The 72089-nt window shown below is 41.5% G+C and overlaps 1 protein-coding gene across 1 annotated transcript; it reads right to left on the reverse strand.

Annotated features, from left to right (window-relative positions):
* Window positions 1-16356: 16356 nt before the first annotated feature.
* On the reverse strand, window positions 16357-57702 carry pde11al (phosphodiesterase 11a, like). The gene is made up of 20 exons (XM_060920551.1): window positions 56956-57702; window positions 50699-50857; window positions 46732-46821; window positions 46238-46378; window positions 45100-45164; window positions 42459-42579; window positions 40130-40205; window positions 37424-37491; window positions 37241-37333; window positions 37105-37155; window positions 34193-34339; window positions 33909-34016; window positions 33660-33769; window positions 33432-33522; window positions 32060-32160; window positions 17510-17587; window positions 17364-17427; window positions 17180-17254; window positions 16877-16960; window positions 16357-16801 (listed from the first exon to the last, which is right to left on the reverse strand). The coding sequence occupies exons 1-20, from the start codon at window positions 57700-57702 to the stop codon at window positions 16550-16552; spliced, it is 2721 nt and encodes a 906-aa protein (XP_060776534.1). The 3' UTR covers window positions 16357-16549.
* Between the last annotated feature and the right edge of the window lie 14387 nt (window positions 57703-72089).

Here is a 72089-nt window from a genome sequence, read left to right on the forward strand (position 1 = left end):
ACAAACTTACGGCCAACGTGCGTCTTTCTCCATGAACAAAAAAAACCGCAGCGATTTGGGAAACGCCAAAAATCGCACTGCCAAAAAATCGTACGTCCGGTTGTGACCTAGGCTTTAGTCACATAATTAGTTGATTAAGATCCACCTGTGTGCAATCAAAGAGTCACATGATCTGTCACATGATGTCTGTATAAATCAACCTGTTCTGGAAGGACCCTGACTCTGCAACACTACTAAGCAAGCAACATGAAAACCAAGGAGCACTCCAGACATGTCAGAGACAAAGTTGTGGAGAAGTATAGATCAGGGTTGGATTATAAAAAATATCCCAAACTTTGAATATCCCAGGAAGCACCATGAAATCCATTATAGCAAAATGGAAAGAAAATGGCACCACTACAAACCTGACAAGAGAAGGCCGCCCACCAAAACTCACAGACTGGGCAAGCGCTATTAATCAGAGATGCAACAAAAACACCAAAGATAACACTGAAGGAGCTGCAAAGATCCACAGAGGAGATGGGAGTATCTGTCCATAGGACCACTTTAAGCCATAGACTTCACAGAGTGGGGCTTTATGGAAGAGTGGCCAGAAAAAAGCGATTGCTTAAAAAATCACGTTTGGAGTTTGCCCAACAGCATGTGGCAGATTCCCCAAACACATGGAAGAAGATTCTCTGGTCAAATGAGACAAAAATTGAACTTTTTGGCCATCATGGGAAACGCCTTGTGTGGCGCAAACCCAACACCCTGAGAACACCATTCCTACAGTGAAGCGTGGTGGTGGCAGCATCATGCTGTGGGGATGTTTTTCATCTGCAGGGACAGGAAAGCTGGTCAGGACTGAAGGAAAGCTGGATGGCACTAAATACAGGGCAATTCTGGAGGAAAACCTGTTTGAGTCAGCCAGAGGTTTGAGACTGGGACAAAGGTTCATGGTCTAGCAGGACAATGACCCTAAACATACTGCTAAAGCTACACTGGAGTGGTTTAAAGGGAAACATTTAAATATCTTGGAATGACCTAGTCAAAGCCCAGACCTCAATCCAATTGAGAATCTGTGGCATAACTTGAAGATTGCTGTACACCAACGCAACCCATCTAACTTGAAGGAGTTGGAGCAGTTTTGCCTTGAAGAATGGGCAAAAATCCCAGTGGCTAGATGTGCTAAGCTAATAGAGACATACCCCAAGAGACTTGCAGCTGTAATTGTAGCAAAAGGTGGCTCTTCAAAGTATTGACTTGGGGGTGGAGGGTGAATACTTATGCACACTCCAGATTTCTGTTTGTTCATCTTAATTATTGTTTGTTTCACAATAAAAAACAACGTGCACCTTTAAAGTGGTGTTGTGTAAATGAAATGGTGCTAACCCCCCAAAATCCATTTTAATTCCAGCTTGTAATGCAACAAAACAGGACAAACACCAAGGGGGATGAATACTTTTGCAAGGCACTGTAAAACTGTCTTTGCCCATGACACCCCCAACACACACACACACACACACACACACACACACACACACACACACACACACACACACACACCAGAGATCTGTACCAGAGAAAATATACAGTCTCCTTTGAAAATACTGGAACAGCAAACTCAATTCTTTTTTTTCTGGACACTGAACAATTTGTCTTTGAGATCAAGAGATGATTATGAAATTATAGATCGAATTTCAGCTTTCATTTACTGATTTTAACATTCAGATGTGTTAAACAGCTTAGAACATGTCACCTTTGATGGCAGAGTACCAAATTTATATGTGAGCAAAAGTATAGATACATTATTATAGTACAGATAGGCTTGAAGTAAATTAAAGTAAATAACAATATTTGGTCGCAGATCCTTTGCTTGCAATAACTGCATAAAGCCAGCAACCCACTGACATCACCAAACTGTAGCATTATTTAGTGATGCTTTTCCAGGATTGTGCTACATTCTTATCAGTCTCCCTTTCAGGAGGTGAGATGCATGCTCAATTGGGTTAGGGTCTGGTGAATGACTTGGCCAGTTCACTTTTTTCCCCTGATGAAGTCCTGTGTCTTACTTTTCAGTGTGTTTTGGGTCATTGTCTTGCTATATGATGAAGTTCCTCCCATTAGATGTATTTCTCTGTAAATTGGCAGACAGAATGTTTCTGTAGACTTCTGAAATTATTCTGCTGCTACCATCACGAGTTACATCATCATCAATAAAGATTAAAGAGTCCATTACAGCAGCAGCCATGCAAGCTCAAGCATGGCTTGCATGACACTACCTCCACCATGCTTGACCAGTGAGCTTGTTTGTTTTGCATCATGAACAGATCCTTTCTTTCTCCACACTTTGGGGTTTCAATCACTTTTGTAGAGATTAATCTTAGTTCCAGAACTTTTGTGGCTCATCTCTGTACTTTTTTGTGAATTCCAATCTGGCCTTCTGATTCTTACTGCTGATGAGTGTTTCACATTTTGTGGTGTTGCCTCTATATTTTTACTCTTCTTTGAACAGTGGATTGTGATACCTTCACACATGCCCTCTGGAAGTTGTTGATATCACTGATGGGCTTTTCTTCACCGCTCTTACAATGTTTCTGTCAACTGCTGTTGTTTTCCTTGGCCAACTAGTTTGAGGTCTGTTTGTTAGTACACCAGTGGCTTCATTGTTTTTTTTCCTGGACATTCCAAATAGTTGTATTGGCAATGCTTGTACAATGACTCCAATCGATTTTTCCTCTTTTCTCAGCTTACAGGGCACACCTGGGCAACAAGACACACATTTCAGTCACATGTTCCAATATTTTTTGAAAAATCAGTGGGTTCAAACAAATGATGCAATGTTCTAAATTGTTTAACATAATGACAGAGATATCTGTTTGACATTCTTGTAAATGGTTTTGGCCAGTTTGTTTGCTAAATGTTTTGGCTAGTTCCAATTAAATACTTGAAGCCTATCTTCACTTGCACATCTGCTCTGTTTTCATAAAGCTATCCTGATCAGTGATGTAATGCTTCATCAATCACTGACACACCCTGTCACACACAGACAACTCAGCTTCTTAAATCACATCTTCCAATAATTTAGCTCCAAGACACTATTGAATGTGGATATATACTCATGTTTGTCTTTCAATAAACTGAGAAACATCTCTGAACAGCTATGTCCACATCAGTGATTTTTGCTCCTGGATATCCGTGAGGCGGAATCTCCTAGGCAGAAGACTACTACATTTCTAAATCATACTTTATCAATTCAAATTTCTTCAGTACAGCCAGATCAAAGCCTATCACGTATCTAGATGTAAATATCAGGAAATGAAAGCTGAAATTCTGACCTATTATCTCATATTAATTTTTTTTTTATCTCAAGCCCAAATGTTTTCAGTATACAGCAAAAACAAAAGAATTGCCCTTGCCATTCCAATACTTTTGGAAGGGACTGGATATAACAAATTGCCTGACTAAGCAAATAAGTTTTCAGCCTAGCATTAAAGACTGTGTCTGAGTGTTGAACACTAACTGAGAGGCTATAGATAGTTTTCACTGATGTCACGGCATTCCGGGGAACGCCCTCCAGCCGCCATATTGTGGGGCAAACAAAGGACCATCGCCATTACTGGCTACGTTACCATAGCAGGGGTCTGTGTAGAAAATAGTCCCACCCCTTCCTGTTGTCTTCATTATTCTAGATATTGATAAAGAACCTTCACCATTTTGAAGTAGGATTTTGTTTCTTTTAAAGTTCTGGCCAGGCACCACCCGAACTGATAATCACATCATCAGTTCTTCTTTTGGCACAAGGTACACTACCACTCTTGCCAGAGCAGTTGGTGGTTAGGTGCCTTGCTCAAGGGCACTTCAGTCAGTCCTGCTGGTCCAGGGACTCAAACCAGTGACCTTTTGGTCCCAAAGCTACTTCTCTAATCATTAGGCCATGGCTTCCCCAAACTAATAGGGGATTTAACTCGTTTTTCCACATCATGTAAAAACATTGTTTCAAAGCTCTACAATGTTTGTGTGATGAAAAAGACTGTTTGAAAAGAGAGCCTTTTTTTTTTTGTCATGTACAATACAAGTACAATACAGTGAATATTCTTTTCCTTTCATATCCAACATTGAAATCAGTAGCCTTGAATTTTTGAGGCACCACAGTCCATAATGTGTGGAATAATTTGTGGAATAATTTGTAGAAGCTGTGTGTTTGCCATGTTGAATAGTATTGCACATTATTGCATGTTTTATCTTTTTATAAGCTCCTTTATAAATTGAATGTGTCATTTATTTCACAATATTTGATCACATCTCCCTTTGCCTTCATAACAGCAACAATTTAGAAAAGGATGCTACCAGTGTTCTGTCAATTTGAACATACTCTTTACCTAACTGGGTGTGCAAGAGTAGTGGTCATCCTATTCTGGGATGCATATTTGTTGCTGTGAAGTAGCATGGAGATGTCATCTTCAAAATTTCCCACCATTGTTTTGGTTAATTGCACTAAGCTTTATCTTAAATTCTATACTTAGACATTATGTTTAAAAGGGTTACTCTGTAATTTTCCTCATATGCTCAGTTTTTGCTGATGGGTTTTTATACTCATGCACTTTCAAGGCCTTGAGGACTACGCAATTGGCTTGCAGTTAGAAAGTATAATTAAAATGTGGACCTGGAGGTGGACTTGGGTTTTTTGTTCTTTTTTTTCTTTCTTTCTTTCTTTTTTTTAGTACAAGAGAATAAGCGAATACTACTAACAGATTGCACCTTGTGCAATTTGGTGCCAAAATAAGGCCATATGAGCCATATGTGTGTTTGAGAGGCTAGCACTAGAGAAGAACGCCTGAATCCACCTTTGTGTGGCCATCTATTTTCAGCCTGTGCATATCTTGTTCTGAGCGAGGTTAGCATATGAATGACAGAGGTCCCGCACATGTAGAGTTAACGCCTCACTTGTTACTATCTGGGATGAAATACCCGCCCGTCCATCACACTGATGGCTCTGACAGCCATTCAGCAGAGCTCACGGAGCCCCAGTTTACAATCAAAGGCTTTTGACTGAAGGAATCCAGGCCCACTCTGCCAGAGAGAAGGGGTGGAGCAGCCTGTCACAGTGATGAGGCCCTGCACCACTGAACAAGTCCTAAGAGAGAACCTGCAGTGACGAGTGGCACTCTTCATCATTTTTCAGGCAGAGCACCATGCCGCAAAGTCAGACCAATTAATATCTTTGGTGTACGTCTGAGATCAGTAACAGCAACTTTCTCAAATACACTGTAGGAGATTTTTTACCATGTTAAGTAGTAAACAAGAAAATGAGAATTTGTTTAAGAAATGCATTAAACCTATTCCATGGGTCTCTCTCCTCTGACTGCAGTGTAATGTTTTGTATAAGAAGCCACATGATACCAATATGTCTTCATAAGTAATTATTTCCAACTTACTTGATTCACTAACTGGTTCACTAAATTCATCATCTTCATGATTATCAATCCTCAGTGCTGCTGGAGGGAACCAGTGAACAGTTAAATGAGATGTTTCTATAAGAATCAACTTTTCATAAAATGGTTAGTACTATATAGTATGCGTTGTATGTTTTGTCTCAAAATAGCCTCAAAACCTGAAATGTGGTGCATGTAAAGCCCTGGTAAAACATGATATTCGTTAAAAAGTTATTTTCCTTTTTTTCAAGGAAGCTCACATAAATGTATTCTTTACATAAAAATATATCCACAGTGCTGGTGAATCTGAGTGATGTTATTCAATAGTGACTCCGAATGATTCTTACATCAAGAGCAATAGCATAGAAAGAGACTTTGAAAAACGAGAGTTTTTTTCAAGAGAGGATTAAATATGGAGAACTGACTGAAAAGCCACGTCGAATCCTATAGCTTGAGTGTATTTAATAATCAAGTTAACCCTTTAAACATGCAGAACATCTTAATGGGACCAGACTTAAACTGAATCTAACAGTTGGAATAATTAGTGAATGGTGTATGGTGATAATGTATCTTCTGGTATGTAATAAAGATATTCATATAAGTATGTGGGAAAAATGTTTGTGTGTGTGTGTGTGTGTGTGTGTGTGTGTGTGTGTGTGTGTGTGTGTGTGTGTGTGTGTGAGAGAGAGAGAGAGAGAGAGAGAGAGAAAGAAACTGATATATAGATTTGCTTAACATCTTATTGGAGTAGAATTTCTGACATGAAATTTCAGGTCACTTCCTATATGTTCCCTTGAGAGATTACTGTAATATTGGCAAAGAACACACCTCTGTGTAACGTGTTGATCTCACTCTTGTGGAACAGGCAAGTCATCCAGTTGGAGCTTGCTCGTATTTGTCTCTAATATATTAGAGAACTTTGATTGTCCTTAGAGCTTCACGGCTGAATTTCCTCCCAAACCTACAACTGAACATACAGTAGTGCTTGAAAGTTTGTGAACCTTTTAGAATTTTCTATATTTCTGCATAAATATGACCTAAAAAATCATCAGATTTTCACACAAGTCCGAAAAGTAGATAAAGAGAACCCAGTTAAACAAATGAGACAAAAATGTTATACTTGGTCACTTATTTATTGAGGAAAATGATCCAATATTACATATTTGTGAGTGGCAAAAGTATGTGAACGTTTGCTTTCAGTATCTGGTGTGACCCCCTTGTGCAGCAATAACTGCAACTAAACGTTTCCGGTAACTGTTGATCAGTCCTGCACACCGGCTTGGAGGAATTTTAGCCCATTCCTCCGTACAGAACAGCTTCAACTCTGGGATGTTGGTGGGTTTCCTCACATGAACTGCCCGCTTCAGGTCCTTCCACAACATTTCCATTGGATTAAGGTCAGGACTTTGACTTGGCCATTCCAAAACATTAACTTTATTCTTCTTTAACCATTCTTTGGTAGAATGACTTGTGTGCTTCGGGTCGTTGTCTTGCTGCATGACCCACCTTCTCTTGAGATTCAGTTTATGGACCAATGTCCTGACATTTTCCTTTAGAATTTGCTGGTATAATTCAGAATTCATTGTTCCATCAATGATGGCAAGCCGTCCTGGCCCAGATGCAGCAAAACAGGCCCAAACCATGATACGACCACCACCATGTTTCACAGATGGGATAAGATTCTTATGTTGGAATGCAGTGTTTTCCTTTTTCCAAACATAACGCTTCTCATTTAAACCAACAAGTTCTATTTTGATCTCATCCATCCACAAAACATTTTTCCAATAGCCTTCTGGCTTGTCCACGTGATCTTTAGCAAACTGCAGACAAGCAGCAATGCTCTTTTTGGAGAGCAGTGGCTTTCTCCTTGCAACCCTGCCATGCACACCATTGTTGTTCAGTGTTCTCCTGATGGTGGACTCATGAACATTAACATTAGCCGATGTGAGAGAGGCCTTCAGTTACCTCTCTCACCCTGGGGTCCTTTGTGTGATCTTTGTTGGTCGACCACTCCTGGGGAGGGTAACAAGGGTCTTGAATTTCCTCCATTTGTACACAATCTGTCTGACTGTGGATTGGTGGAGTCCAAACTCTTTAGAGAAGGTTTTTTTAACCTTTTCCAGCCTGATGAGCATCAACAACGCTTTTTCTGAGGTCCTCAGAAATCTACTTTGTTTGTGCCATGATACACTTCCACAAACACGTGTTGTGAAGATCAGACTTTGATAGATCCCTGTTCTTTAAATAAAACAGGGTGCCCACTCACACCTGATTGTCATCCCATTGATTGAAAACACCTGACTCTAATTTCACCTACAAATTAACTGCTAATCCTAGAGGTTCATATACTTTTGCCACTCACAGATATGTAATATTGGATCATGTTCCTCAATGAATAAATGACCAAGTATGATATTTTTGTCTCATTTGTTTAACTGGGTTCTCTTTATCTACTTTTAGGACTTGTGTGAAAATCTGATGATGTTTTAGGTCATATTTATGCAGAAATATAGAAAATTCTAAAGGGTTCACAAACTTTCAAGCACCACTGTAGCTTGAGGAAACTATTAAATATTGTTGTTACATATTCAGTCTCAGATGTTGAACAAAAAATGTTCAGTCTTTAAATGTAAACTTGAGTGTAAAAAAGAGACAAATGCTTTAAAATATTAGATATTTACTCAGTGAACTCTGTGCTCTGATTCAATCTTTATATTGCAGTCTCTAGAGAAGACTTTTATCAAAGCCTAATGCTGCTGACCATTTAAGTACCATTTAAGGGGCGGCACAGTGGTGTAGTGGTTAGCACTGTCGCCTTACAGCAAGAAGGTTCTGGTTTCGAGCCCAGTGGGCAACGGGGGGCCTTTCTGTGTGGAGTTTGCATGTTCTCCCTGTGTCTGCATGGGTTTCCTCTGGGTGCTTCGGTTTCCCCCACAGTTCAAAGACATGCAGTTAGGTTTACATGGGGCGGCCTTGAGCAAGGTACCTAACCCCTGACTGCTCCCCGGGCGCTGTGGTATGGCTGCCCACTGCTCTGGGTGTGTGTGTGCGTGAGTTCACTGCTTCAGATGGGTTAAATGCAGAGGATGAATTTCACTGTGCTTGAGTGCGCATGTGACAAATAAAGGCTTCTTCTTCTGAAAGTACATGTGGCCTGTGAAATAGACTGTCATAACTAAATGTTGTGATGTCATAAACATGATTTAAGTAAGAGATATAGAGACAGACAGAGACTGTCCTTTAGGAAATACACTTCTGAAAGTCTTTGTTAATTCTTTAAATTGTATATATCATGCCTTTTACCATTATTGGTGTGTACACTGATGTGTAACTCTGATTTACACCCAGATATAAGGTTATTAACCACATATAAGAAATAGAATTACATCATGCCAGGCATGGAAACTTCACTTAGATGAATTTTTCAACATCGTGCCAAAGCCTGGAAATCTTTTTTATTGCAGACTGCCTGCTGAAATTTTAATTCATTGCTGTGCTGGAGTACTTTCAAATTCTCATTTCTTCACATGTGAAGAGTATTTGAATGGTCTGGATTGACGCATGTTGATAGAGAGCAAAGTGTACGATGGGTTAGGGGCATGCATGAAAGAACAGATTTACATACATAAACACAGATACAGATTCACTTCTTTGCTCAGACACTATGAATGGATCAGACTTTTTAATGGTGGAAAAAAAAATTATCTCAGTGAAAAAGTCAACCTCCAACTAATTAAGTAGTGTTGAAGAAACAGCATCACAAATTCATGTGTAGATGAATGTTCACTTTTCGAACTAGGTAGTAAAATATAAAAACATAATTCAGAAAAAACACGAAATTTGATAAAAGGTGTCCAAACATATATATATATATATATATATATATATATATATATATATATATATATATATACACACGCAGTGTTTTTTCTTTATTTTTATTAATTAAAAGACACTTCATGTCTTAAAGCAATGATGGATGTCATTTCTCTTTACTTAGTTGAGCGGTCCTTGACATAATATGGATTACTACAGTTGTGGAATAGGGCTGTTTACTGTATTATTATTATTTACTATTTACTGTTTGATCCCAAACATATTAAGAAGGCAAGAAATTGTACTAATTAAATTTTGATGAGGCACCTGTTAATTGAAACGCATTCCAGGTGACTACCTCATGAAGCTGGTGATAATATGACTGTATTGTGATGAAACACATTCATACTGGTGTTAATATTGACAAAATGACCATTTTTAATTGAAATTGTAATTTTATGGGTTGAATATGGCTCAAAACACCATCTACTGGTTTAAATCATCCTGAATCTTGCAAGACCGATGCTGATGTAGAGTTGACGGTTTAGTGCTTCTCTACATCATTAAAATTTTTTTTAATATATAAAAAAGAATGCTAATGCCCTCTAACTAGAGGTGGATGGCCCACCTCCCCCAGCTCCTGCCTTTGAGTGGGAGTTTGTGAAACTGCACTCATTTTCAAATAAATGCTAACTGAGACGCAATAATTCAAAGGAGTTTAGGCCCCCCTCCTGAGCCCTTAAACTCCCCCCAGTCTCTTGCCAATTTTTTTTTTCCAAAATTATGCAGTGAGTGGAGTTAGGCTTTGAGCTGGGGTGAATTTACACTTTAATTTTACACTTTTATGGATACTTTATTGTTCTACAATCTGTTGTACTATATATAAAAACAGCAAATGTCAGATATAATCTTCAACATGCAGTCACTCATACCAGATTGCACTATTAGAAAAAGGGCTACAGTAGGAGTCCATTTCTGTACCCCATGGTACAGTCTACACTAATGTACCACTTAGAGCTTATTATTGGACCTCAAGGTAACTATGTGTACCCTTTTTAGGGCCAAAAAGGTACATGTATGTTCCCAAGCAGTATATAAAGAGTACCTTAGAGGGTATTGCCCCAGTGACAAGGCGTTGTGCCCCTAAAGGTACAACAATGTACTTTATTTTCTGAGAGTGTACAAAGTCCACTGAATTCATACCATGATCTGATTTATGAATATTTGATGATAGAATGCTCATCCTGAGATGTGTAATAAAACCAGGGCTTTGAACCAGAATTTTTTTCCTATTGGTTCGTTCCGAACAGAAACAGAATTTTAACGTTTCTGGTTTTGGGTTCCACCATTAAATAGACGTTCCCGAACCGGTTAGAACAAAAAAATTTCGTTCCCGGAACGGTTAATTACATTCCCTGTCAGCTGTTTAACAAATGGCTATAAAATTATGTCTCTGTCTCATCCAGCTTAAGCCAAATGTAGGCTAATTCTGTTACAACCTTCATTAAATAAGACAAGAAATAATTCAAAACAATTATTATTTCAAATGTTGGCGATTTGGATTCTCAGTATGTCTTCCCATCTACACAAACAGAAAAAGTGCCAAAAATGAAAGATAATTCGTTTAGTGTGTTACCAAAGGCTAGTCAGGCCCTATGCATTGATAGGCTAACAGAGGTTAACATCATTTAATGTTCGCGAGCCTCTCATTAACGTGGACAAATATATTGATATCGTGTTTGAAATTGACGTTTTTGAATAACGATAGACTGCAATATTTACCTCTTATTTAAGATGTGGAGACGTGATAGTAGTCCACCCTCCCGCTCTCTCCATTCAGTCAGCGAACATCACACAGGAAGTGAACCCCAGCGGGTCATAGAAACTTGCGCAGGAGAAGAATGACTTTTTTATTTGTAGGCTATGGAAACTTTGAGGAATGAAATAAAAAACGGTATTAACCAGTTACCATTATTTTTAATAAGCGTTTCTGTTCCGGAGCATAAAAAATAATAAAGTTTCTGGTTTTGTTTCTGTTCCATGTGAAATAGAAAAAGTTCCCGGTTTTCGTTCCTTGAACCGGTTCAAAGCCCTGAATAAAACCATTCTAAAGTTCGCTACCAGTTGATGTAAGTAATCAAACAAAATATGTTTGCAGTTGCATTTTCCCCCCGCTTCATATGCACTAAAGCTAATAAGCTACTTTGTTATGGTTCTCTGTCGGAAGGCTTCCTTTCCAAATTAATGTGATTTCTTAAGAACATTCATAATAGCAAAGATTGCTTGTGTAAACAATGTTTGTAGATAGATAGCTCTCTTTTAGCCTGTATCAATGTGTATATGATTCATTAAACACTCCATTTCTTCTGTGTTGATACCATCCCTGAGTACTGCTGCCAGCAGTGTACAACTGCATTAAACATGCATGATGCATTATTAAACCCCACCACTATTGTTCACATTTAAGTCATTCATATTTACAATAATCACCTAACTAAAGGGATCTGTTTTCCATGTGTTTAGCTGAGTTTGCTTAAGGTGTAAAGAGGTTATATGTTTTTATAACAGTTAAAACAGAACACTGCCGTGGAAAATAGTGAAGAGCAAACTATATAGTTCCAAAGGGACATACAGTCCCATCTGAAAGTATTGGAATGTCGGTCAATTATTTTGTTATTATTATTTTGTATAATAAAAAGAACATAAATCCTTTCTGGTGTTTTTTTTTTCCCTGTTGCATTCCCTCAAATTCTGTGGAAAGGCAGTGAAGCTGTGTTGAATTATAGATTAGAAAGTGCGATTCTGCTTTTGCCTGGTTAAGCCCTGTGTGGCAGTGAGACTGTCCAGCACAAAGCTTATCTCTGCTGAATCAACTTTCAGCTTTATTAAAAACATGACTTCAAATGCTTCCTACAGTCAACTCCCCTTGTTTTGTTAACCAGACCAAATGCCTGCGTGCAGTCTTCAACAAAACCCATTTGGTTTCACTTGCACTTAAATGTACCACTGCAATCTGTAAATTTGTGCTGGTTTTATGGCTCTTATTATTCCATTTTATTATAATGGCTTTTATCATATTTTATTGGTTTTATATAATATTATTTTCTTTTAGCATATTGGTTTTGGTTTTTAAGTTTTATTATTATTTTATGATTTTATAATTTATAATTTCTTTCTATTAGTATTCTGGGTGTGTTTTACCACAGAATGGACTGGATACATGTGGTTAATCTTGGTTTTATGCCTTTTATTTTACTACTATGTAAAGCACTTTGGAGGTGAAGTGGTCAAGTGGTTAGAGCACTTGCCCACTAAGCAAATTGTCCCCGGTTCGAGCCTCGTCCCGGATGATGATCTGGGGCTCGCCTCCTGTCCACCCAGCAGTGAATGGGGACCTGGTGGAAAATTTTAAAAGGCGGTGAGGAAAGGAACTGGCCACCCTACCTCACCATACCGTGGCCTAGATAGAGTGTGCTCTCTAACAGGCACTCCCCAACGTATGTACGAAAATGTATATGGGACTGACTTTGACTTTTGAAAGCACTTTGGACAGTATGGCTGTAGTTAAAGTGCTATATAAATAAAGTTGACTTGATTTAACTTAAACTCTTAAGAAGTCAATATGGTACATGATTTGAAAATTTTGAAGGTTAATTATCCAATGTATCTTAAAGAACTTTTGGAGAACCTTTTTTTTTCTATGATTGTACTTAGGTAAAAGTGAAATGGTTCCTCAAACAAAGAAATAAAGTATGTTTTTCTATATTAAATCAATTCAAATGTCTAAACATAAAATTAAATGTTCGTCCCACCATATTTTTGAACCCAAATATGCAAAAATGGGTTCATAAACAACTTTTACATTTATCTTTGAGTAAAATTAGCAACTATTTGTATTTTGTAAATACAGTAAACATATACGTACAGGGAAAACAAGAGTGTATCAATACCTCACTTATTAAAGACTGTTTTCAAAACTCAGATGTATAGACACATACAAATTACAAATCTTCACTGAATTTAATTTAATCATCATCATTCGCCCATATCATCGTTCCGATGGTGGGCTGCAGTGCCCATGATTTGCTTCCAAGCTGTTCTATTTTCTCCTCGCTCTATATGCATCTGGCGCCGACAGTGCTGTCCACGTGACAATGTCATCCATCCATCTTCTTTTTGGTCTTCCTCGTTTTCTTTTTCCATTTAGAAGGCCGAATAGAATGTCCTTCTCTAATGACTCTGACTGTCTCGAGACATGACCGTAGTAACTTAGTTTCCTTCTTTTAACCATTTCCAGCAGTTGACGATCGACTTTATAGCCTCTTGTAAAACATTTTCATTTGTTTTCTTTGCTGTCCATGGTGTTCTCATCATTCTTCTCAGGCACTTCATTTCGAACGCATCAGTTCTCTTCTCTTCATTCTTCCTGATTACCCAAGTTTCACAACCATATGTTGCCACCGGCCAGACAAGTGCCTTTACCAATCTGTATTTTGTTGCTATGCTAATCCCTCTATTCTTCCATACAGTATTTAACTTTGGCATTACTGCTGCTCCAAGTCCCAAACGTGCTGTTATTTCTATGTAACAGTCTCCACCTTCTTTAATTCTGAAGCCAAGGTATGCAAATTCAGACACCTGTTCCAATTTTGACCCCTCAGTTACCACATCAATATTTTTACCATTAAGTCTCATAAACCTGGTTTTGCTGGTATTATTTTGTAAACCATACTCCTTTCCTGCAGCGGCACGGTGGTGTAGTGGTTAGCGCTGTCGCCTCACAGCAAGAAGGTCTGGGTTTGAGCCCCGTGGCCGGCGAGGGCCTTTCTGTGTGGAGTTTGCATGTTCTCCCCGTGTCCGCGTGGGTTTCCTCCGGGTGCTCCGGCTTCCCCCACAGTCCAAAGACATGCAGGTTAGGTTAACTGGTGACTCTAAATTGACCGTAGGTGTGAATGTGAGTGTGAATGGTTGTCTGTGTCTATGTGTCAGCCCTGTGATGACCTGGCGACTTGTCCAGGGTGTACCCCGCCTTTCGCCCGTAGTCAGCTGGGATAGGCTCCAGCTTGCCTGTGACCCTGTAGAAGGATAAAGCGGCTACAGATAATGAGATGAGATGAGACTCCTTTCCTGCGTTCATTAATTTGTCCAACAATTCTTGTAGTTCTTTTTCTGATGTTGCTATTAATACGATATCATCTGCGTATCTTAATTCAATAGTCTTGTTTAATTCACAGTCAAAGTTGAATTCATTACAGAGTTAAATGAATAACTAAGTCTGAAGTCTTATACCGCTTATCTCAAATACTATGGCTAATCTTTAATTATATCCACAAAATTCTTCTATGTAGCATGTAGTATGTTTGTGCATTATAAATCAGACTATAAAAACAAAGAATTTAGCATCACCATATATTTTATTCTTAAAACTGATGGAAATGACCATTTCTGTGCTACAAAAAGACCATGTATATGCACTATAAATGGCACAGTTATTTAATGTCATTTATTTAGAAACCAGTAAGGAAATGGTAGGTGGAAGAAAATTTGTTGAGTAAAGAAACGTAGCAGCAGAAGCTAAGCTATGTCATACAAACATTACATATTCATTTTAAAGTAGCTAGTAATATATAAAAAGCTTTTATTTTCCTTCTGGTCTTATGATCTCTCAGTATATGAATATAGATTGTCTTTCTTTTTTTCTACGTTAGAGAATCATATAAGTGCAAAAATAATAACACAAATCATTTTTCAATAAGGCAGATAAAGTTTGGAGCACAACAGTATGCATGCTGGTAACTTTAACAACAAACTGCAGTACATCATAAAGGTTTACACTCCCATTGAAAGCAGGAACCTATTTCAAAGCAGCAGACTGCAGCATGCAATCCTGTGGACTTCATTTGCATTCACAGTGCTGGTACAAATGTTGTGGCAGTTTAAGTGCAGTTCAAAAATGAATGTTGCAGCTGTAGTGTGGTGAAATTAAACAACAGTACATGCTGATAATCACATGCAAACAAACTGATTAATAAATTTCGCTTGTAAAGATTGTGACACATTTCTTTGGTAAGCCTTTTTGGTTCTGTCACCAGTCCTTCATATAATGCATTTGTCATATTTTTTTACGACAAAGCCAAACAAACACAGCATGAGCAATACTTATGAATATCTATATTACCATAAGAAAGCCATAAATAACTTAGTAATAAAACTTGACACTAAAAATAAACACAGTGTTTAACAATTAATATATTCATTAATGCTAGGGTGTAGTCCTTTTTTTAACTCCCTTTCCAATATGTGTACTACAGTACTGGCAAAGAGTGAATAATGAATCAATCAACCAAAAATAATGAGGTGTTATAAATGAATTTCACTAAAGTCCTTGTTTAGTGTCACCGGGTAAAATGCATTAGTCTGAATAAATCATAAACCTTTAAGTAGAATAAGTTTGCTGTCATGAACCAAAAGTCATTGAGTGCTAAATATCACAGTTATATCAACTCACAGTGAATTAAATGTTGATCTACAGTAATATCATATCTTATGATGAATTATGTGGGCGGCACGGTGGTGTAGTGGTTAGCGCTGTTGCCTCACAGCAAGAAGGTCCGGGTTCGAGCCCCGTGGCCGGCGAGGGCCTTTCTGTGTGGAGTTTGCATGTTCTCCCTGTGTCCGCGTGGGTTTCCTCCGGGTGCTCCGGTTTCCCCCACAGTCCAAAGACATGCAGGTTAGGTTAACTGGTGACTCTAAATTGACCGTAGGTGTGAATGTGAGTGTGAATGGTTGTCTGTGTCTATGTGTCAGCCCTGTGATGACCTGGCAACTTGTCCAGGGTGTACCCCGCCTTTTGCCCGTAGTCAGCTGGGATAGGCTCCAGCTTGCCTGCGACCCTGTAGAACAGGATAAAGCGGCTAGAGATAATGAGATGAGATGATGAATTATCATGGTATAACCATGCCATCACAGTATTAACCTTAAGAAGTAGCTCATTTTCTCCGTTCAGTTCAGTGCAGTAGTAAACCAACCCATTCCCCAAAGCTCAGCATAGCATAATAGGCAGTACGTAAGAATATTTCCTCAAAATTTTTTTTTCCTGAAACAGGTCAGATTGATCATGGTTATATTTTTAAAGTATACTAAGTAAGGCTATTAATATGTTATTACATGCAAGCCAAGAATTATTGTGGTGTTGAAATCTTAAAGCCACTGAAATTGCCTTTGCATTGCAACTTTTTGATTTTTATTCTAAAACTAGCGCCCTTCCCCTGTTCATCCTGATTTGCCATCAGTGTTGACTTCTGATTTGATGTTGTGTTCTAATTTGACTCCACCTTCTGGATGGACTCTGTGCTCAGATTGGTTGACACAGATACAGGTTCATATGACTGTGTGAGGGTGGAGTCTGTACACTGACTTGGTTCTTCTTCTTCCACTTCTAGACACAGACTGCTGGACTCTGAGACTTGGTGTGCTTGCTGATAGGACAAACAGAGTTCCTCCCATTTTTTTCGATTGGCATGTATCCCATCTACCATTGGCTGGAGCTTCCTATTCAGCTTCAGTAAAGCCTTTTCAACAAATGACTTAATTAAGTATTAAGCCAAAACTAACAGAAGGTATCATAAATTGGTTAATTTATTTACCTCATACAATGGCTTACAAATCCCATCGATCCATTCGAGCTGAAGTGCAGGAAGTTCATCTTTGCGATTGCGATCAAAAATGGCCTTGGAGAGAATGGACACGATAGCATTTTTCCCCTTTTAGTAAGATTAATAGTAAGAATTCAGTATCTTTATAATAATTGATAGTAATAGATACATTTTCAAATTGTACAAGCTTATATGAGTCTGTACATTCATAATGCATTATTATGAAGGATTATGGCTTTAAATATTGAGACTCACACTCACTTTAAATGCCCAAGAGAGAACAAAAGCACTTACAGATGGTGTGAGCTTCAGCTCAAATCGCTCCCTGTCACCCTGCTCAAAGAACTCACTAGTCACCAACTCTGCCACCTGCAGTGAGTGGCAGAGAGACAACACGACAGTGAATCAACATTCACTACACACAGATGCATCGTCTAATAACCAGATTAAGCCTACAACAGAAATAAGACAAAGGGACCTGTTTGGAGATCTCCCATGGCCGAGTCACAGCACCCACGTCACACGCAGTCATAAGCATGGACCTGTTATGGAGGTAGTATCATGTTTGTGCTTATGATTTAATTTAAATAGCTTTATATGTCTTGAAAATAGCGAATAATTGACCTGAAAATGTCTCTGTGCTCTTGAGTTGACCAGTTGAAGTCTCCAGCCAAAACATATTCAAAGAACTTGGTTCTTTTCCTTTCATGGAAAAGGAAAAATAAAGGGGAAATTACGGTGTTTGTAAGACAAAAGATAAAAGATAAGAGCAGACGTAAAACTGAAAAGGAAAAATGCACATACATATAGCTCTACACAAGTCTGACCAAAGAAAGCTAGTCTTCTCACATGCCTCTGTTCTAGTGGCGCCCCTCTGTGGATGCTTTATACAGTGCTGAGCATAAATGAGTGCACCCCCTTTGAAAAGTAACATTTTAAACAATATCTCAATGAACACAATTTCCAAAATGTTGACAAGACAAAGTTTAATATAACATCTGTTTAACTTATAACATGAAATTAAGGTTAATAATATACACTTAGATTACACATTTTTCAGTTTTACTCAAATTAGGGTGGTGCAAAAATGAGTACACCCCACAACAAAAACTACTACATCTAGTACTTTGTATGGCCTCCATGATTTTTAATGACAGCACCAAGTCTTCTAGGCATGGAATGAACAAGTTGGCGACATTTTGCAGCATCAATCTTTTTCCATTCTTCAACAATGACCTCTTTTAGTGACTGGATGCTGGATGGAGAGTGATGCTCAACTTGTCTCTTCAGAATTCCCCAAAGAAAATTATTTCTTTACACCACAAAGGTGAAGGCTACAAGAAGATCAGCAAAGCTTTACTTATCAGTCAGAATACTGTACCAAAAGTGGTACAAAAATTTAAAAAAGATGGAACTGCAACCATCTCACAGAGACGTCCAGGTTGTCCACGGAAGTTAACACCTCGACAGGAGCGTCTTCTGATGACAATGGTTGAAGAAAATCGGCATGCAAGTTCACTGCAGTTATCTAAAGAAGTAGAAAGCCAAACTGGGGTGACTATTTCCCGTGACACAATACGGCGTACACTGCAGAGGAATGGCATGCATGGATGCCGTCCACGAAAGAAGCCTCTCTGTAGGTGGAATTGGGATTAATTAAATTATAAATTATGTAATAATTGATAATTGAATTAATCAATTTATAATTAAAGATCAGTCTCATAAAATCTTAAATTATTAATCTTAATATTCACCATGAATGGTTACATTCAAGATTAATGGTAGCTCTGCATTAGATGGGAAACCCAGTTGTATACAAAAGCTAAATTTGAAGGAAAAAGGAGTTCTAAATAGTTGACCTTGTGAATAAACAACAGGAACAAGTAAAATGTAATTCAATTTGATTAGCTTTTATTTGTCTACTACTCACCAATAATAATCTCACAAAATACATTCAATGCCGGGCAAAGGTAATAACAAGACAAAACAATGGAACAATTACACCTGGACCATAGATTTGGGGCCGGAGAGAGGAAGAGAGAGAGAGAAAGAGAGAGATAGGGAAAGAGAGTCCCTTGTGTGTGCGTGTGTGTGACTAGGGAAAGCCGATGCGTGCGTGTGTGTGGGTGTGTGTGTGTGTGTGTGTGTGTATCTGTGGGCAGATGCTAACGACTAGCCACTCTAGCAATGCTTAAACAAAATGGCGGTCAATGCCTAGATGTCGTAAACCAGGTGACGTATCACAGGTAACTCAGGAAGGGAGGTACCAAAATGGCGTCGGGGAATATGGCGCCTGCAGGCCTAGTCGAGAACACAAGCCTACCAGCTAGCATATCACTCTGAGGTAGCTAGCAATGAGTTGCTAATGAGAATCTGGTGGCCACGTTACAGCTGGATCCAAACACTGTACTTAACAACAATTTCCAACAGACTATCTAGGCAAAGAACTCAACGCGAGAGAGAGAGAGAGAGAGAGAGAGAGTAATAGGTGTTGGATGGAGAGGACTAGGCCTTGTAGCGGTCCAGCCTCGGAGCTTAAAATAACAAACTTGTCGCTGCGCTGCTAATCAGATAGGGAAGCTAGCAATGGAGTTAAGGAAAGACATCATGCAAGATACCCTGTCTAACAAGTTAAAAAAAAACAGAACCAAAACAAACAATAAAAAGAAAAAAAAACAAACACCTTCCGTGTCTGAGCGGGTATGCTGAACAGCTCAAAGCTTAAACATGACCCTAACAACCATCTGAATGAGCTACAAATTATTAAAATTTGCCCAAGTGCCTACTTAATGCGATGGAAGTTCGTTCTCTGATGTCCGTGCTGAGGGTTGCGGTCCGAGGAGAGGAGGTTAGTGGCGAGTTGCGTCCAACCGCGGCTAGACGAAGCAGGGAGATGGAGGCCTAGCTGGCCCACGGTGCTTCGGGAGAAACCTCCGGTGATGCGTCGACGAGAAAAAGGCTGAGAGGAGCGAAGCTGTCCGCAAATGCCTCTTAGCGTGGAAAACTACTTAACTGTAGTTAAACTTTGCAAAGGTTTAGAATCAAAACCACTATATCACTGAAACTTAGCGGGTCGTTCAAAAGTTCGGCCGAAACTAATTTGAACAGGCTGTTCTCAGACAATAGCGGTTAGTCTCAACACTGCAGGGAGAGTGCCTACAGTCCGTCCGACCACCCTAGTAGTCAGAACATGAGAGAACGAATCGAGGCGCTCTCGATACAGTTAAAGCAGTTCCACTTTACGTCACATCCGGGTGGAGCGCGCAAGGAATTGTGGGATCGTTATAGGGGGCGCTGGCAAGTTACCAACATTCCCCCCTTGGCCATAGGCGCTGAAAGGAGTGATACCCTATGGGCACATGGTGTTTAGTCCGCGACCCACGGTCCCTAGTAATCCACAATGGTAGTTCCACAATGAGGTAGTTCCACAATGAGGTAGTTCCAAGGGTCCTTTCTGTGAAAAGTCTTTCAGACACAGTTCAACAGTTCAATACATTTCATACAGTCCATAAGATGCATAGGCACTTGGGCATGAAAGCATAGGCAATTGGGCATGAAAGCATAGGCACTTGGACATGAAAACAATTACACTATGGCTACTTAACTACCTTCTACATACAACATTTCACACAGCAAACAAAGAAATAATCAAAACTCCATAAAAGAAAATGGAAGAGAGGGGTTAGTTAGCGTGTTAGCGAGCCTACTCTTCAAGAAAGTTAGTGGAGGCCTTAGGCCTGATGGAGAATCGGACAATGCCACGATCTAATTTCTCAGGTGCGTAGATCGTTTTGTCCAGTTTGCGGTGTAGTGTCAGTATGTACCTATGTAGAGTGATGGCTATGAAGACTGTGATAACCCAACCGCTAGCTAGAAATCCCAGCACAATTCGGCTCATTAAAGATCCTTGATCGGACGAGGGGTTTGCGCGGTAATTCAAGAAAGTGGTAGCGATGCCAGTGGGCTTAAGATTGAATTGCACGGTTTTGGTCCCTTCCAGCAGTAGTTGTGCTTGGAGGGTGGAGTTTATCTCAAGTTTGTGACCCGGGAAGGCATCAGGCATTTCTATCTCGGTCTCATACTGGTCAGCGCTAAGGTGATGGAGGGTGATGTCACCCACGTGAACAGTGGCTCCTAGTGGGACACTTAGGAGAGAGGTTTCGTTAGGGATCTTCATTCTAGTGGCAGTGTTATGTTGATCATATGATATCAGAATCTCAGTTTGGGGAGTGTTGATTAGCCACCGATTACCAGCTCTTTCTACTCTAGTGCCTATTCCTTCATCTTTAATGGACAATTTGCCTGCACACTTCTGATCGGGGACTTTTGTCAATCCACAGAGACGGTCTGTGGTGTCTCGGATAAAGGGATTGCTGGGGCAGACCCAGTGGATATCTTTGGTAGAGGTGCACATGTCTAAGTTAGGGATGAGGTAGATAGAGGGGTTGTCATCGTGATAGGCTATGGTGGGAGGTGTCTGCAAAAGTACATGTACGTCATTGTTCCAGAAACCTACATTAAGGACAGATTTGATTCTGCATATGTTTTGCCGTTCAATAACGGGGAGATTGAGGATGAAGCCTATTTCTAGGTTTTGAGGGTTCACAAAAATGGGAATAGCACTGCCAAGACTATAAGCCAGATGAATCTGTGATGAGTAAACGTTAGTCGTGGTAGTAGATCGGAGTATGCTGTCAACCATGCTGAGGGGTATCAAATATGGTGGGATTTTACCTCCACTCAGGGTGCTGAGAGAGCTACTTACTTCTCTCATCAGGTCCTGCATTAGGTCTCGGATTACTCGGACGTACTTGACTTCGCTTCTCATGATTGTCGCTAGCCTGTCTACGGCATGCACTGTGTTCTTGATTAATGTAGAATGCATGTTAACGGTTAGTATGGTTCCCTGCAGGGTTTTGCCTAGGCCCTGCAGCTCCTCCTGTTGAGTTAACATACAGGAGTTTGTTATTCTGATTTGAGTGGTAACAGGGGTGGTTACTTATAGATGCACACTTATGGATTGAGAGGCATGCAACTAAGTTGGGCAGGCTATAACTTATTGTTTGTCCACCCCCCTATGGAGTGTGGACTGCTCAAATAGCTTTATTTGGTTGCTATGGACCCATCTATACGAAGGCGCCTGGCTGGGCTTCGAAGTTTTGATGCGGTAGGCGACGGGGGACAGTTTACCGACGATTTCGAAAGGACCGGACCAACGGGGTAAGAATTTTCTGGCTACTCCTACCGGTTTGGTGAAATTGAAGTATAGGACTCTGTCGCCTACTTCGTACTCACGGTGTGTCGCCTTTCTGTCGTAGTAAGCTTTCTGGCCTTTCGCACTCTTTTCGAGATGTTCCTGGGCCCACGCAAACGTGGCCTGCAAGTGGCGTTGCAAGTCGGTGACGTACTGGTGTGCGGTGTACGCAGTGGCAACGCTTAGGTCCTCTGGTCGGTAGAGGAGGTGTAAGGGAAGAACCATTTCACGGCCAGTCATCATTTCGAACGGAGTGACTCCGGTGGTGCGGTGAGGAGTGGACCTAATGGCCATCAGCACCAGAGGGAGTTTGATGTCCCAATCTTTGCCATGGTGGCTGACATACTTGCGAAGCATGCTCACGATGGTTTGGTTGGCGCGTTCGACCTGACCGGAAGACTGAGGATGATACGCGATGTGGAATTTTGCCTCGACTCCGAGCATCTCCCATAACACTCTCATGACCTCTGCGGTGAAATGAGTACCTCGGTCGGAATCAATGGATAGGGGCAAGCCCCAACGGCTGAACACATGGTTCATAAGAAGGAGAGCGGTGGTCTCTGCGGTTTCGTTCGGGGCGGGTAAGCATTCCACCCACTTCGTGAACGCGCAAGTGACGGTCAGGAGGTACTTATTACCTCGAGCTGATTTCGGCACCGGTCCGACCCAGTCTATCTGGAGATTAGACCAGGGGAATGAGATGCCTTTGCTTTGCAGTGGGGCGCGGTTCAACGGTTGGGCTGGTCGGAATTGGCAGCAAATCAAGCACCCTTTGACATACTCGGTAACGTCCTGAATCATGAAGGGCCAATAAACAATCTTTTGGAGTGTCTGGTAGGTCGCCTGAGCGTTCCTATGGCCCCCACACGGGCTGTCGTGAGCGTACTGCAACATGACCCCCCTATGATCTGTGGGCACGACCCACCGGGGAGGTCCCTGGTTGCGTGGTGTGTACACCAGGAGTCCTTTCTCGAGTTTTAAGCCGTTTTTGAGATTGTGAAGGTGATTTAAGTCTCGGGACTGTTGCAACTCTTGTGGGGAAATTGGGAACGCCACGGGGTCCGCAAGGAACTTACGGATTTGGTGGATCACGGGATCCCTTTCCTGCATAGACACCAGGTCGGTGTCCTGGGGCAGTCGGCCGAGTTGCACTGTTCCTGCTTGGGGTACTGCGTCAGTTTGACCTGCTCTAGCCTGTCGGCGAGTAATCGCGGTTACGTTATGGCGTGGCGTCTCGGGAAGCCATGACGGCTGGAATTCCCAAAGGGGGCCGTCTACGGCTCCCGCTTTGGCGAGGCCATCTGCCTCATCGTTACCGACTTTGTCAGGTCCTGGGACTTGAGAATGTCCCTTCACCTTCTTCCAGTAGACGCACATTCCCTGTTCGGTTACGAGTCGATCGCATGCTAGGAAGAGTTCGGAGTGTTTCACTTCCTTGCCCCTTGCGTTTTTCATGTCCTTCACCTTCCACGAGGGAAAGTGTGAGACGAAGCTATGCCTGGCATAGTTTGAATCAGAGCAGAGAACTAACTGCTTGATGTTCTCACGGGCAGCTTGTTGCAGGACGATGAGCACAGCTGCTACCTCCGCATATTGGCTAGTCTTAGCCCCGAGTCAATGTTGGTATTTCCCTTGTATAGGGCCGTTCGCCCATACAATGCTGACACCGGCTTGGACTTTGCGTTCATGATGGAATGAGCATCCATCTATGTAAGCGGTGGGGAGGTCTTTGCAGACGTTCTCGTCATAGTAGTGGTGGTCGGAGGGGAGAGCAGGTACGGTTGTTAGTTCGGTTTGATCCGGACTATTCTCGCAGTCGCAATGCTGGCATTCCGCCAGGCCTCGGCCAAGCGCCATCTTGTGGTTCTGGGCGTACTTCACCTCGACGTCATAGCCCTGTAATGCCATCATCCAAGCTGCAATGCGACTGTTCGAAACTCTTCCCTCTCTCAGCCTCTGGCTGTTCAAGGACGAGACCGGTTGATGATTGGTCTCTATCACCACCTTCTGGCCACCAATGTAACTGCGAAAGTGTTCAACGGCCCAGACCGTGGCCAGCAGGGCTTTTTCGCAGTCTGAAAATTTCAACTCCACAGCACTGAGGGGCCGACTGGCGTATGCTATGACACGGCGATCTTTGTCATGCTGCTGTGACAGTGCGGCGCTCAGGCAGTGGGTGGAGAAACTAGCCTCCAAGAAGAACGGTTTGTCTTTGTCGGGATATGCGAGGCAGGGAGCGGAGCAGAGCTTCTGCTTCACGCTCTTGAACGCGAGTTCTTGAGGGTCACTCCACTGGAAGGGTTTATCCTTTTGGAGGAGCTCGGTGAGCGGTCGTGCTATCTCCGTGTAGTCCTCGATGAACTGTCGGGAGTAGTTGCAGACCCCTAAGAAGCTCCTGAGTTCGGGTACGTTGGATGGGGCTTTGATGTCTTGGATAGCCCGCACCCTCCCCGACTGGGGTTCGATGTCATCTGGCCCGACGCACAGCCCAACGTATTCGACTTTGGTGCGACACCACTGCCCTTTGGTGACAGAGAGCTTCGCTCCTGCTCTGGACAGCTGAGACAGAACGTGGCGTATCTCTTCGAGGTGTGCATCAAAAGTCTGTGACCTAATGAGGATGTCATCGACATAGATCAAGTTGCCACGAGCTGCGGCATCGCTCATTGCCTTATGCAAGAAGATGTTGAATTCAGCGGGGGAGTTCGCATAGCCGAACGGACATCGGTTGAAAGTTAGCTGGCGGTTCCCAAAGGAAAAGGCCAGCTTGTGCTGGTCAGCTGGATCCACGCACATGGTCCAGAATCCACTCGCCACGTCGGCGGTGGAGAAGAACTTTGCACCCTTCACCTTGGCAAGTTCTTGATCCAGATGGATCATGGGCCATCTTGACAAGGGCACTTGCTTGTTCAGCTGCCTATAGTCAATGGTGAGGCGCCACTTGCCGTTCGGTTTCAGCACCAGCCACAAGGGGGAGTTGTAGGTCGAGTTACACTCGCGAATGATCTGCTTTTCCAGCAGAGTGTCCAGTGTTTCTTGTATTGAGTCGTATGCGGCTAACGGGATTTTGTATTGCCGCACGAACGTCGGTGGAGCGTTCGGATCTGTTGGGATTCGGACGGTGTGGATGTCTGTGACTCCGCAGTCATTGGAATCTCGCGCCCAGATCGCCTTGAAGTCATAGAACAGTTCACGGAGCTGTTGTCTCTGGGCGTCCGTGGTCAGGCTGTCAGCTTTCACCAGCTGTTGTTGAACTTCTTGTTCGAAGCCTGGGTACGGTTCACCTAAAGCTGAATCAACAACCTCAGTTGCAGGGGTGACGTTGCTCGATTGCGTGGCAAGAGCGTACACCAGCATGTGTTTCGGGGTGTCAGTTTTGGTCATGACTATGCGCTCATCGCGAAGCATGTCGTGGGGTTCGACGCGGATCATGTGGAAAGGAAGAGTAACCCAGAGAGGTTCCACTGGATCGGAATGAGTGTCCGGCGTTGGCAGCTCACCGATGACTGGAATGGTGAGTTCAAAGTCATGGAATGCCTGGTCTATCAGAAGGCCTAAAGGCCGACGGGCGGGGATCGTGAGGGCGTCCCGCGTGGAGTTTTGAACCAGGAGGTAAGCGGAACGATGACTCACTTCAAGCAGCGGAGTCCCACACACAGCTAAGTCGAGCTCCATGAAGAATTTGAGAGGCTGGAAGAACGTCTGGGAGCTACGAAACTGTTGGTCTTTCATGATGACCAGCTTAAGAGGGGAACCAGCAGTCCTAGCGGGAATGACAACGTCGAATTTGCTAGCGACATGGCAGGCTTGGGGAATCGTTTGTCCTGACCGCATGTGTTCCGGGTCAGCTTGGAACGGGTGCTTAGCGGCATCGGCTTGGGTCCAGATGACCCGGTTGACTAGGTCCAGCTGGGCTCCCAGTCTGACCAAGATGTCTGCCCCGATGACCAGTGAGTCAGGAAGTCCGGGGACGACACTCAAGAAATGAAGGAATTCTCTCTGACCGATGGCGAGCGACACGGCGCAGACGCCCGTGGCTTTGGTGGGGCTCTGTGGTTGTTCGGCTGACAGTAGCCGGTGGCTCTTCTGCACAAAGACAGGGGAAGGAGTGCTCTGACGCACTACATCGAACCACGTTTGGCTGATGGCTGACTTCTCTGACCAAAGCGCTAACCTGACGCCCGGTGCCGTGACGCCGTTGACGGTAATGTTGCCAGATATCCAGGGGTAGTACCTGGTTGGGGCAGATTCGCCAAGAAAGCAAAGGAAAGACGGGTGGCCATCGAGCGCTTCGCGGTTGAGAAGAGTGTCGGTTGAGTTTGGCGCTTCTTGACTCGGCTCAGGGTGGAGCGGAGTGGTCTCGAGGTTCTCGGGGAACTGCCCTGACTCAGCTATCGGTGGAGTGGCATCCGCGCTAACTTCATCGCAACGGGCTCGGTAATGACGACGAGGATCTGGGGTCTGTGGGGACGCGACCTGGGCCCACAGTTGCCCATGACGACAGTCAAGGAGGGGCGCTAGCCTATCTAGTAGGTCTTGGCCAATGAGGAACGGTTTTACCCCAACAGAGCAGATGTAAGTGGGGTGAGTGATGGACATGCCCTGGAATGTGAGTTCTAACCATGTGATGGTTGTTACTGGGGCTTGATTCTGGGTGAAGCTAACCAAGTTGATGTCAAAGCATTCGGTTCTGATGGGTCTACCTTGCGCGCGCTGCGCATCAGAAACCTCTGCGAAGACTTTGGAACACATCAGGGTGATTTCCGACCCGGTATCCAAGAGAGCTTGGAGGGAAACGTTGCCTTCTACCACCACTGGGGTATAGATACGCTTGGCGTTGCCTTTCCTAACCAAATCTCCAAGAAACTGCGTCAGGGGTGCATCCTGCGGGTCAGGCTTCACCACCGGAGGGGGTGGTTTCACCTCATCGCTGCCTATTGGGCAGGGGTCCTTTCCCCACCCCACGAGGTAGACACGTGGTGGTGGTGGGGATGGGTCCCGGCCTAGTCATGCTGACGGTTTGTCCCTGTCCTTGCTCGGCTTACCCTTCTTTTTCTTATCGCTCAGCAGTTGTTTAATCTGTGCTAGTTCGGCCCTCAGTTCTGCCATCCCAAGCGGCTCTTGGTTGGCTTGTTTAATCTGTGCTAGTTCGGCCCTCAGTTCTGCCATCCCAAGCGGCTCTTGGTTGGCTTGTTTAGCGGTAGCTGGCTTAGGGCTCTGCTCCCTTTGGGAGGAGTTGCGATGGGGCCCTGACTGTCCGCTATTCTGGGATTTAGGGCCGTGACTGCCAGGTTTGCGATTACCTTGCCCTTTGGCGTGGGGGCCCTGTTCCCCCTTGGCTCTAGCTTGTCGGCCTTTCCAGTTACCTTTGGGTTGACTCGACGTCTGGTGGCCAGGGTTTGGGTTCGCCCAAGGGGGTCCGCTGTGTGGGACTTCACCCCCTTCTAGGCCTAAGGACTGACCTTCCTGCTCATGTAGGCTGAGGACTCTGGGATCGTCCTCGTGGTGGTCTGTGGGTCGGACGAACGTCTCCCACGTTAGTTGTGCGGTGCGACGCATTTCTCTCATAGTATGGGGGCGCTGGCGACACGCGAGTGTTACTTGGTTATGGATGCACGGGTGAAGGTTATGGAGGAAGAGGGACTTGAAGTTGCGATCTTCCTCTAGCCCGGGCTCGCTTCTGCCCTGAAAGTACGCCGCGCGGAGCCGACGGTAGTACTCACGAGGGTGTTCGCTTCGCTTCTGTCTGATTTGAATGGCACCCATCGTCGCAGCAGTCTCGTCCTCGTACAACGAGTATTCCTCTTTCAAGTACTTACGTATTTTCTTGTAGTTGTCGAGGACTGACTGTGGTAGGGTCTCAACGAATGCTCGTACGCCACTACCTAAAGTTTTCCAGACTAGTCTGGCCTTTTCATGCGACGTAGCCTCTGGCAGGTCCAGGAGGCTACGTTCGATTTCCCGGAAATAATAATTAACGCTTCGGTGTCTATGATTTTCCAGCTCAAAATGCTCTATGTCTTTCGCAAGGACGTCGATTTGGCGGATCCTAGTATTGCGTTCTGCGACGAGGCGTTTTGATTTTGACCCGTAGGGGTCCTCGCTGTCTTCGCTATTTGAGCTGCTCTCATATCGCCTATGTCTGCGTTTCGGCTTGTAGGCGGCCTCTCCGTCAGAGGAGTCTGAGGGTACGTAGCGCGGCGTTTTCTGCGTGCTAGAGCCTGCAGTGATATTGAAGCGCGAGGGGGTGTAGTGGGGAGTAAAGTAAAAACTCCCAGCGCCACGAGATGGCGATTGCGCGGCTTTCACGCGAGTTGAGCTTGAGTGCGGTGTCTGATCTACCGTTCTAAGCTCAGGTTCTTCCTCCTCCAGAGCGGAACTCTGTTCTTGGGAGGGTTTGGCCGATCCCTCATCTGAGCGACGTGCTTGCGTCACTTCTTCTCTGAGGCATTCTATTTCACGCTTTAGTTCATCTTGTGTGGCTCCCATGCCCACAAGGCTACTCTCCGCGCTTTCTGCTCTCCTTTGAGCTTCGGCCAGTTGTCGTTTTAGTGTTCTTTTCTCTTGTTCGAGGGTCATACACACATGTTCCATTTCCTTATAGTAGATCATGAACAATTTGGGTAGCCCTTCTGGGAGAGTCATAGTACGCTCCTTAAGCTCCCTAACGGCTATGTGTATTTCATCAAAGCGAGCCTTTTGGTCCAGATCACAGAAGTAATTTCTCCTATCCTCCGGGACTTGGCCTAAATCGCCTACAACGTCGAAAAGAGAGAGGAGGGGCCCTTCTGACTCACTTGATGGGGAATGCGACATTTTGTTCGAAATGTATTAATTAACTTAAAGGAAATTAATACTAGGTGTTGATTAGGTTAGAATTTAATTTAATCCAAGTTGCTAAATAATTGATTTGTGGTTTCTTAGCTACTTTGTTTTTCACTAATGTTTCACTTGTATTAATTAGCTCAATTAATAATATTAGTTAACAATAATGATTATTATTAATAATATTAAGTACTTGGATTAGATATTACTCTAATGTACTAATCAATTAAACTGGTTCATCAGTTAACTGTGGTTGACAGCTGAATTTCAGTTCTGTGATTAACACACTGTTAATGATTCACCATTAAAGTCACCTGTGTTATACCTTGGCAGTTTACAAGTTATTGTTGAGAAATTCACAAGGTCATTAAACTAGTCCTCACACGAAGGCACCAATTTAATGTAGGTGGAATTGGAATTAATTAAATTATAAATTATGTAATAATTGATAATTGAATTAATCAATTTATAATTAAAGATCAGTCTCATAAAATCTTAAATTATTAATCTTAATATTCACCGTGAATGGTTACATTCAAGATTAATGGTAGCTCTGCATTAGATGGGAAACCCAGTTGTATACAAAAGCTAAATTTGAAGGAAAAAGGAGTTCTAAATAGTTGACCTTGTGAATAAACAACAGGAACAAGTAAAATGTAATTCAATTTGATTAGCTTTTATTTGTCTACTACTCACTAATAATAATCTCACAAAATACATTCACTGTCGGGCAAAGGTAATAACAAGACAAAACAATGGAACAATTACACCTGGACCATAGATTTGGGGCCGGAGAGAGGAAGAGAGAGAGAGAAAGAGAGAGATAGGGAAAGAGAGTCCCTTGTGTGTGCGTGTGTGTGACTAGGGAAAGCCGATGCGTGCGTGTGTGTAGGGGTGTGTGTGTGTGTGTGTGTGTGTGTGTGTATCTGTGGGCAGATGCTAACGACTAGCCACTCTAGCAATGCTTAAACAAAATGGCGGTCAATGCCTAGATGTCGTAAACCAGGTGACGTATCACAGGTAACTCAGGGAGGGAGGTACCAAAATGGCATCGGGGAATATGGCGCCTGCAGGCCTAGTCGAGAACACAAGCCTACCAGCTAGCATATCACTCTGAGGTAGCTAGCAATGAGTTGCTAATGAGAATCTGGCCACATTACAGCTGGATCCAAACACTGTACTTAACAACAATTTCCAACAGACTATCTAGGCAAAGAACTCAACGCGAGAGAGAGAGAGAGAGAGAGAGAGAGAGAGAGAGTGTAATAGGTGTTGGATGGAGAGGACTAGGCCTTGTAGTGGTCCAGCCTCGGAGCTTAAAATAACAAACTTGTCGCTGCGCTGCTAATCAGATAGGGAAGCTAGCAATGGAGTTAAGGAAAGACATCATGCAAGATACCCTGTCTAACAAGTTCAAAAAAAAAAAAAACAGAACCAAAACAAACAATAAAAAGAAAAAAAACCCAAACACCTTCCGTGTCTGAGCGGGTATGCTAAACAGCTCAAAGCTTAAACATGACCCTAACAACCATCTGAATAAGCTACAAATTATTAAAATTTGCCCAAGTGCCTACTTAATGCGATGGAAGTTCGTTCTCCGATGTCCGCGCTGAGGGTCGCGGTCCGAGGAGAGGAGGTTAGCGGCGAGTTGCGTCCAACCACGGCTAGACGAAGCAGGGAGATGGAGGCCTAGCTGGCCCACGGTGCTTCGGGAGAAACCTCCGGTGATGCGTCGACGAGAAAAAGGCTAAGAGGAGCGAAGCTGTCCGCAAATGCCTCTTAGCGTGGAAAACTACTTAACTGTAGTTAAACTTTGCAAAGGTTTAGAATCAAAACCACTATATCACTGAAACTTAGCGGGTCGTTCAAAAGTTCGGCCGAAACTAATTTGAACAGGCTGTTCTCAGACAACAGCGGTTAGTCTCAACACTGCAGGGAGAGTGCCTACAGTCCGTCCGACCACCCTAGTAGTCAGAACATGAGAGAACGAATCGAGGTGCTCTCGATACAGTTAAAGCAGTTCCACTTTACGTCACATCCGGGTGGAGCGCGCAAGGAATTGTGGGATCGTTATGGGGGCGCTGGCAAGTTACCAACACTCTCCTAAAGCCCAGGCACAAAAAAGCCCGCCTAGAGTTTGCCAGGGCCCATGCTGACAAAGATGAAGACTACTGGGCCTCTATATTCTGGAGTGATGAGACCAAGATAAATGTTTTTGGAACTGATGGCTTCAAAACTGCATGGTGTCGCAAAGGTGAGGAATACAAAGAAAAATGCATGGTGCCTACAGTGAAACATGGTGGTGGCAGTGTCCTTATGTGGGGCTGCATGAGTGCTGCTGGTGTCGGGGAGCTGCATTTCACTGATGGCATCATGAACTCACAGATGTATTGTTCTATACTGAAAGAGAAGATGCTATCATCACTCCATGCCCTTGGTCGTCATGCACTTTTCCAACATGACTAAACACAGATCTAAGGGCACTGTTGGATTTCTGAAGAAGAACAGGGTGAAAGTGATTCAGTGGCCAAGTATGTCTCCTGATCTGAACCCAATCGAACACCTATGGGGAATTCTGAAGAGACAAGTTGAGCATCACTCTCCATCCAGCATCCAGTCACTAAAAGAGGTCATTGTTGAAGAATGGAAAAAGATTGATGTTGCAAAATGTCGCCAACTTGTTCATTCCATGCCTAGAAGACTTGGTGCTGTCATTAAAAATCATGGAGGCCATACAAAGTACTAGATGTAGTAGTTTTTGTTGTGGGGTGTACTCATTTTTGCACCACCCTAATTTGAGTAAAACTGAAAAAATGTGTAATCCAAGTTATATTATTAACCTGACTTTCACGTTATAAGTTAAACAGATGTTATATTAAACTTTGGCTTGTCAACATTTTGGAAATTGTTTGTGTTCATTGAGATATTGTTTAAAATGTTACTTTTCAAAGGGGGTGCACTCATTTACGCTGAGCACTGTATATTATGTGTTTAAAGATACAGTGGTGCATTTTAAGTGCATTTGTGCTCGTTTGCCACAGAATATTAACATAATGCTATGGACAAATGCTTAGTGCTTGATCTGTAAAACTTACTGGAAATACAAGGTGAGATCTGTAGACAGGATGGCCTGCTTTAAGAGCTGCATCATGTTGCTGTACTCTATAGAGCTGAGATTTGCAAAAATGTTGTGCCCCTGTTGGAAATAACATGATTGATTTTGCTATTAGTGTTTTGGCTAATATTATGATCCATGTTAGTTAGTTAGTTAGTTAGTTAGTTAGTTAGTTAGTTAGTTAGTTAGTTAGTTATGATCATACATTAATGAGTGTGTGGCTAAAAAGAACTTCTGGGGAAAAGAATAACACTTTTGGATTTTGCTCTTCTTATTTCACAAATGAGCTGAACAGTAGTAACACAGACAACATGCAAGATTACACACTGAAAATAAATTAAAATTTTAAGCCCACCTTCATGGCTTGGGATTACAGCACTAAAGCAAGGGATTAGATTAGTTTGATTATGTCTAAGTTCTAAGCTAAGCTCAAAGAATAATGAATCTCAGATAGTTTGTCATGGACAAACAGATTTGTGATCATGTGCATGTGACAGCTGTGTGCTTATACAGCACCATGACTGAACTGTTATGAGGAAATGCCATACAAGTAGAAGATGGTATGTTTTTGCAAACTGTTAGATTAGGAAACATTTAGAGATGGAAGCTTTAGATTCATACAGTCTAAGCAATATAGTAACTAAGCTGCTGAGACTGTCCTTGTTTTAGCATCCAGATGATATTGTCTATGCTTGCAAATCGCCAGACTAAATTCAGAAATTTAAATCTAAGCAATCATCACTACTACTACTACAAGATGCAAGTGTTGCTGTAAGGCAGTAATGCTAAAAGACGACTTCATTCCTAATCAAAGACTGAGAGAAAGCAGCATATGCACAAAGCAGCATATGTAGACCTTGAACATTCCTTCCCTCTGAACTTCAAAAGAGGCAATCACGTCTCTAAGGATGACCAAATCCTGATGCAATGTGTGCATATACTGTAAGTCCTAGCTGGTTCTTGTTCTACAAACAGGCAAAAGACTTTGTGATTCAAATAGACACAGTCTTCCATGCTTTTTAAACAAGTCCTGCCTTCATGAAACATTCTTCCTCTTTCTATTTCAATGGCACAGAGCCAGACAATCTCTTCTTACCTGAGTTAATTAGCTAAAGGAGCTTATTATACAGCAACAGGAAATCAATATTGAGGTTGGTAATGATTAAACAGCTGGGAACTAAGGCACCCAATTAATCAACACTGGCAGGTCTTTAAATTTCCCTGTATTGCTAAAACATACCAAAAGCAAAAGCTTATGAGCTTATGAAAGAGACAGTGAATTGTTTATCATGTGGTATATGATGTACAGGACAGTATTGAGCTTTCAAAAGCACTGGAAACCAAATGGTCACCTCACTCTGTAGGATCATAACAGCATGGTTGAAGTGATGATGTTCAAGAGTAGCTGATGTTCCATACAACAATGCCAGTGCTGATCCTGACCTGCAGAGGGCGATACAAATCACTGATAAGCAACTACAGGTAGCTAAAAAAATAATGAAACTATGCTGCCTTTTTAAAGATGCTGGCTGGTTATATACGCTGTTATGTGCAAAAGATCACTGGAGTTTTTGGCTCACTTGGCTTGAAATGCATTGTTGGTACCACGATGATCCAGGTCATGGCATAGACATCCAACCATCAGTGCCAGAGTCTCTGTGTCTGTTAGAACATCCTGGAACCCTGCAGTCTGCCACAGGACAGAAATAAGTTTAGGGAAAAACATGCACGTTTATTACCTTTATTCAAGTTTTTTAAATCACGGCTCAATTTATTAGTTTATTATCATTGGCTTTAAAAAAAAAACTCTTCTAATCAGCTAGACTCACAGTTATCATGACGAACATACACTGGGAGACATTGAAAGCGTGTCTCCAGTTGTGGTAGGCCACAGTGCGGTAGTTCTTCCTTACAGTGAGCAGCCAGCGGCACAATACCTGAGCAGCAGGAGGAGGAAAGTGTGACTAAGTCTTGCTAATATTCCCTACTACTGAGCATTCAATCAAGTGGAATAAAGCTTGAGCAGCTCAGCCTCTACTTGTCTGGAGATGCATTAGTAATGTAATATGACTATTACAATTGGGAATATGACTTCCATGCCTCCTCTCCTCACCTCATAATCAATCTTAAATTTTTGTACAACACTAAGCTCCAGAAACATGCGCAGGGAGGCAGTGATCATGGCATCATTGTCCAGAGAAAAGTCATTGAAGTAAAACTCATCGATTCCCAGCTCACTGCTCAGGGGGATCTTAGCAGCCTAGGAGAGTGGACAGAAAGGGCTTTGGGCAAATTGACCAATAATAATAGATATCAAATAATTAAACACAACAGCAGTGCTGGACCTGTCAGGACCAGATAGACAGTATATTTTAAATGATCTACACGTTTATATAATTTTTAAATCACCAAGGCTGATGGACAATATCACAGTAATACATCTGAATTAACATCACACAAATAGAACAATGATTTAGTAACCACCCTCAGCCAGTCTTGTAGCTTTGCATATTAAGTTAATGATTGAGGACAGATTTTATGTTTAAAGAACCAACCAGAATAAGTTTCTCCTATCAGTCATGGACACTTTAATTATTTTTTCCTTGACAGAACCATTTTAAATACTTGCAGTTTACACATTTCTATAATGGAACTACTGGTTAAGTGCGGTGCTGAAGCTGGTAGGTTACCAGAGCCAAAATATATCTAAATCATCATTCTATACATCACCATCAAACATGGCAGTGTAATTTATACACGAAATAGCAGCATGACCAATTCATCAGTCAGAAAACTACAGCATTAGGGTTTTGTTTGTTTGTTTTTGACAAATTGATAGTAGCTTCAGCAAGATATATCGAGCTTCATTACAAAAAGTCACATCACTCTCTCTCAAATAAAAGAGAAACAGCAACAGCCTAAATGCCACCTACTGGATGGCTACAGAAAATGGGATAAAAACAACGATAACAGAAATGAATAAGAACTGTCTTCATATGTTTTGAAATGTGTACACACACAGGCCCATATATTCATTTAGGCCTTGTAAGTTGTAAATTAGAGAAAGATCAAAGTCCTCTCAATGTCAAATGAGTTAAATGTGCAGTAATAACATTCCAATATCCCCAAGAATTTCTATAATCAGTTTGGACTCTGTATTTAAATCACTATCTGGCCGACTTTATAAACTCCTGCACTCACTTTTTAAGCATGGTGTAGTCCTAAAGCTTGGGTGACCAGATGTCCCTGTTTTCTAGGGGCAGTCCCTGTTTTTGGTGCCCTGTCCCCAGCTGGAGCTGTCCCCGGAAACGTCCCTGTTTTTAACCATGACCCCCCCCCAAAAAAAAAAAACAGGTCGAAAAAAACAGACCGAAAAAAACCCCCAGACTGAAACATCTACCAGATTTCAGCAGACGCCTCACGTATTGTTTTGTGGATCATTTTAAGATGGGCTCAGGCTGATAGCAAAGATGTTCTCTAGAACACCTCTGGCAATAGCCTTTCCAGTATTGTGATTGGTGGACCTGAGGAAGAACTTTTTTAGCAGAGCCAGAAGTTCATGGTGAAGCTGACCGAAAGCAAAGAAATCCTGAAGAAAATACACTCTTCTGAGAAATATACAGACTAGGTTGGTATATCATGTAGTTAGCAGTTTTAGCCCGTCGACCAGAGGGCATTGTTTTCCCTTAATAGTAGGGCTGAAAAAGGTAGTGCATCCTAAAATTTTCAGTGTTAACATTCAAATTTGTATTCAGCATAGCCAGACCTTTCAAAAAAAGTTTGTTTCGTTGGGAGCTGGGGGGTGCATTGTGAGGCCCTCTGGCCCGTGCCCTATTTTACATGCACTATTGTCTATTTTGCTCATGATCTCTTCTGCTTTTACTGTAGATTATCAAGACTACTGAATGGCAGTTCTGATACCAGGACCACTGAATGGCTGTTCTCCCTTATAATAATAATAATAATAATAATAATAATAATCACATCACATCACATCACATTATCTCTAGCCGCTTTATCCTTCTACAGGGTCGCAGGCAAGCTGGAGCCTATCCCAGCTGACTATGGGCGAAAGGCGGGGTACACCCTGGACAAGTCGCCAGGTCATCACAGGGCTGACACATAGACACAGACAACCATTCACACTCACATTCACACCTACGGTCAATTTAGAGTCACCAGTTAACCTAACCTGCATGTCTTTGGACTGTGGGGGAAACCGGAGCACCCGGAGGAAACCCACACGGACACGGGGAGAACATGCAAACTCCACACAGAAAGGCCCTCGCCGGCCCCGGGGCTCGAACCCAGGACCTTCTTGCTGTGAGGCGACAGCGCTAACCACTACACCACCGTGCCGCCCCATAATAATAATAATAATAATAATAATAATAATAATGTTACCATACCTTGAAATCGCTTGGATTGAAGTAAACTGTTTTATTTACATTCTTTTGTGTGTTTTGTATATTTTTAAATACACTGTCCATTACTAGTGGCATATATGGTAATTAATTTAATATATTTACTTTCATGGGTCTAAAACATCTATTTGAGCTCGCCTACAATTTAAGAGTCTATAAACCTAAACTATGTACCCATACCAGAGATTTTCACGTTGGCTTTAATTAATGTTAACCTAAAGCAGTTGCAGAATTGGTCTACAGGGCACTCAGTGAGGAAAATCCCACTTTTTATGCAATGCATGATCAAAATACATGAAAACCAGAAATGACATGACATGAGCTGTTTTAATATTTTCACCGCCAAACTGAAAATGTTTTCTTCTCAGAAATCTGGTCATCTTACCTAAAGCTCATGTATTAGAATGTTTTACTGATGGTATTAACAGCGTTTCCACTATCCAGACAGATTTGTACAACAGAAATCTGTGGCCTAGGGTTCAGATATTTTCTTATGTTCAAAAAAATTTTTTCACAATATGCTATATCAGCTATAATTGTCTATTTCATTTAACTCATTCTATACAAAAACAGTCAAAAGATGATATTTGTTTGATGTTACCTTGAGTCGATCCACTTCAGCTTTTGAGCATGTAGCATGATAAGACAGCATCTGAGGGCATAGATGATCACTCCATGAACTAGATATCCAACACATCACTGATCTAACATGTACAAAGTATAAAAATTCTGCTTACATCCAGAGCCACGGACTGTTTGGCCCAAGCTTTCTTCACTTGGTTGTACATCATTGTATTGTTGATGCCAAGGCCACAGAAAATAACAAAGGCCTGTGACAAACACAATGAGTGATTATTATAATTATATAATTATCCATTATCTTCAGAAATAAACAATTAATAGTACAGCAAAACTCACACCTCAAATAATCTTTGATCTGCATCATTAAACGTCTTCCTGTCTAAGCGATTAAGAATCTGGGCAACACCTTGAAAAATTGAGAGAGTTTTTAGATGTAAAGCATTTCATAGACTTGGCTCATAGCTCACTCGCTCACTAACTCATGTTTGACAGGCAAAAGGTTGTCCACAAGGTGGCGCTCTTATTCAAATAGCTTTTGTCTGTGTGATTGTTGGAAGTGAGCAACTGACATGAATCTACGCATATTTAATGCTGGTGTACGTACCCCATACAATTTTACTGTTGCTGCATGTGTACTATAGGAAATTAACTATCATTACAGCCATGAAGGCAGCATGTGGTGCAGGTACAAATGGATCACATACAGCAATGTTGCTGGGTTTTATAAACACCTTAATGTCACTACAGTGTTGAGAAACAGCACACTAATCAAACATATCCAGCTAACTGCAGTGCTGTGATCAGACACTGATAGTGATTGACACTGGATGATGATTAACACAAACTGCTAATGGAAAAAGATGAGCGTAGCTCTAACTGTAATCTGTAAGATGGACCCAGCAATAAATAGTTGATGTATCTTATAAAGTATAAAGTAAGGATACAGAGTACTTAAAAACCAAAGTACTGCTGCAGTACCTGATACACTCATATGCAGTAAAAAGTTAAACTTTGAATTAAAGTATTTTAAAAATGTCATAGTAGCAATAACACATAGGGTGACACGGTGGCACAGTGGTTAGCACTATAACCTCACAGCAAGAAGGTTCTGGGATTGAACCTTGTAGTCAGCTGGGTCTTTTCTCTGTGGAGTTTCTTCCCAAAGAAAGCAGATTCGGTCAACTGGCTACTCTAAATTGCCCATCGGTGTGAATGTGAATGGTTGTTCGTCTCTGTATTAGCCCTATGGTAGATTGGCAACCTTTCGGGGGATCTACCCCACCTCTTACCCAAAGTCAACTAGGACTGGCCCCCTGTGGCCCTGATGGATAAGTGGTATAGATAATGAATGGATGTAACAATATTGTTTTCCACTGATGGATACAGTATAGTAACGTGTCTTTGCGATGGTTGCTAGGACACTACAAATTTTATTATCAAGTGTAAAAAAAACTTTAACGTTAGCAACTGTAGCTACCCTTGCTCTGGGGACAAGCGAACTTTGTTTACATACTGAAGACAAGTGATATTGAAGATGCCAGACGTCTGTAGTTTGAAGAAAACTACAGCTAAAAATCTTTACTACCGGATTACTTGAATAATCTAAGTCAGAAAGAAGCAAAGGATAGATATACACAGAAATTAGAGTTTATTAGTGGTTATGATCTGTACAAAATTCCTCGAAGCGATTGTAGTGACAATGTAGATTTGTGGCCTAGCGTTACCTACGTAGATGTTGGAATGTGCCTTCTCACTGCATTTTCTCTGTTTTAATTAAAAAAACCTTGTCATTTGCTGGAAGAGAAGAGCAGGGAGGATTGAGAATCAAATGGCTGTATTTTTTTTTTTACACTTGATAATAAAACTTGTAGTGTCCTAGCAACCATCGCAAAGACACGTACAAAAAGCCCAAAAATGCTACTTACCTGGGCAAAAACGATACAGGATTTATCTTGTAGTGTCCTGATCCCCAGATCTTTAACTCAGCCACATATAAAAAGTTGTACACCTCCATGCTCTGCCAGGTTTTCATCTGTTTGTCCGTGTAGAACGATGTCTGCAGCACCAGGTAGTTTGAGATGTCGGGGAACTCAACGGATGGATAATTTTTCAAATAAATGGAAAAATCCTTCTTTGTTAACATGTAAGGATCTATCCCATCGCAAAGAGCAACTTTCTGAAGGTTTCTTGACTGTGCATTGACCTCTAAACTGTGAAAACAGTCAGAGACAGTTTCACTAGCTCTTTACATAACGGCAGCCAGATCGGTTTGTCTGACTATCACTTCATTCACCGGAAGTAAACTCGCCAGCAAAAGTCACATGACTGAATACAACCTATATTCTATTCCAGGTTAACCACTTGCAAAGAGTGACTGAAAAACCTTTAGCTCAGTGGATTGTCAGTGAAAAAATGCCAAGACATGGCCACACACTGTGACTATATGGTTGTCCCCCCCAAGAGAAATTATCATGTGATGCATGATGTCACATGCAAGAAGTCTATTGTATATCTACAAAGCTGACTAATATGACGGGTTTACCTGATAGCCAGTGAGGGCAAGCAGATGGTATGTCCATCCATCCATCCATCCATCCATCCATCCATCCATCCATTATCTGTAGCCGCTTATCCTGTAGAGGGTCGCAGGCAAGCTGGAGTCTATCCCAGCTGACTATGGGCGAGAGATGGGGTACACCCTGGACAAGTCACCAGATCATCACAGAGCTGACACATAGAGACAAACAACCATTCACACTCACATTCACACCTACGGTCAATTTAGAGCCACCAGTTAACCTAACCTGCATGTCTTTGGACTGTGGGGGAAACTGAAGCACCCGGAGGAAACCCACGCGGACAAGGGGAGAGCATGCAAACTCCACACAGAAAGGCCCTTGTTGGCTGCTGGGCTCAAACCCAGGACTTTTTGCTGTGAGGCGACAGTGCTAACCACTACACCACCGTGCTGCCTCAGACGGTATGTCGACATAATAAACAACCATATGTGCATGCATGGATTAATCATAATGCAGGAAACTCACCAATTATTTGATGGGTTCTGTTCCAAATGGGGACACACAGCACTGACCTGATGTGAAATCCTGAGGCCTGGTCAGCCTGTGAAGAAATACACACAAACACACACACACGTGTGTGTGTGTGTGTGTGTGTGTGTGTGTGTGTGTGTGCTTATGGATTGAAATTAAAATGAATAATTATTGCTTTTTCTCCTCTGGTGTGAGGCAAAAAAGTGTGGGTTATTAATGGATACACTGTAAAACATTTCAGCCTTGTTTAGTTATGTCCACTTACTTTTTCTCTTTAATTCAATGAGCTCTGAAAAGTCTTTTAATTTGAACTAATCTGTGCAAGTTTTCAAAGGTTAGAATTGAATTACTTAGTTGTCTTGACTAACTGAGACTTTTTCTGAGTTGAAACAAAGATAATCGTCAAATTGAGTTAACTTGCATTTTCAAGGCAGCAGGTGAACTTGCATTTCCAAGTTAAACCAATTTGAAATGTTTTACAGTGTATTAGTTGAAATGATTTACCTACAGAATGCCATTCATTTCGATTTCTGATTGTTATTTGGGTTAGTCTTTAGTACAACTTCACTTTGAGGTTGTAGTAAACAGAATGGACTTTCTGGTAAATTTAAGTACAGCTGGAAGGATTTGGTATTAAATACAGACCACTGTAGAAAAAAAAAACTATTCAGAGTATGAGAGTGTGAAAGGCCCCTGAAATAGTAAATTAAAGGCAATATATGTGGAGGCATATCAGTGTTGCAGTGTTATACATGAGTGACAATTTGGACACAGAATAGCTTGGCTAATAGAACTGAGCTATTATACAGTAGCATAATCAACTCCCATATACTTCCCATATACTAGTGCATCACAAAAAATTAGAATATCGTAAAGTTATTCATTTTTTGTAATTTAATTCAAAAAGGTAAACTTTGATATATTCTATATTCATTACACGTAAAGTGAAATATTTCAAGCCTTTTTTTTGTTTGTTTTAATTTTGAAGATTATGACTTATAGCTCATGAAAATCAGATATCCAGTATCTCAAATTATTAGAATATTCCCTAAGATCAATCAAAAAAGGATTTACAATACAGAAATGTCCAACTGCTGTAAAGTATGTTCATTTATACACTAAATACTTGATTGGGGCTCCTTTACAATAAACTACTGCATCAATGCGGCATGGCATGGAGGCGATCAGCCTGTGGCACTGCTGAGGTGTTACTAAAGCCCAGGTTGCTTTGATGGCAGCCTTCAGCTCGTCTGTATTTTTGGGTCGGGTGTTTCTCATCTTCCTCTTGACAATACTCCATAGATTCTCTACGGAGTTCAGGTCAAGTGAGTTGGCTGGCCAATCAAGCACAGTAATATTATGGTCAGCAAACCATTTGGTAGTAGTTTTGGCACTGTGGGCAGATGCTAAGTCCTGCTGGAAAAGGAAATCAGCATCTCCATAAAACTTGTGAGCAGATGGAACCATGAAGTTCTCTAAAATCTCCTGGTAGACGGCTGTGTTGACTTTGGACTTGATAAAACACAGTGGACCAAAACCAGCAGATGACATGGCACCCCAAATCGTCACAAACTGTGGAAACTTCACACTGGACTTCAAACACCTTGGATTCTGTGCCTCTCCACTCTTCCTCCAGACTCTAGGACCTTGATTTCCAAACGAAATGCAAAATTTACTTTCATCTGAAAAGAGGACTTTGAACCAATGAGCAACAGTCCAGTTCTTTCTCTCCTTAGCCCAGGTAAGACACTTCTGGCACTGTCTCTGATTCAGGGGTGGCTCGATATTAGGAATGCGACAGTCGTAGCCCCTTTCCTGAAGACGTCTGTGCGTGGTGGCTCTTGATGCACTGACATCAGCCTCAGTCCACTCCTTGTGAAGCTCTCCCAAGTTCTTGAATTAACTTTTCTTTACAATCCTCTCAAGGCTGCAGTCATTCCAGCCAACCTTTTCAGCAATGACCTTCTGTGGCTTACCCTCCTTGTGGAGGGTGTTGATGCTTGTCTTCTGGACAACTGTCAAGTCAGCAGTCTTCCCCATGATTGTGGTTGCATGTACTGAACTAGACTGAGAGATACACGGTATTTACAGTGTTTTATTCAAACTTGAAATGAAATATTCTAATTATTTGAGATACTGGATTTCTGATTTTCATGAGCTATAAGCCATAATCATCAAAATTAAAACAAAAAAAATGCTTGAAATATTTCACTTTACATGTAATGAATATAGAATATATAAAAGTTTACAATTTTGAATTAAATTATGAAAAAAATGAACTTCTTCAAGATATTCTAATTTTTTGAGATGTACTAGTACTCACCTCAGAATCAAACCGAGGATCCTGACACACATCACTAATATTAACAGGCAGGCCTGTAGATGCCACCAACTCAGCAATGCTGTTATTGATCATCCAGTCAGAACAGGACACTTTCTCCATGCTGACATCAAATAAAGACACAGATGCACACATGCACATACAGAGAGAGAGAGAGAGAGAGAGAGAGAGAGAGAGTAACAGCAGATTTAGTGCATGCTCAAGTTTATTATTCACTGATTACTCTGCATTCAGTGACTACACTGAAACTAACAGGAAATGTATGTAGCCATCAGAGTGAGGAATGTAAGAAAGGTCCTGGGAGTTAAGAAGTTAATGTTTGTATAGCAGTGATTTATACATAGAATTGCAGGGTTACATAGCACTTTGTCTAGCATAAATTCAATTCAAGTGCAAATACAAAGAAACTGTAAGAGATAAATCTGTGCAATAAGTTGTAAGCATGCACCAGTACAAATCTGTGTAACTGTCTAGATAATTATGATGCAGCTGCACCAGTTTAAAAGAGTGTGTACTGGGCAAAAATTGGTCAGTAAAACCGAATCACTTAAAAATGATACCACATATATGTTATTTTTTCTTACTTCTACAGTGGTGCTTGAAAGTTTGTGAACCCTTTAGAATTTTCTATATTTCTGCATAAATATGACCTAAAACATCATCAGATTTTCACACAAGTCCTAAAAGTAGATAAAGAGAACCCAGTTAAACAAATGAGACAAAAATATTATACTTGGTCATTTATTTATTGAGGAAAATGACCCAATATTACATATCTGTGAGTGGCAAAAGTATGTGAACCTCTAGGATTAGCAGTTAATTTGAAGGTGAAATTAGAGTCAGGTGTTTTCAATCAATGGGATGACAATCAGGTGGGAGTGGGCACCCTGTTTTATTTAAAGAACAGAGATCTATCAAAGTTTGATCTTCACAACACGTGTTTGTGGAAGTGCATCATGGCACGAGCAAAGGAGCTTTCTGAGGACCTCAGAAAAAGCGTTGTTGATGCTCATCAGGCGGGAAAAGGTTACAAAACCATCTCTAAAGAGTTTGGACTCCACCAATCCACAGTCAGACAGATTGTGTACAAATGGAGGAAATTCAAGACCATTGTTACCCTCCACAGGAGTGGTCAACCAACAAAGCTCACTCCAAGAGCAAGGCGTGTAATAGTCGGCGAGGTCACAAAAGACACCAGGGTAACTTCTAAGCAACTGAAGGCCTCTCTCACATTGGCTAATGTTAATATTCATGAGTACACCATCAGGAGAACACTGAACAACAATGGTGGGCATGGCAGGGTTGCAAGGAGAAAGCCACTGCTCTCCAAAAAGAACACTGCTACTTGTCTGCAGTTTGCTAAAGATCACGTGGACAAGCCAGAAGGCTAATGGAAAAACGTTTTGTGGACGGATGAGACCAAAATAGAACTTTTTGGTTTAAATGAGAAGCGTTATGTTTGGAGAAAGGAAAACACTGCATTCCAGCATAAGAACCTTATCCCATCTGTGAAACATGGTGGTGGTAGTATCATCGTTTGGGCCTGTTTTGCTGCATCTGGAAACCCACCAGCATCCCAGAGTTGAAGCTGTTCTGTACGGAGAAATGGGCTAAAATTCCTCCAAGCCGGTGTGCAGGACTGATCAACAGTTACCAGAAATGTTTAGTTGCAGTTATTGCTGCACAAGGGGGTCACACCAGATACTGAAAGCAAAGATTCACATACTTTTGCCACTCACAGATATGTAATATTGGATCATTTTCCTCAATAAATAAATGACCAAGTATAATATTTTTGTCTCATTTGTTTAACTGGTTCTCTTTATCTACTTTTAGGACTTGTGTGAAAATCTGATGTTGTTTTAGGTCATATTTATGCAGAAATGTGGAAAATTTTAAAGGGTTCACAAACTTTCAAGTACCACTGTATACTACACCATATAAATGGCCAAAAGTATTTGGACACCTGAACATCACACCCCTGTGTGGTTCTTCCCCAAACTACTGCCACAAAGGTAGAAGCACACAACTGTATAGGATGTCTCCATGTCCTATAGCATTACAATTTAATTTAATTTAATCTAATTTAATTTAAAATGTAGAAACTCAGAGCTCCTGCATAGTGAAACAGAAAAACAATTGCCCTATTGTTGGGAGATAAGTGTGAGTTTGAATCATGATGATCCCACAGCCATCGTAGCCAAGAGAGCAAAGTTAGCTGTGCCGTCTGAGAGGGAGGGATGGCATTACTCTGTCCCCTGTAAATCAAAATGACAGACTAATCATTGTCATCTTTCAACTCATGTACGAACAGCACCTTCCTGAATGTGCTCAGCCACCCTGTGATGTAGCATTTGCAGCTGTTCAAAACAATGTAGTGACCTCATGTGTCTTGGTGGAAGCATGTGCTAGTCCTCATCCTGATTAGTAACTGTCATGTGATAGGGGAGTGCTGGCTAATGGATGGGAATTTGCAAATGACCACACTGGGGAAAATGGAGGAAAAATCCAAATAAAAGTCAATTTTTTTTCTGCTGTTTATATTGTAAAATTTTTCATATATCAGCTCTATACCACTAATAAATTGGCAACAATTATATAGCATGTGAAGTGGATGGCTCACCTTATATCATGATCCATATTGCAAAATGGGGACATGAGCTCAAATGTCTTCGAGAACTTTACCACCTGCAAGGTACAGAGGGAACAATCTGAGTAGGCAGAAAGCGGTACAAGACACAGAAGACAAAGTGTTTCACAAGAAACCTGATGTACTATCCTGGAACTTCTCTATCTAGATAGAAAGATAGATTTCATGTGAAAAATGTAGATGGTGAGGGAAAATGTGTGAGAAGCCTTTTTTCTAAATATAAATCAGGGGTTCTCAACCTTTTGCAACCTGGGCCCCACCAAAGCTGGTTCATTGCAGTTGGGGGCCCCTCTTCTCGCCCCGCCCCCATCCCCCCCCCAAACACACTCACCCGCAGTGACGCCACCCGACCTACAGCACCTTATATCGACCGATAGATAGATAGATAGATAGATAGATAGATAGATAGATAGATAGATAGATAGATAGATAGATAGATAGATAGATAGATAGCCCTGGGCTAGATTATTATTATTATTATTATTATTATTATTATTATTATCATTATTATTATTATTATTATTATTAGTAGTAGTAGTAGTAGTAGCAGTAGCAGCAGTAGTGGCATTATCCATAGTAGACTAGCAGTAAGAAAACAACAAAAACAACAAATTATTTGGGTAGAGCTGAAATGGGGAAAGCAAAAATACAGTGTGGGGTAGTAGTCTTTAAAAAGACTGTTTGGGTTTTGCGCTGTATCGATGGATTGATGATAGTAGACTAGCGAGAGTCGGCACGAGTTAACTCGGCAAGAAACCAGACTAGTGTGTGTGTGGCAAGCACTCACACGGTGGCCACGGTATGCAGACTCACTCACGTGACGTTGCGTCATGTTCGCGTCACGGGCTTAAAATAACCTACACACAAGATTTTATGATAGATTGATGATAGATTTTATAATAGTATTGATTTGTATGTAATAGTCCAATGTCCTGCATTTTGACATGGGTAAATGTGTTGCATCTGCTTAGCTACTATAGCCTGTTAGCCCCAGATTTTGTTTTTCCTCCATACATGAAGCCTACTCGCGACCCCCCTGGAGTACCTCTGCGCCCCACCAGGGGGGCGCGCCCCCCCGGTTGAGAACCACTGATATAAATGAACATCTTACAGGTGAGTGGATGTCCTCTAGGAGCAGCACGGAGCAGCGTTCACACTGCAGCAAGGTTAGTGCTCGCTGCATGATCTTCCTCACGATCTTCTCCAGGTCAGTCTGCTCCTCAAACAGATCGTTCACCACCTCTAGAAGAGCCTGCAGAAACAGCATGCACTTAATTCATTCCTTGCACCACAGCATATAAACATTCAGCATGAAAGCATGTGGAGTCAAAGTTAACTCAAGCTGAAAAATCTATACCACATATTGCTTGTTAAGTGTTCCCATTCAAAACATTGACAAGGTATTTATTAAAAAATGCAGACTATTTATTTTTTTCCTCACACACTTTTCAGTGAATTACCACTTCACATCATATCATTGAATACATTCTGAAAATCAGTCTGTTCAGTAGAAAGCAGACCGAAGATCAACCTGGAATACTTGTCTGCATTATTTATCAATGTTCTTCAGGCTGGGAGCAAAACCAGTGTGTAGCTCAGACTCACCCGGCTTCTATCATATTCTTTGCGTGATTCAGAGAAGAGCTTGGCATTGGAGATCGATATACCACAGAAGGGTAGGTACATCTGTAGCACCTAAGCAGAGAACAGAGAGAGAGAGAGAGGGAGACCATGGTATCAATAAAAAGCAAATGCAAAAGCAAAACTTCTGAGATTTTTTTTCTTGTTTTCATAAAGAAATACAAATGTAGATTTAGATCCTTAATGAGCAAGCCAGAGGTGAGAGTAGCAAGGAAAAAAATCACATGTAGTGTGATTGTAAATAATTACTTTCCCACAACTGTATATTATATACAATGGGGTCCAAAAGTCTGAGACCACATTGAAAAGCTGATATTATTTTTTAAATTGGAAATAAACAGAAGGTGTTAGAATTTTGAAATATTTTAAACAAAGTAAATAAATGTTCTTCTTCTTTTCCCCATAGCCAGCAAGGGCACCACTGATGACATTTTAGCAGTCCATCACTGATGTGTCTAGGGCATTTAAACTTGGCAGAGCCTATCCCTCTCCAAACTTGATCAATGGACAATTTAGAGTAACCAATTAGCCTAACCTGCATGTCTTTGGACTGTGGGGGAAACTGGAGCACCCAGAGGAAACCCACACACACAGGGAGAACATGCAAACTCCACACAGAAAGGCCCCTCGTCAGCCATGAGGTTCAAACCCAGAACCTGCGTGCTGTGAGGCGACAGCGCTAATCACTACACCACTGTGCTGCCTATAAATGTTCAATATCTTGAATATTTCTAGGTTCCTATTTAAATGTCAGCAAATTTGTGATATTAACCATGTTAGCTACACTGAACAAAAGTTCAGATTTTTCTAAGCTCTTCTATTGAACCATCCATCCATCCATCCATTATCCATAACCACTTATCTTGTGCAGGGTCTCAGGCAAGCTGGAGCCTATCCCAGCTGACTATGGGCGAGAGGCGGGGTACACCCTGGACAAGCTGCCAAATCATCACAGGGCTGACACATAGAGACAAATAACCATTCACACTCACATTCAATTTAGAGCCACCAATTAACCTAACCTGCATGTCTTTGGACTGCGGAGGAAACTGGAGCACCCGGAGGAAACCCACACAGACACGGGGAGAACATGCAAACTCCATACAGAAAGGCCCCCGTCGGCCACTGGGCTCAAACCCAGAACCTTCTTGCTGTGAGGCGACAGTGCTAACCACTACGCCACCGTGCCACCTCTATTGAAGCATGTGTTCAGATAATACACTGATGGATTTGATCTAAAATGAATCACAATGTTTTGCACAAACTTGTGGAGTTCATGCCAGCTTGAGTGCACACTGTCATTAAAGCAAACGAGGACAAACCAAATACTAAGGAACTCTGAAATTCATGTAAATGTTTCAAAGATTCTACGTTCAGTCAAGCTGTTGTGTCAATAATACAATCTGTAATGAAAACTGTTGTATGAAATTAGAAAAGAATGCATAATAGAAACATTTTCACTAGTGCACTCAAGCTTTTGGACCCCACTGTAAGTCAATCAGTATCTTGATTAAATTATCCACTGAATCAAGACTCGGACATAAACTGCTTTTGGGAAGTGCAATTCTTTGTTAAATATTTGTTAGCACAATCTATGTATTTGCTTTGACTTGAACAATCATGTACATTAATGTAGCAAAACATTACAGACAGGTTTTGATGGGTACACACATCACCTGGTAAAAATATCTTGAACTAAACAAACCCCATTAGTTAAAATGTTCTACTCAAATCTCCCAATAAAAGTGTTCCAGAATCATATAATACAGAGAAATATGAGCAACAAAAAAGTAAGTGTAAGAGTCATACTACCTGACACTGGAAATCAACTGCAGAATGAGTATGTGGGATGCGGGACTGAGAATGCAACATAAGCTTCAACCCAGAGGCTCAGAAAACAACCCTGATTTTTTGTTACATGGTAAGTTTCTACTGCACAGATGACAGTAGACAGCAGATCAACATCACCTCTCAAAGTCAAGTCCAAATAATACTCAAGCAATGCATGTACCAATAATAGCTTGTACAACCCCAATCCCAAAAGTTTTCCTTACAAATAATTTCTATATCTGTCTGGAAAGAGTAAAAAATTTTCAATAAAGTTCGGAGTTATGTGTGACAGTAAATGTGAGAGTGTACAACCCCAATTCCAAAAAAGTTGGAACACTGTCTAAACTGTAAATAAAAACAAAATGAGATAATTTGAAAATCTTGGAAACCCTATATTTCATTGAAAATAGTACAAAGACAACATATAAAATGTTGAAACTGAGAAATGTTATTGTTTTCTGAAAAAGTATATGCTCATTTTGAAGTTGATGTCTGGAACACAGTTAAGAAAAGTTGGGACAGGGGCAACAAAAGACTGAAAAAGTTGTGTAATGCTAAAAAAAACTAAACTGTGTAATTGGCAACAGGTCAGTAACATGATTGGGTATAAAAAGAACATCCCAGAGAGGCTGAGTCTCTCAGAAGTAAAGATGGAGAGGGGTTCACCACTCTGTGAAACAATGCGTGGCCAAACAGTGCAACAATTTAAGAATAACGTTCCTCAATGTAAAATTGCAAATAATTTGGGAATCACATAATCTACGGTACATAATATCATTAAAAGATTCAGAAACTCTGGAGAAATCTCTGTATGCAAGAGACAAGACTGAAAACTGACATTGGATGCCTGTGATCTTCAGGCCCTCAGGTGACACTGCATTAAAAGCAGACACGTGTCTGTAGTGGAAATCACTGTATGGGCTCAGGAACACTTCAGAAAACCATCGTCTGTGAAAACAGTTCATTACTGCATCCACAAATGCAAGTTAAAACCATTTATAAACAATATCCAGAAACACTGCCACCTTCTCTAGGCCCAAGCTCTTTTATGATGGACTGAAGTGAAGTGGAAAATTATCTGATGAATCAAAAGTAGAACTTGTTTTTAAAAATCATGGACACCACGTCCTCCAGGCTAAAGAGGAGAGGAACCATCCGGCTTGTTATCAGTGCACAGTTCAAAAGCCAGCATCTGTGATGGTATGAGGGTGCATTAGTGCACATGACATGGGTAGCTTGTACATCTGGGAAGGTATCATTAATGATGAATGACATATACATGTTTCAGAGCAATATGCTGCCATCCAGACAAAATCTTTTTCAGGGAAGGCCTTCCTTCTTTCAGCAAGACAATGCCAAACCACTTATTGCACATATTAAAACTCCATAGTTCTATAGTAAAAGAGTCCAGGTGCTAAACTGGCCTGCCTGCAATCCAGACCTGTCTCCCATTTAAAACATTTGGTGCATTATGAAGCGCAAAATACAACAAAGGAGACCCCGAAATGCTGAGCAACCGAAATTGTATAATCAAGCAAGAATGGGACAACATTTCTTTTTCAAAACTAGAGCAATTGGTCTCCTCAGTTCCCAAATGTTTACAGAGTGTTGTTAAAAGTAGAGGTGATGTAATGCAGTGTTAAACATGCCACTGTCCCAACTTTTTTGAAACGTGTTGCTGACATCAAATTCAAAATGAACATGTATTTTTCAGAAAACAGCAAAATTTCTCAGTTTCAACATCTGACATGTTGTCTTTGTCCTATTTTCAATGAAATATAAGGTCTCCATGATTTGCAAATGATCACATTCTGTTTTTATTTACAGTTTAGACAGCATCCCAACTTTTTTGGAATTGGGGTTGTATGTTATATGAACAACCTCTTTCATTGCTCTTTTACAATTACAGCTATTTTCAAACTTTTTTCATTGCATGATACTCCCACAACAGTCACATGAAACCTTTAAACAAACAGTGGGTTTAATTTTTCAGGTGGACTTTAATTTTTTTAACCGATAGAAAAACTTGAGAATAACAGTAAACAGAGTTATAGATTCAGACTGAGTATATTCCGGGAAAAGAGAGGATGATGTTGCTCACCTTTTCATCATCCTCAGTGAAGGGAGCTCCACTGGGTTTCTTGTTGATGGCCTGCACCACTCCAATCACCTCTCCATCACTGTTACAGATGGCCATGCACAGGATGGACTGCGTCTTATAACCTGTCAGCTTGTCAATCTCATCACTAAACCGATGGTCCTGCAGAATATGCAATGATTACAGGAATATATCTCTTGACTTTTGTACAAGGAAATGTATTGCTTCATGAGTTGTATAATGATTTATTTAATATGCTGCCGAAAGAACATTTCGAATTCTTAATGTCTCTAAGCTACATGTTTGGCAATTTTTCCTGTTTATTTGACAGTTTATTTATGTTCATAAATGTGCTATTTTAAGTAATCATGTCACTGTGCTCTTTCAGTTAGGGAGGCTGTTTCAGAATGAGACTCCATTAAGAATATCAATAAATGTTTGATGTGGTCTCTCTAGCCATCATTTTAATTGAACTCAGAATTCACCTATTAATTTTTCTCTTGAATGAATTATGCACAACTTAGATCATTTTTACATGCAGTTTTTGAAGCAAGGGAGGTCCTGTCGACATTCTTGACTTGAAATTGCGTCATCATGACACTAAATCATACACCATGGCTATATCTTAAAATTACAAATTAATATTCAGTTATTTAACTTGAATAATGTTATCCACTAACTGCTATGACTTTCCAAACATACAATGGCATTCAAAGGGAAATCAATGTATTTCTATTAGTGAGGAATGAAAGACTGAATCTGCTGACATGCCCTGAAGTTTAAGGAGTTTAAGGGATTCAGTCAGCACTGGGCTCTTTTTTTTCTATGGTGACATAGATGAAAGGTGCTGCAAATCGAGGACAACAAAAGTTTGTTTCTTCTAGCATAACTATGTTCTAAGGACTTTTCCATAAAAAAAAAAAGTTAAATGTAGGAGACACTTTATATAGCAAACTCCCACTGAAACTAACTGTTCCCATTCTGTGTCAAGAAGACAGATATGCAGTCAGAGAATTAATAAGTTCAGCAGCTGACCAATGGGGAAGGCTTGCCCTTGGCCATGTAATAATGATGGCTAGAATTCAGCTACAGTGGGGCCTACATCCCAAATGCAGTAAGAAAAACAGTACTATAAGCGAGAAACCTTCAGGAAAAATCAGGTTTCTCGGTCACGTTGACATAATTTAATGAATCAGGTTTTAGTTTGGCCTGACAGTAGCTCCACTGAGTCCTGAGATAAACTAAGAATGGTTTATGTTATTTAGGACAGGGGCTCTCCACTGCAAACCTCAGGACCTGTGCTGCAAAGTTTCATGTTTTTCCATTTCATGAGCTGAGAAGCTGCAGGTTGAGAACATGTGCTTTGTGTTACAATAATGAGTATGTAACCCTTGTACGGTACTTCAAAAAACAAAACAAAACAAAAAAAAAACCCATAGGAAATTTAAGAGGAACGAACAAGAAAGTGAAAGATGTTGAGGTGTTTAATTTGATTTCCATAGTTTAAAATTTATGATAAATTGGTTGTCATTTGCTGTATATATATATATATATGCACACTCACTAAGCACTTTATTAGGAACACTATACTAGTACTGGGTAGGGGCTCCCTTCACTCTCAAAACAACCTCAATTCTACATGGATTCCACAAGATGTTGGAACCATTCCTTTGAGGTTCTGGTCCATGTAGACACAATTGCATCATGCAATTCCTGCAGATTTTTCAGGCGTACTTTCATGCTGTGAATCTCCTGTTCTACCACATCCCAAAGGTGTTCTACTGGATTCAGATCCGGTGACCAGGAAGACTGATCAAACTCATTGTCCTGTTCATGAAACATGATAACTTTTGCCTAGCGGTGCATTATCATGCTGGAAGTAGCCTTTAGAAGCCATGAAGGGATGCACATGATCAACTATAATACTCAAATAGGTTGTGGCATTCAAACAATAATTGATTGGTATTAACAGGCCCAAAATGTGCCAAGAAAACATTCCCCACAGTATTACACCACCTCCACCAGCCTGGACTGTTGACATCAGGCAGGTTGGGTCCATGTATTCTTGCTGTTGGCAGCAAATTCTGATCCTAACATCTGTGTGAGTATGCAGAAATTGAGATTCATCAGAACAGACAACGTTTTTCCGGTCTTCAACTGTTCAGTTTTGGTGAACCTGTGCACACTGCAGCTTCAACTTTCTTTTCTTGGCTGACAGAAGAACCTGACATGGTCTTCTGCTGTTACAGCCCTCTACTTCAAGGTTCTACATGTTGTGCATTCTGAGATGCTGTTCTGCTCACCATGACAGTACAGAGTGGTTATCTGAGTCACTGTAGCCTTTCTGTCAGCTCGAACCAGTCTGGCCATTCTCGGTTGATTCTCTACAGAACTGCAACTCGATGGATGTTTTTCCTTATTGCACCGTTCTGAATAAACTCCAGAGACTGTTGTGCATGAAAATATCAGTTATAGAAATACTCAAACCAGCAGAGGTGGACAGTAACAAAGTACATTTACTTTTACTTGAGTATTGTTTTTTTTGGAAACTTATGACTTTAACCTCACTACATTTGAAAGACAAATATCATACTTTTTACTCCACTACATTTCTATCAAGGTCCTATCAAGGTTCTATCAAGGATTGTTTTTTTCGGGGGTGGAACGGTGATGCAGTAGTAGTTAGCACTGTCACCTCACAGCAAGAAGGTCCTGGATTCGAGCCCAGCGGCCGGCGAGGGCCTTTCTGTGTGGAGTTTGCATGTTCTCCCTGTGTCTGCGTGGGTTTCCTCCGGGTGCTCCAGTTTCCCCCACAGTCCAAAGACATGCAGGTTAGGCTAACTGGTGACTCTAAATTGACTGTAGGTTTGAGTGTGAATGGTTGTTTGTCTCTATGTGTCAGCCCTGCGATGATCTGGCGATTTGTCCAGGGTGTACCCCGCCTCTCGCCCATAGTCAGCTGGGATAGGCTCCAGCTTGCCTGCGACCCTGTAGAACAGGATAAAGCAGCTACAGATAATGGATGGATGGATTGGTTTTTTCGCAGGTGACACTGAGACAGCCTATCAGTAATCACTAGGGTCACATGCATAGACTATAAAATCAAGTTCAATTTCTCAGCAGTATTATTTGAACACGATCAGTTGATGGCAGAATGGAGGGAGGCGGTTTTTCTGGAGGATGCACGCCCTCATGACCATACTTAGAACCCATGTTTCAGTTTTCTGAAAGGATTAAAGATTCGTTTCGTTTTAAATATTTGCTTTGTTTGCCGAAAACAAGCCACATCATAGCCTACAAAAACTTGCCGTCCAGCCTGCAGAATCATATTGAGGGAAATAAACGTTGCCGTAGCCTTGTCCACGGCTAACGTTAACACATAACCAGTTAACTTGGACACTGTTAGTTAGCATGTAAAAACGGAGTTACGCTAACATGAATAATGTTAAGTTTAGAATAATCTTGCCAAATAAACAGAATCTTTCTTTTCCAGTAATGTTAGCTACCCAATATGATTTCGAGTTTGAAAAGTGTTTGCTAGCATGTCAGCTGGAGCTTCAGCTCTACAGGTTCTACAAACTAGTCAGAAAATCCAGTCGGTTGTTTCAGAGGCATTAGGTTTTGTAAGCGTTGTGGCAATAATACAACAATGCGTTGACAGAAAATGTACTTTTAACTTTTTGGACCATGAATGCAACGTAAATCCACCTTCTGTCGTGTTGCTGCATCAGCCAGCAACACATCTACGTAGCATGGCGATAAATTAGCTCAAAGTGGAGGATCGGAGTTGCAGTCAGCTCTGTGTTTTAGTATGGTGGAAGTGGCGAAGAGACCGATAGACTTCCTGCTGTGACGTTACGGACGTCAAGGTCATTCACTCAGACCGCTACCTATATAAATCACTTTCATCGTAAAAATTACTATATTAGATTTATTGTTAAGGCTTAAAACTATTCCTGTGCCATTCTTGAGGTCTCAAGGCATTTATAAACGAAAGTGAGGCCATGGCTCTGCGTATATGCTTGAAGTATTTTTAAAAGCAAGTACTTCTCATCGATGCAATTATTATGTGCAATAATATAGGCCTTAAACTATTTTTATGCATACTTTATATATATATATATATATATATATATATATATATATATATATATATATATATAAATTTATGTATATATGTGGGTGTATATATACAGAGTCTACCTGTAATGTGCAATTTTTCCAAGCCTCTCAATAAGGCAATTTTTCTATACTTTTTCACAGTAGATAATGCAAATAGCCCTTTGTATTTAATCCTTCGTTTGTCAAATTTTTATTTCAGTTTTATTTGTTATCTGTTTGACATTTTCTTGCTACTGTAACACGTGAATTTCCCCGATGTGGGATGAATAAAGTGAATCTAATTTAATCTAGTACTTTAACTTAAGAAAAATTTGACAGGACAACTTTCACTTATATTGGAGTAACATTTAAAGTGCATATCATGGGTAAATTCAGGAGCAAGATCAATGTAATTCTCCTATTTTATATTAAACTTTGGTCAAATATTTGTCACATTTTGCATTTTGTGCAATTTTTTTTTTTACTTTGCGCAATATCAGAAAAATTCAGTTGAAATCAATCCATTTGAGGCGAATTGGTCCACCTCTGAAAAAACTTGGCATTTGGATTTCCCGGCAAACATTGATTTTCGTGACGTCGCGTGCGGGACGCCTCCCTCTGAATCCTACATCAGCGCTGGTTTGTCTATGAGAAAACGACCTGGTGGTTTTCTGCAAATTTCTTCAACGTTATCACGTAATTATTAAAATGGTTAACAGATGTATCATAGGAGGGTGTAGCAACACCAATCATGATGGAATTAGTACTCATCGTTTCCCAAAAGACCGGACAATGAGAGAGAAATGGGAGCGCTTGGTCTACACAGGCTGTGCACTGAAACCGTGCAAAGCTCGCGCAGCCTGCTGGCGCTTCCACAGGTGACGTCACGAATCTGGCTCCAGGCTCCCTTGGGATTTTTCCAGACGCGTTTTGTTATTTTATTTTTTTTCTGCTGTAGACAGACGGCCTTGTGCAAAATGACCCTTCTGGATGAGTGTGTAAAGGGACATTCTTTCATATAAAAAAAAAATGAAATTGGTCCAGAATATTTTCCTTTTTTTTTATATGAAAGAATGTCCCTTTACACACTCATCCAGAAGGGTAATTTTGCACAAGGCCGTCTGTCTACAGCAGAAAAAAATAAAATAACAAAACGCGTCTGGAAAAAAAATCCCAAGCGAGTCTGGAGCCAGATTCGTGACGTCACCTGCGGAAGCGCCAGCAGGCTGCGCGAGCTTTGCACGGTTTCAGTGCACAGCCTGTGTAGACCAAGCGCTCCCATTTCTCTCTCATTGCCCGGTCTTTTGGGAAACGATGAGTACTAATCCCATCAAGACTGGTGTTGCTACACCCTCCTACGATACATCTGTTTACCATTTTAATAATTATGTGATAACGTTGAAGAAATTGGTCCAGAATATGGGCGGCACGGTGGTGTAGTGGTTAGTGCTGTCGCCTCACAGCAAGAAGGTCCGGGTTCGATCCCCGTGGCCGGCGAGGGCCTTTCTGTGCGGAGTTTGCATGTTCTCCCCGTGTCCGCATGGGTTTCCTCCGGGTGCTCTGGTTTCCCCCACAGTCCAAAGACATGCAGGTTAGGTTAACTGGTGACTCTAAATTGACCATAGGTGTGAATGTCTGTGTCTATGTGTCAGCCTTGTGATGATCTGGCGACTTGTCCAGGGTGTACCTCGCCTTTCGCCCGTAGTCAGCTGGGATAGGCTCCAGCTTGCCTGCGACCCTGTAGAACAGGATAAAGCGGCTACAGATAATGAGATGAGATGAGATGAGATGGTCCAGAATATGCACTTTAACCAGTGGGATCTGTACTTTGACTTAAGTAATAAACTTGGGTACTTCGTCCACCTCTGCAAACCAGCCCTTCTGGCACCAACGATTATGCCAGGTTCAAAATCACTGATATCACATCCCCCCCCCATTCTGTTGGTTGATGTGAAGCTGCTGGTCCATATCTGCATGATTTTATGCCCGATTGGTTGATGAGCTAGAGAATGACTAGGTGCTCCTAATAAAGTGCTCTGTGGGTGTATATTCACACACTTTGGGCCTAAATTATCAAGCAAAAGTATAAGAACCATGAGTACGACGAAATCCTGAGCTTGCTTTTCATCTAAATACCACCAATGGTGGCTGTATTTCACCTCATACGCGTTTGGGACGTTGACCGTCTCGCCATGCTCGGCCACATAGCCGATGATCCCCTTGCCCCAGGGCACTTGCACCTCTGCGAAGGGAACTGCGCTGGAGCAGGGTCGCCCCGCTGTCCCTGAGTGCACGTCAAGAAACTTGGACACCAACGACCTTTCGTGCGCAGGACCTTCTACCAGGAAGAGCGAGCAGCGGTCTGCGTTCACCATGACGCACACGTTTACTAGGATCTTGTAGCCCAGGTTGTTCATGTCGAGCTCGCCGGAGATGTCCTTGACGAGCTCGAGGAAGAACTCGCGCTCGTCCGATTCCTTGAGCGTGTACTTGTAGTCGAGCGCGCTGGAGGCGTAGCGCGGCACGTTCACGCGCGACTCCAGGAGCGCGCTCAGGATGTGCGCCGTGGTGGGCGGCAGTGAGCTGGCCTTGCGCAGAAGCGCGCGCCGCCTCACGCTTGCCCGTGACTCCCGCGCCGCCACGCTCGCGCGCTCGTCGTAGGTGTGATGCGTGGCGCTCGCCTTGGAGCGCGCGAAGGTCCGCCTCATCTCCGCGTGCGACGAGCGCCGCGTCCTGCTGTCCGCGTCCTCGCGCTCCTCCTCCGGAGCAGAACTGTCGCACGGCCGCGTCTCCGCCAGGCGTGGGCTCAGAGCCGCGCGCTCGCCCTTACGGATCACGTAGTCCTCAAAGAGTTCCGGGTGACGGTCCAGAAACGCCTCCACGTCGGAGAAGTCAAAAGTTGTCATTATTACCAGACAGTCTGTAGTGAAACACCACGAGCCAAAAAAAAAAAAACACGCGCGCTTCACGAGTCCAGTGTTTCGACTGACTTGTGCGCACCTCTCTAGTAGTGCTGCAGCTGGTACCGCACTGTCACCACACACACACACACACACACAAGTTCACGCGCCTGCGCTCAATTCCTATGTCCCTGTCACGCCGGTTTTTTTTTTTTTCTCGCGTGGAGTCTCATCTCATCTCATCTCATCTCTAGCCACTTTATCCTGGAGCCTATCCCAGCTGACTACGGGCGAAAGGCGGGGTACACCCTGGACAAGTCGCCAGGTCATCACAGGGCTGACACACAGGGGCGCAGATAGGATTTTTGAACTGGGGGGGACTGAGCTGTCAGCAAATGATTCCATTTTGTGTGTGTGTGTGTGTGTGTGTATATATATATATATATATATATATATATATATATATATATATATATATATATATACACACACACACACTACCGTTCAAAAGTTTGGGGTCACTCTGAAATGTCCTTATTTTTGAAAGAAAAGCACTGTTCTTTTCAATGAAGATCACTTTAAACTAATCAGAAATCCACTCTATCCATTGATAATGTGGTAAATGACTATTCTAGCTGCAAATGTCTGGTTTTTGGTGCAATATCTCCATAGGTGTATAGAGGCCCATTTCCAGCAACTCTCACTCCAGTGTTCTAATGGTACAATGTGTTTGCTCATTGCCTCAGAAGGCTAATGGATGATTAGAAAACCCTTGTACAATCATGTTAGCACAGCTGAAAACAGTTGAGCTCTTTAGAGAAGCTATAAAACTGACCTTCCTTTGAGCAGATTGAGTTTCTGGAGCATCACATTTGTGGGGTCGATTAGATGCTCAAAAGGGCCAGAAAAATGTCTTGACTATATTTTCTATTCATTTTACAACTTATGGTGGTAAATAAAAGTGTGACTTTTCATGGAAAACACAAAATTGTCTGGGTGACCCCAAACTTTTGAACGGTAGTGTATATACATGTTATTTCACCTCCCTCACTGCCATCACCAGGAACTACCTGCAGGCCAGGACAATGATAACATTTTAACATAGCCTATGGAAATCCAAAGTTTACACATTATCATCACGCACAGAAATTGCAAAACTAGTTTTAAAACCGCTAAGTTCCAACTGTTAAACATAGCGAGAGGCTGGGCTATGTGTGTGTGTGTAAAGTGTAAACCAGTGCATCCTGACTTTCTAACTATGCCTGTGTGTTGCGTGAGCGGCAGTCAGTCAACAACTCTTCGCAAAGTTTCCTTATGAAACAATATGCTCGCTGAAATTATGGCAGGGAACACCAGATTAAACATTAAAACTGCCTTCTGAGCACTGTATCTACAGGCTGCCACCGAAAGAAGGAGGCTACCAGAAAGGCTTCTCTACTCCGTACGATTTTACTTTCACTACGACATTACTTTGAACAGACTATCAAAAAATTGCAAGGTGATATGATAAAGTAAGGCACAGTTTACTTACAGTCGGTTTTTTTTTTTTTTTTTTAAACGATGCAATCGTTTTCTGCCTTTTGGCACCCTTCATCATGCCGTGTTGGGGTCCTGAACTAGGAGGCGCTGTCCCCGATATGCCTGTCAAACTTGTTGTGTGTAACTATAGCAACCAAGCTCGAGCTCGCAACCTGTGCAGTCTGCGCAGTTGCAACTACATCTGTACTGCTGTGCACCTCAATAAACCGAATGGTAATTAGTCTTTTGATTTTTCCGTGAGGTTTGCCTTATGAAAAGAAAGACAGCATAGACGTTTTTTCCTCCCTATAAGTGGGGGGGACCGAACGAGGTGAATTTAAATCTGGGTGGGACGAATCCCCCCCGTCCCCCCCTCTATCTGCGCCCGTGCTGACACATAGACACAGACAACCATTCACACTCACATTCACACCTACGGTCAATTTAGAGTCACCAGTTAACCTAACCTGCATGTCTTTGGACTGTGGGGGAAACCGGAGCACCCGGAGGAAACCCACGCGGACACAGGGAGAACATGCAAACTCCACACAGAAAGGGGCTCGAACCCAGACCTTCTTGCTGTGAGGCTAACCACTACACCACTGTGCTGCCTTACGTGGAGTCAATCCATTAAAGAAAAGCATTGTGCAACAAGCATGAAACCGAGCCACACCAGACAAGAATAAAGTTTCTCTATAGGAACAAAGTCTCAGAGCAAGATTCCAGCAAACTCCGCTGAACACATGAAATCTGCACTATTTCACCCAGGAGTAGGCCTATAAAGAATCATTTCTACATCGTGATCTGATCCCCCGTAAATATCTTCCAGATTAGGGCACGTGCTGTCAGTGGCGTGCACAGATAGACACGAGGTGGTGCTCAAGCACCTGCCCCTCTGCCCTCTGTCCAAAAAAGTGCCCTTTTGAATTTTTTTTTTTACAGTTTACTGAGGCCAATGTCGACATGATCTTTTAGAAAAGCCGCGGCATTAAAAGCGTGTGTGAAAATAATGTCCCGATGTGTGCCCCCTCCGCACACACACTGGACCTCTGTCTGTCTTGCTCTGTCACGTGAACAAGTGTGCAGTGCATTCAATGTGAGGTTGCAGCAGCATAGCGTCCTGGAAGCCACGGCCTTGTCGTAGCGCAGACAACACATCGGGCAGTCAGTCAGCTCTTCCCCTGCCCCACCAGCCAGGTAACACATGAATCGAGTGAAAATGTATTGTTTGCCCTCTAAGCCCAAGCTGTAATTATTTTGTCGTGAAGTAGCCCGTCGCATACAGAAACAACTGCACATAAGTATTATATTTTTTGCTAGACCATTTTCAGATTTAGGAAAACAAAAATTTCTTTTTCTATTTTGTTCAACTAGAGATTCCTGGCAAAGTCAAAAAGCCTTGATGTAATAAATTAAGTGGTTGTTTTACACCTTTAAAAACTAAAACGGGTCAGTGGCGACCCGAACACAAGAGGAGGGTTAAATCTCAGACTTTTATAATAAGGTGTTCCACATGTGCAAAAAAGTGCCCTTTTTTCCCCCCAGAGCACTTGCCCCCCAAAATGTCTGTGCACGCCACTGCGTGCTGTGTTCCGTCTGTTTTTGCCAGGAGGTGATGGATGTGGAGTGGAGGTGTGTGTAATAGTCTGAGTGTGTGGCTGAGGTAGGTGTTTGAGAAAGTGTGGGTGGATTTGTGTAGAGAAAAGATGTGAGAGGGCTAAAAAAAGAGAGAGAGAGAGAGAGAGAGAGAGAGAGAGAGAGAGAGAGAGAGAGAGAGAGAGAGAGAAGATTTCTTGACCTTCAGCATGACTTCTGTGCAACAAATTGAAATCAAATGTCTAAGCAATACTCTTGTTGGCTTTTCTATGAAATTACATATTTAATAATGAAAAATAATTACTATATGCGGGTGGCATAGTGGTGTAGTGGTTAGCACTGTCGCCACACAGCAAGAAGGTCCTGGGTTAGAGCCCAGCGGCTGACGAGGGCCTTTCTGTGTGGAGTTTGCATGTTCTTCCCGTGTCCATGTGGGTTTCCTCCGGGTGCTCCGGTTTCCCCCACAGTCCAAAGACATGCAGGTTAGGTTAACTGGTGACTCTAAATTGACCGTAGGTGTGAATGTGTGTGTGAATGGTTGTTTGTGTCTATGTGTCAGCCCTGCGATGACCTGGCGACTTGTCCAGGGTGTACCCCGCCTCTCCCCCATAGTCAGCTGGACTATGGACTCCAGCTTGCCTGCAACCCTAGAACAGGATATGCTTAATGCAGCTAACCAACCTGATGAAGACTTTCGTTGAAAACAGACACTTCTTTGTTGAACTTTCAGGAAAGAGAAGTTGCTGTTGCAGGCAGAAAAACAGCCTCCCTCAAGGAAATGTCCTGGCATCATCCACCTCATTCAACATGTATGTTAACGACCAGCCTATCCATCCGAACACCAGGCGCTTCATCTATGCAGATGACCTGTGCATTACAACCCAAAGTGCTGACTTCCGTAAAGCAGAAGTTACTCTATGTGAGTCTTTAGTTAACCTGTCCTCATACTACCAAGAGAATTACCTACAAGCCAATCCATCAAAAACCCAGGTCTGCTCCTTTCACTTGAAGAACATGCATGCAAACCGTAAGCTAAAGATCACATGGAATGGAGTCGGCTTGGAACACCATGACAATCCATTCTACCTTGGTGTTATTCTTGATTATTCCTTGACGTTCAAAGCACATATCACCAAGCTTAAGGGGAAAGTCTGTTCCAGGAATGCTCTACTTCAAAAGCTGAGTACCTCAAAATGGGGAGCAAATCCAAAGACCTTCCGATCAACAGCTCTGGCTCTCTGTTTCTCTGCTATCAAATATGCCTGCCCAGTATGGGAATGCTCAACTCATGCAAAGAAGATTGATTCTGTGCTGAACACAAGTTGTCGCTGCATCAGTGGGTGCATGAAACCTACCAAGACTGACAACATCTATCTATTGTCCGGTATCACACCTCCTGGTATCAGAAGAGCTGTAGCCAGCCAAAAAGAATGACTTAGGCAATCAGAAGATGAAAGATGCCCCCTTTATGACCATCCCTTGCCTCCCCCAGCATTTGAAGTCACGCAGAAGCTTTCTATCTTCTGTCCAATCCCTGGACTGCAATGCATCATCCAAAAGGGTCAAACTCTGGGAAACAAGACTCGAGAAATCTCCAGAGAACACTCATATATCTATCGATCCCTCAGAGAAAATCCTCCTGCTTCTGACCAACCATGGATAACATGACACAGTCTGAACAGACTGCGAGCAAGCATGGGGAGATGTAAATCTAATATGGTGAAGTGGGGACATACCAAAGATGCGGCAGATTGCAAGTGCAGACAGGGCCCCCAGACTATGGAACATCTCCTGAGTTGTGGCATGCTGCACGCCACCTGGCAGAGGCCAACGATGTGGCGCTCATATTTGCTCGCTATTGGCAAGCAGTAGTGTGATGACATGACATGATGATGATGACTGTATGCTTAGTCTAACATAATAATTTTGGCCTTCATTTTAACTGTTTGTTTGTTATGAACAATGAATTTTCTTCCCAAGAAAATAGTAAAATAAATCTACTGATTACATGCCTTAGCTATAATATTAACATAATACAGTAAAGCAACGGCAACAGCAATTTACCAATATGGCAACAATACAGACATTCACTGATTCATTCATGTTCACTTCTTTATCCTGGTCTGGGTCATGGTGAGTTAGGGAACAGTGGGCTTAAGGCCAGTATATACCCTGGATCTCAGAACATCCCCCCCGCACACACACACATTCACACTTATGAGCGATTTAGCATAGTCAGCCAAACTACTGGCATGGTTTTGTGAGGCGGGAGGAAATCAGATAACTTGAATTCAGGAAAACAAGGTGAATATGGAGAGAACATGAAACTCTGCACAGGCAGCGGTAGCAGCATTAAGCCTGTGCTTTTTCATTGTGGCTCTGTTAGACAGAAAAGGATAAACTGAAGTGTTCATTGTCTCCTGGCAAGTTTGCATCTACTGACAATATATGCATTCCATTTCATCAGTATTTCATTGCTATTTGTCTGATCTAAATGACCTTGATGCCAGTGTAAGCCCTTCTCTTAAACTGTCATTGTCTCAGAATCTGGAATAAATCTGCACTTATGAATATGGCATTGTGAATTTTTTTCAATTTCTTTTAAGCCCTCTACATTTGTCTCTATGCTGTCTTGAAAAAATTATGTAAAATATTAACTTCATTTCAGAAGGCAATGTTTAACTGTGGGTTGGTTAATTTACTTCTGCACTCTTATACTTTAGATTTTAATTCTTAATTAGATATTTAAGAAAAAATGTTCGCTCTTTAATAGGTATGTCACGATTCATCCAATTCATGATTCAGTTTAATTACTGATATTTGATTCAGGATTAGAGTTTCCTATTATATTTTTCAGGAAAAAATAAATGGAAAAAAAAGTATTTTAAAAAATGCACCATTTATTTTCCCATTCTTTATCAAGTTAAATATTCCTTTTATTAAATAAAAAAACTATTGTGAAATTTCCTTAATAATCAACAATAATTATTTAACAACATTTGGAAAAGTTGGGGTAAGATATAATAGCCTATTAACAAAAATAATCCTTTTATTAAAATTAAAAAAATGTAATAATAAATAGGTCTTTTCTTAATACATATTTTACTACCTCCTTTTCTTCACTTTTCTTCAGCTTTCAGCAGAAAAGCTAGCAAATACAGCTCCACCTTCCTGTTAAATCTATTTGTACAGCCAAACACACAACAGCGTTCTCCCATTTTGGATCTGTTTGTGTTTTCGTGGCATTAGTGCTGTGTTACTTCCGCCTGTGGTAAAGTCATATGTATTTCCACTATTTTGTGTTATTGCATCCTCTGCTGTCTAAACAACACAATTACAGCTAGGAAAAACTAAGAGGTTACGCAGCCTAATAATAATCATGATTCATTTTTTTATTTCTTCAATTCCAATAATTATAAAATTGTGCCTACTCTGTAAACTTTTTAATGTATAAATAATCATAATTTTCCCCAAAAAATTTAGAGAAAGAAGATGGTTTTATAATCACAAAGTTCAGAAAACAAACCTACCATGCATACTATTAGGTGTTATACTTTGTCATACTAGCATGGGGCTACTGGCCAAATTCGATGGGAGATATTATATGCTTAGGCCTTGTGCTGCATAAAGAACATATAGACAAACTCAAAACTTTAATATATAAGCTATGCTAGACAGCTAAATGCTCATTAGCTAAATGAGCCTCTGTGAGATGCTCCTGAGGCTGTGTCAGTAACAGCCTGCAACCACTTAGTTGGACTCTACTGCATTAATGAAACATGTCCCACGGCAGGGTATTACCTAGCAGCCAGAGGAAAGAAATCTCTCCAGGCTCTGTTATATTCAGATTACAGCATATGTAAATGTGCTGCCAAAATCCCCATCTCTTCTAAGGCAAAGCAGGGTAATTGACTGCTGAACTCAAGTTTGAGGCCTAATAAATCTGCTGACAAAGTCTCCTGAGGATTCCGATTAAGGATGTAAAGCAAAATAAACTGCCAACAAAGGATTACAAAACAAATTGGTGTCACTGCTTGCCAGATGTTTGTTTGTGTCACATCAAGGATGATCCAGTGATACTAACTGGTATGTACAATTGAGATGGAGCAGCAGTCCAGAGAACAAAATTGAAGAAGTTTTGATGCATGAACATGAGTGAGATGGAGATTTGTATTGTTTGTAGCAGCTATAGTTATGTGAGCAAAGAACTTACCCAAAGCAATTAGTTCTGTCAAGGTTTATGCTGTAAGACAAGGCAACCTACCGTGTAATTGATAATTTGCAAGTTGGAATAACATAATTTTCCACTTCTGCCTGTTTGATTTGCAAAGTGAAAAAAAAACAAGGATGCCTCATCCTTTGTTAGCAACAAGCTAGCGATGAGTGATGTACAGTGTCTTGCAAAAGTATTCATCCCCCTTGGTGTTTGTCCTATTTTGTTGCATTACAAGCTGGAATTAAAATGGATTTTGGGGGGGTTAGCACCATTTGATTTACACAACATGCCTGCCACTTTAAAGGTGAAATTTGTTGTTTTATTGTGATACACACAATAATTAAGATGAAAAAACAGAAATCTGGAGTGTGCACAGGTATTCACCCCCCAAAGTTAATACTTTGAAGAGCCACCTTTTGCTACAATTACAGCTGCAAGTCTCTTGAGGTATATCTCTATTAGCTTAGCACATCTAGCCACTGGGATTTTTGCCCATTCCTCAAGACAAAACTGCTCCAACTCCTTCAAGTTAGATGGGTTGCGTTGGTGTACAGCAATCTTCAAGTTATGCCACAGATTCTCAGTTGGATTGAGGTCTGGGCTTTGACTCAGCCATTCCAAGACATTTAACTGTTTCCCTTTAAACCACTCCAGTGTAGCTTTAGCAGTATGTTTAGGGTCCTTGTCCTGCTGGAACATGAACCTTCGTCCCAGTCTCAAACCTCTGGCTGACTCAAACAGGTTTTCCTCCAGAATTGCCCTGTATTTAGTGCCATCCATCTTTCTTTCAGTCCTGACCAGCTTTCCTGTCCCTGCAGATGAAAAATATCCCCACAGCATGATGCTGCTGCCATCACCACGCTTCACTGTAGGAATGGTGTTCTCAGGGTGTTGGGTTTGTGGCACACATGGCGTTTCCCATCATGGCCAAAAAGATCAAATTTAGTCTCATCTGACCAGAGAATCTTCTTCCATGTGTTTGGAGAGTCTGCCACATGCTGTTGGGCAAACTCCAAATGTGTTTTCTTAAGCAATGGCTTTTTTCTGGCTACTCTTCCATCAAGTTCAAAGTGTTTGTCATATGTACAGTAAGGACATGTCCGCTTGCACAATGAAATTCTTAGTTTGCTGTCCACCATGAATGCCAATTACAATTAAATAAATAGGTGGAAGAAGTAATACAAAGTAAAGGCAATATAGTGCAAAAATAAAAGCAAAGAAAAGCAAAAGCAACAAAACCAAAAACACCCAGTATAGTACAGTATAGTACAGTATAGTATAGTATTAAGCCCCACTCTGTGGAGTGTACAGCTTAAAGTGGTCCTATGGACAGATACTCCCATCTCCGCTGTGGATCTTTGCAGCTCCTTCAGTGTTATCTTTGGTGTTTTTGTTGCATCTCTGATCAATGCCCTCCTTGCCCGGTCTGTGAGTTTTGGTGGGCTGCCTTCTCTTGTCAGGTTTGTAGTGGTGCCATATTCTTTCCATTTTGCTATAATGGATTTAATGGTGCTTTGTGGGATATTCAAAGTTTGGGATATTTTTTATAACCCAACACTGATCTATACTTCACAACTTTGTCTCTGACCTGTTTGGAGTGCTCCTTGGTTTTCATGTTGCTTGCTTAGTAGTGTTGCAGAGTCAGGGTCCTTCCAGAACAGGTTGATTTATACAGACATCATGTGACAGATCATGTGACACTTTGATTGCACACAGGTGGATCTTAATCAGCTAATTATGTGACTCATGAAGTGAATTGGTTGGACCAACTCTTATTTAGGGGTTTCATATGAAAGGGGGTGAATACCTATGCACACTCCAGATTTCTGTTTTTTCATCTTAATTATTGTTTGTGTCACAATAAAACAATAATTTTCACCTTTAAAGTGGTAGGCATGTTGTGTAAATCAAATGGTGCTAATCCCCCAAAATCCATTTTAATTCCAGCTTGTAATGCAACAAAACAGGACAAACACTTTTATAAGACACTATATATTTTCCACCTCAAACAGTGAACTGTATATGCAGTGTTTTAGATTTACGAAGTGAATATGACTGTATGTTGATTGATCTAAAGCAAATGCTTCACTGTAAAATGACTTGTTGTTTTAAGTTAAAAAAGCAAGTAACCTGATTGCCTTAAATTTTTGTGTTCACCGAAAGTCATATAGTAAGATAGCACAATGAGGCAATCAAGTTGCATTAGGCTAACTTACTATATGAGTTGCAATGAACTCAGAATTTTAAGGCATCCAGGTTTTTCACTTTTTTAAGTTAAATAAATCATTTTTGCAGTGTTGTACAGCATAGAAGTAAGAAGTCTTTCTTGTCATTTCTGATGCTGTGTGCAGCCATGTTGATTTGACACCACTCCATAAACAGGGAAGGAACCTGTAGTTGAGAAGACTACCTCAAGTTGACCAAGTTGGAATTTCAAATTGAAAAGGCATTTCTTTGTCTTTACTGGTTGGAGGTTAAGCATTATGGTTAAGAGGTCAGCAAAGATGAATTAGGAGAGCAGAATAGATAGGTATTTTAAAGTATTATGTGTAATTGTCAAATATAGAAGTGAAACAGTGACAGCTCAGGGCTTAAAATACTGGGATACTGATTATGCTACTGATTTGATGGTTGAAAATTCAATTCTTGGCACCACCAAGCTGCCACGTTTGGTCAATCAAGGTATATTTAACAGTTATTTCACAAAATTGAGTCGTATATAAGCTGATAGCTGATGAGGCGCGGAGCACCGAGTCATCTATAAGCCATCTACGATGAGATTGAGTGGAATAACTGTTTTATTCTATCCACATTCACTGAATTTTGAGAAACACAGCATTTTTATTTAAATTTTTTGCAAATTCGATAAATAAAAACTGTATACAAAACATCTGACAAATCATTTCTGCTTAGATTGTAAACAAACCGGAAAAATGACAGTAGTAATTTGTGAAAAATGCTATAATAATAATTCTTGAAAAAAAAGATACGTTCTTACCATCAAATACTTTCATTCCATATTTTGTTGCTTTTTTTTTGTATTTTTTGGGGTTTTGTTTCGAATAGAGTTTTTATTTCCTCCTCGGCTGGTTCAGTAACATGCTCTGCCATTTTCTTCTTCTTCTTTAGGTATTTTGGCAGTTGCCAAACCAACTTAAAGGTGCACTACCACTACCGACTGGGCTGGAGTGTGGAACAGGAGATATTGGGGGGAAAAACTATATTCTTTTAGCTATTTCTATTTCTTTTAAATACTTGATAACAAACTGATATATCTGACTTGATGTGCACCTCTGTTTTGTTTTTCTCTACTAACAGTATATGAGCTGATATCCTAGTAGTAGAGTAGCCAATCAGAGTGCACAATTGCTCATATCCAGCGAATGTGGATAGAATAAATGCAAATGTAAGATGACATGGAGACCGAACATGCTAGACATGAAATCAATTATGAAGGTTCAGTACCATGTGTTAGTACATGGACAGTGTCAGAGATGGTTTATGCCCAGTAGAGGTCCAACCTGCAAAGGGACAATGTGGCTGCAGGATTTCATTCTATTCAAGGAGGACTCAAACTTGATTCCACTTGTTTAATTAACCAATCTTGGCCTTCTGTGACTCATGCTTGGTTGAAAGAAAATCCTTCAGCCACATCAAATAAGATTGAACACTTCTGTTCTAACCCAAGCTCAGTTAAAGCTGAAACTCAGTTATATAACTAATCAAACAGTCACATATGGTCTTCACATTGGCCTCATAAAGCCAATATACTGTTTATATTGTAATTGCATTGTGTGATAACACAATGTGTTTTATACTTCTTATACCGCAAGATTTTGCTAATAATCAGTGTGCTTGCTCAAGCACACTATTGTTCTTCTTAAGTTTACTTATTCTGCCACGTTTTTGGATCCACTACTCCTCCTAGGGCGTTCGAGATAGAGACACCGTTCCAACTCTGAGACATCTGGCCCGAAGTGGTGTAGTGTGCTTGTATACAGCTTTTGGATCAACGCGCCCGTTCTCTTGTTCTTGTCGTTTTTCTTTTGTTTTTTTTCCCATAGAGAATGAATAGGGCTCATGAATCGAATCGTCCTACTCGGACACGCTCCATCGCAGATGCACCAAACCTCATGTGATACTTCAGGCCAACTCCCCTGACACATACATGCAATCGGTTCTGACCCGCACTCATATTTTTCCTTTCTTTTTGCTCATCCCTTTTTCCTCCATAAGCTTGCATTGATTTTTGGCCCCATTGAAAATGAATGGTGTTTCAGGAGAAAAACTTTCACTCTCCATCAATTTTTTTAACCAAGTGACCAAACTTCAAGAAACTTCACTTGATGCCTCAGGCCAAGTCCCCGCACAGATCCATCCCCTCATCTGAGACCTGCACTCGTCTTTTCCTTGGTTTTCACGCATCTCTTTTTACCTCCATAGGCTTCCATTGATTTTTGGCCCCATTCAAATGAATGGAGTTTTGCTCAGTAACATTTCACCACACATCCACCAAACTTCATACGGCACCTCAGGCCAAATCACCCATCACACACATATTGGTTCTGACCCGCACTCGTCTTTGTCTTGCCTTTTTATCCGTCCATTTTTTCTCCATTCTGCCGCTAATCAGTGGAAGCTTGACTGAGTCATTCCTCCCTTCCCCCATAGGTGATGATGCATTTGGCAAGGATCTGCTCATTTGAGACTTTGACAGCAAATCAACTTCAACTCAATGGCCACTTTATTAGGAATACTTACACGCACACACGATAGCAATTAGCATATAAGTATTCACATGTTACCATGCTAGCTGTTAGCATGTTACCCATTACGATATCATGCCTGCTGTTAGCTCGCAAGTTGTTAGCATGTTCACCATTAGCATGTTATCATGAGAGCGGTTAACATGTTAGGATTAGCATGGTAGCATGCAGAGTTTGCATGTTTGCTGTTAGCGAGTTCACCTGAGCATGTTTGCATGTTAACTGTTAGCATGTTAGCTGTTAGCATGTCACCCTCAGCGTGTTAGCATGCTAAAAGTTAACATACTAGCCATTAGCATGTTAGCCTGTTAGCTGTTAGCATGACAGTTGTCAGCATATTAGCCTTAAAGTGTTAGAATTTTAACAAATAGCATGTTAATCATTAGCATGTTAGAATGCTAGCTGTTAGCATGTTATCTATTAGCATGTATCTATTAGCATGTTAGCATTAACATGTTAACATGCTAGCTTTTAGCATGTTAGTATGCTGTTAGCATGTTAGTATGCTAACTGTTAGCATGTTAGCATGCTAACTGTTAGCATGCTAGTTGTTAGCATGTTGCCATTAGCATGCTGGCATGCTAGCTTTTAGCATGCTAGCATGATAGCTGTTCTGCTACAGCTCAGCAAGCACACTTTGCATTTTCTCTGCGGAAATGCAGTCTAGTTTGTTTAACGTTGTGAACATCCTCAAGATACATTAATTCCTGTTATCATTTATGTTATAGCAGTGATATACAGTCATTCCCTAACCAGCCTCTATTTTTCTCGCTCTTGAAATTAAAATGACAAAAAAGCTCACAGGTCTCACAACAGAAAAGCATTTGTCCTATCACTGGGAGATTGTGAGTTGTGAGAATCCTGACAATGCCACAGTCATCCATAACAATGACTCAAAAAAGTAAAATTGGCCATCTTTTGTGGCTAAATCTGGTACATATACATGAAGGCTCTGAGTGCTCATGTTAATTAATGTGCATTGCCCATTCTGAAATAAATAAACATAAATACAAACATAAATGTGAATACTAATCTATACTACTAAAGCAACGCTGTCCGTCTCTCTGTCTCTGTCTGTTCACCTATGCAGATCAACACAGCTGGACGCACATACGCCATTCTTTGAACATGGATTGGTGCCACCCCAGAGGGGCCCAAGACAACATTTTCGATTTTCCAAAGCATGGAATTAGTGCTAATCCAACATACTGTTCATTTCCCTGTGGTGTAGTAGTTAGCACTGTCATCTCACAGCAAGAAGGTTCTGGGTTCGAGCCCAGTGGCTGGCAGGGGCCTTTCTGTGTAGAGTTTGCATGTTCTCCCCGTGTCTGTGTGGGTTTCCTCCAGGTGCTCTGGTTTCTCCCATAGTCCAAAGACATGCAGGTTAGGCTAATTTGCTGGCTCTAAATTGACCGTAGGTGTGATGAATTGGCGAGTTGTCCAGGGTGTACCCCACCTCTCGCCCATAGTCAGCTAGGATAGGCTCCAGCTTGCCCACAACCCTGTATAGGATAAGCAGTTACTGATAATGGATGGATAGATGTTCATTTCCCATAGGCTACATGCTCATGCTAACACACTGCTAATCTAAGACACTATCATTTCCCATAGATTACATCCTCACACTAACACACTGTGTGCAGCCTTGGCGGGGAATCCCCTCCTTGACTCACCTGAGAGTTTTGATTGTACAGGACCTTGCAATCAGCACTCCTCGCCGTAGACTTCCGCTAGGGCCAAGTCTACGTCACTGAGGAGACACAGGGAGCAATTTATATCATTTTCACAGAACACAGTGAAATGTACTATATAACAGTCTTTGTAGATTTGTACTTAGATGTCCGTATAGGACACATCACTGTGTGATGTATGAAACTTTGGACTGGCCAGCTCCCAAGACCAGAAGGCAGCTCCATTGGTCAACCCTAATTTTCAAATGTATTCACTTAAAGGCTCCTCCTTATTTGAAACAGTTATTAACTCCTCTAAGCTCTCATTACAGTTTACGGCACATTGACCATTTGTTTCTAGTTACACCTAGAATTCGCAAAGAAATTGGTCGTCGTGCATTTTTAAAGCACCATCAGACTGGAACAGTCTTCCTTCAATACTCAGGTCCATTTCTTCCTTTCATATTTTCAGATCGTCTCTAATCACTCATTTTCAAACATCCTGCTCCTGTTTCTGAATGTTTTTTGTTTGTTTGTTTTTGTTTTTCCTCTCTTTCTTGGATTAGTTGTGCTGATACTGTATGATACCGTATATAAATGACATTATTGTAGTATGCTGGGTGGGAG

Source organism: Neoarius graeffei, chromosome 5 (assembly GCF_027579695.1).
Source record: "Neoarius graeffei isolate fNeoGra1 chromosome 5, fNeoGra1.pri, whole genome shotgun sequence".
NCBI lineage: Eukaryota > Metazoa > Chordata > Actinopteri > Siluriformes > Ariidae > Neoarius > Neoarius graeffei.

What these genes read in the sequence shown, in the direction of transcription:
- pde11al (XM_060920551.1), bottom strand. Translation starts at nt 57,702, where the DNA reads ATGACAACTTTTGACTTCTCCGACGTGGAGGCGTTTCTGGACCGTCAC. An exon ending in TAGAGGACATCCACTCACCT is followed by an intron (nt 45,165 to 46,237) that starts GTAAGATGTTCA and finishes TGTACCTTGCAG; the next exon opens with GTGGTAAAGTTCTCGAAGAC. An exon ending in GATCTCACCTTGTATTTCCA is followed by an intron (nt 17,588 to 32,059) that starts GTAAGTTTTACA and finishes TTTCCATGAAAG; the next exon opens with GAAAAGAACCAAGTTCTTTG.